The 69,198-nt window shown below is 61.0% G+C and overlaps 3 long non-coding RNA genes across 7 annotated transcripts; 2 read left to right on the forward strand and 1 right to left on the reverse strand.

The window, feature by feature from the left end:
* The first annotated feature begins 3,838 nt into the window (after nucleotides 1-3,838).
* Nucleotides 3,839-13,661, forward strand: LOC124078700 (uncharacterized). Of its 5 annotated transcripts, none has more exons than XR_006847016.2 (4): nucleotides 3,839-5,912; nucleotides 6,680-10,234; nucleotides 10,749-13,245; nucleotides 13,424-13,661. It is a non-coding gene; the product is annotated as an uncharacterized LOC124078700 (long non-coding RNA). The 5 variants fall into 5 exon arrangements; XR_006847015.2 differs by lacking the exon at nucleotides 13,424-13,661 and having other exon boundaries at nucleotides 3,846-5,144; nucleotides 5,783-5,912; nucleotides 10,749-12,157; XR_009224837.1 differs by lacking the exon at nucleotides 13,424-13,661 and having other exon boundaries at nucleotides 3,847-5,912; nucleotides 6,680-9,951; nucleotides 10,127-10,234; nucleotides 10,749-12,157.
* LOC131423370 (uncharacterized) lies at nucleotides 12,326-15,125 on the reverse strand. The gene is made up of 3 exons (XR_009224838.1): nucleotides 14,781-15,125; nucleotides 13,231-13,312; nucleotides 12,326-12,390 (listed from the first exon to the last, which is right to left on the reverse strand). It is a non-coding gene; the product is annotated as an uncharacterized LOC131423370 (long non-coding RNA).
* Nucleotides 15,126-24,206: 9,081 nt separating this feature from the next.
* LOC124078702 (uncharacterized) lies at nucleotides 24,207-34,262 on the forward strand. Its single transcript, XR_006847019.2, has 3 exons — nucleotides 24,207-28,117; nucleotides 28,541-28,716; nucleotides 29,576-34,262. It is a non-coding gene; the product is annotated as an uncharacterized LOC124078702 (long non-coding RNA).
* The last annotated feature ends 34,936 nt before the right edge of the window (nucleotides 34,263-69,198 follow it).

Below are 69,198 nucleotides of genomic sequence, written 5' to 3' on the forward strand. Positions count from 1 at the left end.
GAGACACTGTAAGACACAGAGCACATCTGCTCCTCATCACAAACTCCCCCAGGTCCGGCATCTTTCATGACTCTCCTCTACCCAGCACTATCTGGGCATCCTGCTGAAACTACGGCCTTCCATCTCACCTGTCTCCCATCAATCACCCAGCCACCATATACCCAACTATTATTCATGCATGCATCCACCCCTCCCTCCATTTATCATCTACCCATCTATCAATTCACCTTCCATCCATCATCCATCCCTCCATCCAACCATTTATCCCTCCTTTCCTCCATTTATCATCCATCCATCCCTCCATCCACCCATCCATCCCTCCCTCCCTCCACTTATCATCCATCCCTCCATCATCCATCCATCTATCCCTCCATCCACCCATCCATTCTTCCTTTTCTCCATCCATCATCCATCCATCCCTCCATCCACCCATCCATCCCTCCCTCCCTCTACTTATCATCCATCCCTCCATCATCCATCCATCTATCCCTCCATCCACCCATCCATTCTTCCTTTTCTCCATCCATCATCCATCCATCCCTCCATCCACCCATCCATCCCTCCCTCCCTCTACTTATCATCCATCCCTCCATCATCCATCCATCTATCCCTCCATCCTCCCATTCATCCCTCCCTTCCTCCATATATCATCCATCCCTCCATCATTCATCCACCCATTCATCCACCATCCATTCATCCATCATCCATCCACCCATCTACCCATCCATTAGCCGCTCGCCCTTCCCTCCACATACCATTCATCTATATATCCACTTATCCGTCGTCAGTCCTCACCCATCATCTATCATCCATCTGTCTCATCTATCTGTATATCTATCTGTCCGTGCCTATCATCTACCTATCATCTATCAATCTATCATCCATGATCTATTTCTAGCCTGTACTTTGAATCCCTGTTTTCAGTGATTTATAACTCACCGCTGTGCTTCATTATCTTGGTGCTCAGTTGTTCCATGTTTGGCCAAGGAGCCCCTTCAAGCTGGCTCCTGAGTCTTTGTGACATGCCACTCTTTTTTTTTTTTTTTTGAGCACTTTCTTACTTTCTGGCATAACAAGATGTTCCAGTCTAATTTTGTACTTTTCTTGCCCCAGCCCTAAAATCACTTATTTCTCCCAGGAGCCAGGGCTCCTTTTAGTGGGAGTGTTTGAGAAACTGAGTTCTATGTGCCAAGGTCAAAGACAAGGTTCGAGCCTCTCAGTGGACAGGTCTAGGAGATAGCCCAGACACCTGCATGCACCCAGGCCCACGGAGCACAGCTGTGTGCTCATACACATGCACACGAGTGTGCACACACGCACGCACGTGTCCTTGTTGGAGATCCCCCACCGTCCCCCTGGCCCTCTGCCTTCCATAGCGGTCTCTCTTCTTCCAACTGCGTGGACACGTTGTGCACTTGCACAGACCCCAAATATACCTGCGAAAACTATAGGATGGTTCTGTCCACCCACACGCCCTGCTAGAGGACACGATCCCACTGTCCCTTCCCAGGTGGAAGCCACGCCGTTCTGAGAGGCCAGGACCGTCCTTTGAACTCCCTTGGCTCCTTCCTCACTTGACACACAGCGGCTCTTCTTTCCGTTTCCTTCTCCCTCTTTCTCATGCTCGTTACTTTAATTTAATTTACTTGGTAGAACATTAACATCTTCCAAGGGTCAGGGAGCGCGGCGGTGCTCCCTGGAGAGCGGCTGTCCCCAGCGTGTCCTGCTCTCTGGAGGCTGGGCCCTTCCCGTCCCCTCCTCTCCCACCACAGCTCACCTCCTGCACTCTTGGGCCTTGTTTTCCACCTGCGGAAACATCCTGGAAATCATATGGAAAAACAAACAAACTCAGGACCCAGGATCCCAGGAGGCCTGGAACTGCCCCTGGACACAGGACAGGAACCAACCAGCTCATGGTGGGGAGCGCGCGGGCAGCCACAGCGAGAGCCATTTATCACCAGCTGCGGGGAGGCGGGCCCTTGGCCCGTGGGACTAAAGCCTGCTCTTGTCTCTGTGCTTCTCGGGCTTTAAAAGTGGCCTGGACGTGGGGGGCGCGGGGGACGTGGGGGACGGCAGCCTTGATCTGAGAAGGCGCAGGGCTGCCCCGCCTGCCCCCGCGCCTCCCCTGTGGCTCTTCCTGGCCACTCTGGCGGTTCATGTCTCCACACAGACTTTGGTGTCGACTGCAGCTCTGTCTAAAGGAAGAGCTCCTCGGGGTCTTCACCAGGACCTGGTGGGCGCACCCCAGGTTAGGAGAGCCGCAGTCCAGGTCGGGCGTCCTGACCACTCCACTTCAGTCCTGTGTCCTCAGAGGTGTCCTAGGGCTCCCTGTGTGCAGGCTGTTCCAGATGCCCCTCACGCCAGGCCTGTACCCTGGTGGCTCAGCGAGCAGGGCGGGAGGCACGCGGGCTGACCCCTCTCCCACTCCCAGGCCGTGGCTGCTTCTCTGCCCAGCGGCCCTGCATCTTCTCTCTGGGGTCTCAGCTCGTCCTCTGTGGCCTTCAGGGCTCGAAGCCCACTGTGAGTCCCCCTGACGTGACCACACCACTTCCTAGACCTGCTGGGCGTGCCCCCTGCCACTGCTGGGACACCACTTTTTGGAGAGAGCGTCTTTGTTTGTCTGGGGGACTCTGCCCCTTCGCACCCTCGGCCTCTGTTCGTCAACAGACAGACCCACTCTCTGCTCCCACGCTCGCCCTAAAACTGAGCTGTCACCTAGACAAGGCCCTCCTGAAGGCAGGAGTGGGGCTCAGTGATGGCCGAGTCCTGGGCGGGAGCTTCCAGGACCACTGAGAAGCAGGCACTTTCTTTTCACCAGAGAAGGAAACACCTGGGGCTGTTCCTGCCACCAGGAAGCTCAAGCCTCTGTCACCCAAAGCAGAATCACCAACCAGGGAGGCTGAGTCCTGGGAAACGGTTGAGCCCCTGGATGCAGCCGTGCCTGAGTCCTGCATCCAACTCCAAGTTCTCTCCATTACGTCAGCCAATAAAGTCATGTTTTTGCTTAAGCTGGTTTGGGTTTATTTCTGTCCTTTGCCTCCAGAGTCTCCTGACTTGCACACAAGCTTGTCCCTCCCCCAGCAGGATTTCGTGAGTGGGGTGAGGATGACACTCAGGTGCTGGGAGCCATTAGCCAAGTAGGTATGACAATTTCCTTGCCAGCGTACCCCATGTTGCAGTGACATTGAATGTAAGTGACCTTGCTCAAGGACCTAGGCAGATTAGGGTGTTCCCGGTTTTAAGATAATCTTGTTTAGGGCGTTCCCAGTTTAGGTTCCAGGTTTAAGGTTTAAGATTATTCCTGCTGGGAATAGGGCGTATCCTGCTGCCTGAGTTCCCCTTGAGTTCTCACGGGATTCAGACAGTATATTTTTTGGAGATAGAAGCCCAGTGGAGGTGGATTTGGGCAGAGAACGTGGATTTCCCCAGAACGTGATTGTAGACGGCTGGTGTGAGTTCGGGAATAAAGAGTTGCTGTTTGAATCTACAAGCTGTGTGGTGGCTCGTGATTGTGTGCCCAGCCAGACTGCGGCATTTGTGCCCAGCCAGACTGCGGCACTCAGGGAGCCCAAACACAAGAGCCAAAGGCCTTCAAAGAAGGCCTGGCCTGGCCACGCGGCCCACAGGAGGTGTGCGGTGCCACTCAGCTCTGGGCTCCGAGGCCCCTGGTGGTACTCTGGCATGCACAGGTCATGCTTCTGTGGGCCCAGAACCAGCTGGCCAGGCAGCGACCCGTAGAATCTTCAGAACAAGCTGCGATGACCATTTCGGTGTCTCAGTCCTCGAACAAGCCTGGGAGGCGTGTCCTAGCAGTGCCCCTGTTTGCGGTTGGTAAAACCAAGGCTCAGAGGTCAACTGGTCTGCCTGTGGTCACCCAGGGAAGTCTGGAGTCCCTCGCGGGACTGGCTGGCTGGCTTACTTCATGACAACATCAGGAAAGGTGTTGGCCCGATGTCTTGGCATCACGCCCAGCCAGGTTGACCCTGGAACTGACCACCACCAGTTTGACCAACCGGATTTGGCACAGCCTGGTGAGGAGAAGTGGACTCTCCCCAGGGTCTCCAGATGGGAGCCGAGCCCAGGGGTGGTGGCCTGGCTTGGGCACCTGGGCTCTGGCGGGCTAACTGCAGGTCAGAAGTGCGTCGTGTGTCCCAGAGGCCTGGTGGGGTGTCACAGGCAGAGCCTCCGTGACAGGCTGGCTGCCAGGACAGTGAGGGGCAGATGCTGTGTAGCTGTCTGGACGTCGGCCCAGCCCCGTGCTCACTCCAAGGTGGGCTGGAGCTATCTCCACACCAGCAGGACACAGGTCTCGGGACAGTGCTGCTAGTGAGGCCTGATGGTCGCGTCTGCTGGGGAGACCTGGGGAGCAGCCGGGACCCTCCACCTAGGGCGGGCCCTTTCCTTCTCTTCCTCTTCTTGTGCGGCCCCAGGAAAGGATTTCATTTGACAGAGTTTCTGTTCAAGTTGTCAGTCATGCCGATCGCCTGGGAGAGGCAGCTGGACGCTGGTCCCCACCCGAGCACAGAGGAGAGGGGCTCAGACTGTGTGGTGGCCACACCCAGGTCCCAGGAGCCTGTGGTGCCTCCAGCACCCTGCTCCTGGTCTCCCAGACAGTGCCAAGAGAGGAGATCTTGGTGCCGTGGGAGACTGCTGGCCTGTGGGTACAGGCTCTGAGCAGACCCTGAGAGCCACAGAACACGGAGGAGCCCTGGGGCGTCGCACCAGCCTCGAGAACTCAGAGGCCTCCCTTGACAAGACAGTAAATCAGGGGGTAAAAAAGTAACCTGTGACTCTGGGCTTACGAAGTACCTGCTGCTTGATGTGCACAAGTGTGTCCTTGTGAATGTCACCCTCGACTGTCCCACCGGTGGTGAGTGTCACCTTCGCGCCTGCTATTATGGATTGAGCATCTGCTCAGGCCAGGGCCACTGTTCCCACCCGTCAACTCATTTCCCCTTCCCACCAACCCCCTGAGGGGGGCCTTATGGCCAGCACGATTTCCAGACAAGGAACAGAGTCCAGAGAGATCCAGATGCTCGCCTGGAGATGCACAGCCAGGAAGGGTCAGTACCACAGTCACCCCTCCCAGCCTGTCACCCTCTGGAGAGGACATAGGCTCCTACGGCCTACACTCCTGCCAGCAGGTACGGTCACTCCTGGGCACCCAGCCCATCCTGGCCTTGCACCTGCGCAGGGTGGCCCCCGGGTGGCTCACCGCACTGGGCCAGGCCCTCCTAGGGAGCCTCCCTAGCAGGAAGACAGTCCCACTTGCTGTCCTGACGCCTCTGTGTCTTCAGCAAGCCTCGGGAGAAAGTGTTTCCTCCTTGGGCTTCGAAGACACCGTGGGAAACAGCCCTCAGGCTTGGAGAAGTGAGGCTCGGCTGCCTTGGGAACGGCAGGGCTCTCCTCCACCTGCAGGCGCACCTCAGGGAGGCCCAGGGCGGAGCTCCCGGCCCAGCCCGGGGGTGCTGAGTGAGGCTGAGGGGCACAGGCTCAGAGCCAGGGAGCCCGAGCGCTCTGTCCACGTCCCCCAGAGGCTGGCCGCACAGCGGGCAGGAAGCACAGGCAGGTCCTCACGGCCCAAGGCAGTCTGAGGAAGTTCTGCTTTTTGTTTCATCTGATGGAACAAAAATCCAGTGCCAGCCCTGACCTCAGGGCACGCGGCCCAGGAAGGGCCTGATCCTTCTCCAAGTCCACAGAGAGACTGCCAGGAGATGGCTCCAGGGACAGGATCCCAAGACTCAGGAGACAGGGTCTCTCATCAGACATTCTGAACTCACAGAATCAGAGACTTTGGAACAAGCAGCAGGGGACCCCAGGTCTGCCCGGCGGATCAGGACCCCAGGCGCCCGGAGACTCCATGCCGGAGCCTGGATCGGCACAGGGCCCCGTGATGGGCAGGCGCTTGACTGGTAATGCTCTCCTCAGCCTGGCTGACCTGTGGCACGGCCCTGTGGTGTGGCCTTGGGGGTCGGGACGGAGGCAAGGGACCCATCAAGGGGTCACGGGACGGATGGCCCCCACGTGGCAGAACTGCCCAGGACACCTGACTTGGAACCTCTCGGAGCCTTGGGGTCCACAGTGAAATCAAGCCAGAGCAGGGAGCATGCCCAGACGCCCACAGCGCCCTATGCCCACTTGCAGGTGGTTTCCAAATGCCCTGACAGAGCCACAGGCCTCCGTGGGGAACAAGTGGGCTCCCGGGCTGAGGGGAGGGTGTCCCTGAGGGGCGAGGGGTCCTGGGTGTGGTCCAGCTCCAGCCCTGGAGGAGTGTCAGGAGAGGCCCGCGTGCCCTCGGGTGGGAGAGAAGCCGCCCCCTGGTGCCAAGGCCCCAGGAGTCAGAGCAGAGGGTGGGACCTCGAGCACAGGGCCACACCACCCTCCCCAGGGGTTTCCTGTGGGAGGAAGGTCACAGTCCATCCCACGCTTCAGGAGCCACAGGAGGACAAGGGTGCCTTGAGGTCAGGGGCAGAAGCCCACATTCCAGCAGGTGATGGCAGCTTGAAGGGGTGGAAAGAAACCCCGTCCGGGAGCCGGAGAGCAGCGCAGCTTCAGGGGAGGGGAGGCCCAGCCAACCCACCCAGGGCAGACCCTCTGGGGCCCTTTGCCACCTCCGAGTCCCTGGAAGGCCAGTTGGAGTGTGCTTTAAGGCTTCAGTAAGGAGCTGCTTGCTTTACAGGGTGGGCTACAGCAAGAAGCTTGTCGGCCAAGACACAGAAGACGGTGTGCACAGGACCCCCAGCTCACAGCTTCACCTCCTGCCCGTCCTCCTTGGCACCTGGTCCTGTGTGGCTGGGAGCAGCTGTCAGCCTGGGAGAGACTCAAGAGCTTAGCTGCGCGGATGGAGATCCAGCGTGAACAGCCGTTAGCATCTCCACCCCAGGGATGCCACCGAAATTGGGTGATCAATTTTTCAGTGACTTTAATGGAATAATATTTTCTTCTCCTTTGAAATCAATGTCTTCAAAACCACAGCTTTAGTTAGGTTAAATAGTTACAGAAAGGGAGGCACAGGGTTAGTAAACACAGCGACGCAGGCTTTCTCCGGAATCAAAGGTGTCAAAGAGCTGGGAGCCATGGATGGTTCTGTGCTCTCAGGAGAGAGCAGGGCTCACTCTCCCTTCATTAATCCCAGCCAGGAAGCACCGTGAGGGACTGTGAGCTGGGGAGGTGAGTGAGTGTGCTGTGTGAATGTGGTTGTTCTACTCCACGGAGAGACGACGAAGCTGCTCTGCCTACAGGCATCCACTGAGCACCCATCGAGGCCTGAGCTTCCGCAGCTGGCCCCATGGGTGCTGGGCCACCACGGAGGGCCTCTGGACCAGGACCTATGTTCTGTTCCCTCACTGGCCGGAGGGGAGCGGGCATTGTGAGTGCCACCTTCTGCAGGTGCCAACAGCCCTGCCCTGGAGAGCCTGGGCCCAGCCGGGTGCGCTTTGCACAGGGGCACTCCAGTCCCCGCAGGCCGAGGGAAGGTGGCCCAGTCAGGCTTATCATCATGGTCGCTGTGGTTTGAGGGAGTCGGAAACCTCCTGGGCTCTCTCGAGGCCCTCTCACAGCCGGGGGGCAGGGACCGAGGGAGGCCCTGAGCAGTGCCTGGGCTGGGCTTCCAAAGCCGGTCGGATCAGGGAGGGGGCACCTAAGTCGGGGAGGTGCTGGCCTCTGGCCACCCAGCCGATCTCCTCTGAGCAGCAAGGGGGATGAGCCCCCCATGGATGCCAGAGAGGCCCAGAGGTGACAGAGGACATGACAGGTGTCACCTGGGGGAATCCAGCAGGCCCAGCAGCAGCAGGGTCAGGGAAGGACGCTGGAGGAGCCCCGGAGGGCCAGTGGGGAAGGCTCCGGAGTGGGGGGCAGGGGCCCACCCTGCACGGCTCAGGGTAGGATACCTACCCACAGCCCTGGCCCCACAGAGGGACAGAGAAGCCACCACTCTGAGACAGGCTGGGCGAGGCAGCGACCGCGCCCTCCCGAAGGCTGCAACTGGATGTGCGTGCCGCCTGGACACCTGCACATGGCTGACCCCGAGCAAACCTTCTACCTTGCTTTTTATTTCCAATTAAAAACATATTATTCCCACCAGAGAAATCGGAGGAAACATCAGAAAAGCAAGGAGAGTAAAACCCTCTGCTCTCTCCTGTGCTGAGCAGTTGGGGGATGTGGCAGCATGGGTAGGGTCTTGCACACCCGTGACCTGAATTCCAGGAGACTGGACCCCAGGGGCAGGTGTCAGGGACACCAAACCCTCAACTAATGGTGCCCGCGCCACAGGTGGGCCGGGTCGCCACACGCTCCGTACAAGCTGTTGATGTCAATTACGCAGCAAAAGCGCGAATCCCAAGGTGGACGCTCCCAGAAACCCACGCACAGACGGACAGGAGCACGGCCAGCCTCGCAGCTCCTCCATCTCGCTCAGTGAAGGCGCGCTGGGCCACCAGGCGGGGGGCGGACCCCGGGTGATTCTGCAGGCAGAGGGCACACTGCGGGTGACACCCAGGAGTCTCTGGGAGAGGCCAGGAGAGCTGAGGACTGGGGCCACCGTGACCTTTCTTCTCAGTCGACAGAGAAGGGGGTCAGGCTGAGAGAGGACAGTCCTGCCTGTCCAGCGTGGTCCCAGGCTGGTTGGGACGCCAGGGCAGCCGCTGTGCGCCAGGGAGAGGAGCCGCCGGGCCGCGCGCTGTTGGGGACCGTCAGGAATTTTCTTGCCCGGAGGAGGAGCCGCCAGTCCTGGCAGCCGGCGAGGCAGAGACGGGAGGCGTTCCAATGGGAAACGGCTGAGGAGCCCCTGGTGCCGGTCAGCCCAACATGCCCGGGGCCATCACTGGGCTGGACTCTGTCTCCCAAGAAGGCACAAGGATCTGAGCCTCTGAGACACTGGCCTCAAGCCTGGCCCCTTCCGCCCTCTTCTGTCTTCCTCCGTCTCAGATCAAGCTGCTCCCCCAAGGCATTTCTGCTTCTCAGATCTGCAAGAAGCCACCGGGTGGGCTGTTGCGGTGACCAGAGGGGTCCTGAGCACGCGTCCTACCACAACCTTCCTGGACAGCCAGGGGAGGCTCTGGGGGGAACTCAGCCAGCTTCGCCCACCCTGAGGGAGAGTTCCAGGCCTGCAGATGGGGCCGGGAACAGGGTCGGGGTCCAGCCAACTGACCTCCCACAGAAGCAAGATGGTGAATGTGTGGGACTCTGGCCTGGGCCTTGGCAGCCTGAGCATGGAGCCCTACTCTGCAGCCCTTCCCTGGCCTGGGTCCTTGGTGGGAAGCCGCGCAGCCGCTCCAACCCTCAGGTTCCCCTCTGTCAACAGGGACCAGGACGCTAGCGCTGCAGGATGAGCGTGCGGTGCCGGCTGCACAGTGCAGCACCCACTGTCCCCGCTCTCTGGCGCCTCCCCGCGTGCCTCTGGCCTTTCTCTTTCTTTGTTGAAAGACCGCCACCTTCCAGAGCTCCGGGATGGTGGAAAGCAAGGACTGGGAGGAGAGGGTGCTGAACCCCAGGGGCCAGGCCTGGGGCGTGCCCACAGAGGCAGGTAGCAGTGGGAAGGGCAGCGGCCTGGCACATCTGCCCCAGGCCCCACCTGCCCAGCAGAGGCCCGAGCCAAGCCATGTGTCTTACAGGTGGGTCTGGGTTTGGGGCACCCGTGGGCACCTCTGACTCTGTCCAGCTTGTGGCTGTGGACACTGGAGAGGTCAGCCTGGGCCAGTCCTTCACCACGTCCTCTCACAAGGGCTTCCAGCTCCCCAGAACCTATCTCCTCTCCGCCCAGGGCTGGGAAGTGCCCCTTGCACTCTGACCGCAGGGCCTCCTCAGCCTGGCCCAGGGCGGCTGTCTTTCCTCAAACGCCCTTTGCAGCCAGATGCCGAAGCGAGATGACATCCAGCATGGGCTAAGACGTGATCCTGACACATTTAAAATAACTTCTACTAATTGGGCTCATTGCTCATCTTTTCCTACCACGTTCGTAAATTGCGTTTAATTGTTTTTGGATTGATTCTTTAAAAATAAATTTGTTACCTAGAGTCTTTTGGCGTGTCTGCCCACACCAGCGGCAGGCGGGGCCCCCGGGGGCCTGGGCACGTTTATTTCTGCTGTGTTTTCTCTTGACTTTGGCATTTGGGCTGTGCCTTGGTAGAGCCGGCAGTTTCTCGGGAAGTTGGAAAATCTCCCTGAATCAGACCAGGACCGCGCAGGATGGGGGTCACTCCCAAGCCAATGGCAGTGGCGGGCAGCAGACTACGAGGTGAGAGGTCACACCTGCCTTCTCTAGCTCACCGGCCCTGATAAGGAAGCTCCTCTCCCCACACGATCAATAAGGAAAGGGGGCCTCAGCAGGCGCCTGTCACAAGGAAATCATTTTCCTCCACCCCCGCCCCCCTCACCCCAGCAGAGCCCACAGGGATGTGCCTGGGGATGTCACCTTGGCAACGGGCCTCCGCCCCCTGGGGCAGAGCTGGCTTCACCGCCAGAAGCCCCCTTCAGAGACCCCCATCCTCCTCTCAGAGAGGAGAAGGGGATGGGCCTCAGGCACCAGGCAGGGCCCCCACCCTTGGGGGCCGTGGGAGGAATTTAAAATTCCCCAAGTATTCTTAAAAAGCGCCCAGGCGGTGGTTAGTTAAACCTCCTAAAATAATTGCAGTCAGGCAATTACTTCTTTTAAAGGCATTCGGAGGTGTTAAGATCCAGGCTCCTATTTTTCGAGATAACAGCAAGTCCTTTTGTGCCGCCCATCCTGGGGTGGGACTCCTTCCTAACAGGTGCTCCTGGGACACCCTGTGCCCTGCTCCCCCCTCCTCCAGCCTGCCTCCCACACCAGGGCTGCGGGATCAGAGCGAGAGCAGAGGAAGGGCCAGTCAGCACTTCCAGCTGCCGGCAGAGGAAGAAGCGAGTTGGCAAAGCCGGGCACTCCACGAGGGGCCGCCTCCCCCAGCCAGCCTCGGCGCGCAGCCCGTCCATCTCCTGGCTGCTGTCCTGGCCATGCCGCCTCTGAGCGGGGAGGGGCTGAGCTGAGCCCAGGGCTGGGCCGGCCCAGGGGTCCGGAAAGAGCCCTCCCTCCTCACTGAGCCAAGCCCCTGTCCTCCGGTCCTCTCTGGGGCGCTCCTTCTCCCTCCTCCCTTCCATCTTTAATTATTCATCAACACCGGCTCTGTGCCGACACTCAGGGGCAGCCCCAGCCCCGGGGAGCCTGCAGAGAGCCACAACCTGGGGAGCACACGATGGGGAGGGGCACAGACGGGGTGCCTGCAGAGCTGAAGTGACTGCTTAGCTGGACACCCCCGAGCAGCCATCACAGAACTCAGGAGCAAGCCAGGGCTTCTGGGCACGAGAGTCTGTTACACGGCCTCCCTGTGCCCAGAGTTGACTACTGCGCGACGACACTCTCTCTGGATCTTCAAATCCAGCAAGGCTTGGCCAGCCCATAAGGGGACAGAGGAACTGAGCACGCTGGCCGAGGGGGTGCCTGGCCCTGACCCAGGCTCCCAGCCCCCAGGCCCTGCTCTGGGCACACCTCGGCATGCTGGTCAAGGCTGGGGGGGCCACTCTGTGTAGGCACGATCCAATCCTAGGGCCGTGCGGGTCTGGGTGCCCGGGGACAGGGGAATGCATCCCTGGGTCCCTCTAACGGGGCTACGCAGCAAGACCAGGGGGCGTCCTCGGGTACCCCAGTGGCCACGCCTGCCCCGACTCGTGTCTTACCTAGACCTCTTCTGAGGCCCGTAACCATCCATAAGCCCACAGGAGGTGCCCCTGCCGCACGGCACTGCCTTCTTCCCACCAGCCCCGCCTGTCCTCCCCGCCACCTTGCCTGTGGGTGGTCCCCACTCAGACCTGTGCCCAAGCACCTCCAGCCTTGGGTGGAAATTCATTTGGGGTCCATGGGTCCCTCTGTGACACAGCATCAGCTGTCACTCAGACCCCCAGGCCCACTGAGAACCCCAGATGTCAGGAGTGGCCCAGGGGCTGTGTTCCCAGCCACACCCTGGAAGGCCCGACTGGGCAGCCAAGGGCTGTGTCTGACTTGAGCCCACAAAGTTGGGGGGCCCAGGCCCCAGCCGGCCAGGGAGCCACTGTTCATCCAGTGACACTGGCCTCCTGCACCCTCAGCTCTGTGCCCAGAGGGCATTGCGTCTCTCTGTCTTGGAGTGAATAACATGTACTCACTGTCCCCCGTCTTGGCTCCTTTGCCTGGAGAACCGGCTCCTCTGCGTCCTGAGACCCTGCCCAGCCCCTGGCGGGGGTCACAGGCCACGTGGACCCACAGATCCCTGTCCCCCATAACCCACCCCTGCCCCTGCCCTGGGGAACTAGGCTTACCCCAGGAGGTGACACCGGCTGCCCTGGGACGTGACGAACAGGACACCAAGATGGCGGATGGAGGCAGGGTGTTAGAAAGAAGCTCTGGAGGACAAGACAGGGGCCGGGAGTCCTGTCCCCGTCCACACTGAATCCCATCCATGACAGCTCCCGTCCCTGAGGTCCTCACCATGACAACCTCTGCTACAGTCCAGACTTTAAAATGACCAAGGGGGGGTCAAGTGGTCAGTGTCCTAATTAGGTTCTCTAAAGTAACCAGTGGGGGGAGTTGGAAAATATTCTAATTAGGTATCATAAGATAGCCAATGGGTCAGGTCTCTATCAGGTCCTTGTAGGGAAGGGAACGCCCGCGGCTCAGGATATAAGACTCTGACCGTCAGACCCGGCCCAGGGCCTCTCGCTGGCTGCTCTTGCCTCTACCCATATGTACCTTCCCACCTCTGCGCTCTGCTACCGCTGTGTGTCTTGCTCCATTGTTTGTTCAGGACACCAAGGACATCCCAACAGTCACACTGCCATAGGCCTTTGGGCCCTTCCACTCCTGACAGTCCTGAAGGCCTGGTCCCCGTGGGGTTGAGAGCAGCAGGGTCTTACTCCCCCTATATTCTCCCTCAGGCTGCAAGAGCTTCCGCCAAACACACTCGCCCCTAGGGCCAACTCCAACTAGCCACAGGAAGGCCAGCATCCTCGGGGCCTGGGTCTCCTTGGGTCCTCAGTAAACATCAGTTGCTCTCTGTTTGCCAACCCCACCCCAACCAGGACTCGGGCTGGGCCATGCTGCAGCTAAAGGACCAGCCGGCCCGACTCAGACCAGGCACAGGGCCCACCCTCTACCACCACAGGCCTGGATGCTCCTCTCCTGAGTTGGGGGTTTGCAGCTGTAAAAAGGTTGAAGTTTTCTTCTCCTAACTTTTCAACACTCACCGAGAGAAGGCACAGGTACAGAAACCACCCTTGTCCAAGGTTTCATTTTCCATGGATTCAGTTACCCACTGCTAAACATGGTCTGAAAATATTAAATGGAGAATTCCAGTAATAAGCAATTCATAAATTTTAAGTTTCATGCCATTCTGAGGAGCAGGGTGGCATCTTGCCCTGTCTTGTTCCATCCCTGCAGGTCATCAATCCTCCTGTGTCCAATGTATCCACATTGTATATGTTACCTGTCCGTTAGTCGCTTAGCAGTCGTCCTGCTTATCAGATGGATGTCTTGGTGTCACAGGGTGTGCATTGAAGTGACCCTTATTTTGCTTAAACACTCTTGCTCCAGAAAGCATTTAAGTTGGTTATTAATCTCATACTGTGCCTAATTTGGTAATTAAATGTTATGATACAGGAAAAAACACAACATCCATAGGGTCTGGTACTACCTGCAGTTTAGGCGCCCACTGGGGGTCCTGAAACTCATGCCCCTCAGAGAAGTGGGACAACTGCACTTAACCCTGAAGAGCAAAAATTGGCACTTCAAAGGAAAAGTTGGCACATCCTAATTGTATTTGTTATTCAACAATCCTGTAGCTCTCAGCACTATGAGTGGAAATTTTATGCCTTGGAAGCAAGACTTACTCCCAGGGCTCCAACAGCAAAGGCCTGAATCATTGCAAAACAAATCAGCTCCCAATTAGCGGGCAGATCTCCAACTGGGATGGGAGGAGGGGCGCAGGGGCAGGGAGAGAGGCAGGCTGGGCTGCGCCCACCCAAGTGCACAGGGGGCAGGCATCCCCACGCTGGGCCAGAGCCCCCAGTCTCCACCATCATCCCTGCTTTCAAGACACAGAGCAGTGCCGTGTCCAGATGAACCATTTCAACTCAGCTCTGAGCTGGTTCTGTCCACTGGAGCCTGGTGCAACATCGCAGGACACGCTTATTTTGTCTTTTACACAGGAAACAAAACTCAGGCTCACAGATTGACCTCGCTGCTCCTTAAAGTGTCCCTACCTTAGTTTCCTGTTCTCCCACAGCTGCCCAGCCTGTGTCGGGGACCAGGGGACCACATTGGCCGAGGGGATGTACATTAGCCAGTAACTCACCTGCCACCTGTCTAAACTTAGTGGACTGCTTCCATCCCATTAAAAAGCCAGACCGGGAGCCATGGCTGGAAGTCCTAACAGCAGGAGAGCAAGGGCCTTCAAGAGACCCCAGATCACGTGGTGCCAAGCCTGGAGTGGCCAGCGCCTGGCACAGGCAGAGCCAGAGGCTGAGGGCACAGGGCCACACAGGCTCTGAGCTCGAGCGGCCCCGGCCACTGGGGGTAGCTGAGCGGGCAACAGGGAGGCTGCTGGCAGCTTGTCCAGACACCGGGTCACACTCTCCGGAGCCAGGGAGTGACACAGGGTTCTAGGCAGTGAGGAAGCCGCCCCATGCGCGGTTTTCCATATCAGATGATCGTGGCCTCACAAAGGCAAAGAGAGGGGGTAAAGAATCCAGGAAACAGAGAAGAATATAAAGGAAGAAGGAAGCACTCTGAAGCTCACCACCGGGAACCGTGGTCCCTAGGAGCCGTCTGAGGTGTGTCCCTCTGCACACGGCCCTCAGGGAGCTCACAGCCCCAGGGCTCCAGGGAGCGGCTCAGCTGGGCTCTGGGCTGGCTTCTGGGCTCCCCAGTTAGCCCTGGACGGCTCCCGTGGCCATGCCCCAGCCCCAGCCCTTTAAACTGAGAGGAATTCTTGGCAGGGATGGACCAGAGCACGTGACGGGCCCCTGGAGAAGAGCACCCAAGTTGGTTCATGCTCAGCACTGCACTCGTTCCCGTGCCCCTGCACGGGACCACGGTGGGGCCAGGCTCTGCACGGTGGGCACAGGGCAGGGGTGAGCCCAGGCCCGGGGTGAGCCCAGGCCCGGGTCCTGGCAGACAGACAGCCCCCACGGGAGGTTGCAGGCAGCCTCCAGAACAGAGTGGAAAGAGATTCAAGGGCCAGGATTGGGGCAGTGGGGACAGACGGAGAGGGGCCCAAGGACGGCAGGACCCCCAGGAGAACGAGAGGGCTTGTGCAGGGGAGGCAGTGGGCCTGGAGGGAGCGAGGGTTAAACAAATAACCCGCCTGTCACAGAGTAGGCATCTCCTGGCTCCAGACATCAGCCCAGGGCGGGAGGGACCACCGCAGAGCACCCACTGTGGAAGGCTCCGCAGCACCGAGGAGTTCCCACAGTTCCCACGGGGCAGTGACAAACCCACACGTCACGTGGTCTCACCATGTGGGCAGGTGGGGAGTATCGAGGGACAAGGCCCTGAGAGAAGTCAGCGCACAGCTGCCCTAGACCAAGCCTGGACTCTAGAGGTGGCGCCCGAGATTGAAAGAGCAACCTGTGTCAGAACAAGCAGGCCATTCGGAACATGGAGAAAAACACCCACTAGAACCAAACCGAAACAGGAAGCAGGAAGCCACTGCCTCCAGGGCGGGTGGGAAAGGTGAATGTTTTCACAGTGGGCCTGGGGGAGTGACCTGGCTTCCTTGGTGGGGCTGGGCTCCCACCCAGGGTGCTCCACCCCTGAGCTGCAACCCCCGCCCTTTTATGTCTTAATTTTCCAAGTTGCTGAGGCTGGCCTTGAACTTGGGGTCCTCCTGCCTCAGCCCTCCAGGTAGCTTGGATCCCAGGCCTGTGCCACCGTGTCCAGCTTGACTTGGTTTTTTAAATTGCGTATGAAACATTGTTTCAATGAAACAGAAGTGTGCGAGGGAAGCGGCTCCCTTAGCAGCCCTAGACCCGGACAGGTACCTCCCTTCACAGCTTGGTGTGTGAGGGCAGGTCTTGACCCCATTCCCCACGGCCCCGTGCACCCTGGAGACAGCTGCTCCAGGCCTCATTCCCCCGTGCAGGGCCAGGCTGTGCCCAGCAAGAGCTGAGAAAGGAGATGTGCTGAGCTCTGCTGGTCCAGGCGTCCAGGAGCTCTGGCCGGACCAACCAGATGGAGCCAAGACGGCATCCAGGCCGAGGACAGAGCCCACCAGGGTCCGCAGGCAGAGCCGTGCACATCTGAGCCCACTGGCCCGAAGAAGAGACTCAGGTCACAGGTGTGCGTTAATGGACTCCAGTGTCCAGGCTCTGCAGGCCTCCCGTGTCCTTGTGACCCTGGCAGAGTCTGGGCTGGAGAGCATTGTGCTGATTGCTTCAAAATGGACTTTTCAGAAATGCCCTCTGGGGCCTGCCCCTGTGGAGGGAGAGTGCTGACCCAGAACCCTCAGGGCCTCTCCGGGCAAGGGAAGGAGCCCTTCCTCATTCTCAGCATGGACAGCAGGAACAGCTCGTCCCCAAGCCCTCCACTCATCCATTCCGCAGGCCCCTGGCCGGCCTGCCTGCCCCGCTGTCTGGGTGCCTATTGAGGCCCAGGCCCTATGCAGGGCGAGACCCTCTGCACCTGTGGACCCCACAGCACTCAGAGGCTCACTGAGCTCCCCTGCTGGCCATCAGAGCCAAGGAGCCCTCCCAGCAGAGGGGCTTCTCCCTGGGTGAATGACCTGGTGCCTGGCGTCCATCTGTCTCCCCAGGGTCCCAGCAATCCCCTGCCCACACTCAGAAGCTGCCACAGAGACACGCCACAGATGTTCCCAAGAAGACCCGGCCTAACCCTGGTCCTGCGTGCCCAAGTCTCAGAGGTGCCCATGGAGGGGCAGGACCCTCACAAAGTGGGAGGTGACCTCAGAGGATGGTGCGGCAGGCCTCCCACCAGAGTCTGGAGGTTCCTGATGGCCGAGCCAGGCCTCAGTATAGAGGGAGGGTCTGCAGGCAGCTGCCCTCTCCAGGTGTGGAGTTCCTTGGGCCATTGCCACAGAGCTTCTGTGGCCACCGAGGACAGGGACACTGAGACGACACACACTTACCTCACATCCTGCCCTGAGCACACCCAGAGCCGGTCCTCTCTGGACATACAGGGATCTACTCCACTGACCTGGGGCCCTGTCCCCACGCTCCCCGCACGGCCCTTGCTGCCTGCTCAGGGGTGGGGGAGACTGGCCATGTGTCTGGTCGTCCACTCCAACAAGAGCTGCAGAATACCCAAACCAGACTCTCAGGCCCCCTCTGGGCTGATCAGGGCCCTGGAGTGGGCAGGTTCAGCGTCCATCCTGTCTGTGTTCCACGTCATGACCACCCTGTCACTCAGAGTTCCCCAGAGAAGAAGGACAGCAGGAGAGTAGCCGTGGTGTGGCTGTGGAGAGAGACCCAGGGTGAGGAAGCGGCCCACGCCCCCACGGAGGCCAGTCCCAGTGTCCACCCACACGCTGGACGAGGCCTCCTCCCTGGGAGGACCATCTGTTTTGCCAGGTCCAGGGTTCAAATATTACCTTAGCCAGAAACAGACACACCCAGAAATAATTTTTAACTCAATATCTGGGCATCCTGTGGCCCAGTCAAGCTGACACAAAGAATCACCTGTCACAAGATGCAAGTGGAGTCCTGGGGGCGGGACCCAGCAAGCCCTCTAAGCGGTCACCACGCTGTCCCCATGCCTGGCCTCAGTGTGGAGGGAGGGTCTGCAGTGACCTTCCCTCATGTGTCACGTTCCAGCTCAACCTTCAAGACCAGCATCAGTACCACTCAGGGCGGCCTCTGCTGACACCCTGGGCTGAGCCAGTCCCCCTGCATGTTCCTGGCCTTGGGGGCTCCTCATTCAGAACAGGGTCCCCAAGCTGTCTCCCTGCCAGGGTCCCCAGACTCAGTGAGGCTGGACAGAGGCCGTGGCAGCAGCCCCTTCCTCACCTGAGTCCTCCCAGGTGGGTGAGTCCAACAGCAGCTGCTGCGCTTGGGCCACCTGAGGGCCACTGCCCCCTGGGCCGTGGCTCCGAGACTGGACGTACCTCTGGAATGTGAGCCCCTGTGGCCACTGCCCCCACCCCAGTCCCTGACTGCCATCGGGCACCTGGCTGGAGGACAGTGTGTGGAAGGCCCGTCCATCCCCAGAGGCCCGGGGGCCCCGACACCCACGTCCTCCCAGGACGGACCTACTGGGGAAGAGGAGCCCAGGAGGGACCTGGAGCTTCTCTCTAGGGCCACCTTGCCTGCCACCAGGCCCTCCCAGGAGACAGGAGGGCAGGAAAACACACCTGGCAGAATGAGGGCCTGTCACCTGGTCAGTGGCTGCTGACCCATCTGGGTTGTCCCCAAGCTTGGGAGCCACACGTAATGGGGGGCCCAGTGGGCGGGTCCACAGCAGCAACTGACCCCCACAGTGCTGCAGCCTGCAAGCTCGGGACCACGGGGTGGGCAGGGCACACTCCCTCCAGAGGCTGCCGTGGCCGCCGGGCATCCTGGTGTCCCTGGCTGTGGCCACACCCTCGGTCCTGCCCCCCCTGCCCTGGGCCCTCCCTGCATGTCCATCTTGTCTTCATGCACATTGTCTTGGATGCAGGGCTCACCCTGGGCCAGGGAGACCCACATCTGCAGAGACCCTACTTCAAGGTCAGCTTCTGAAGTTCTGGGTGGACATGAATGGGGGGGACACTACTCATCCTGGACGCAGCGGGAGGCTGTCAGCTGACCACCCTGCTGGAAGCTGGGTAGAAATCCTCTCTTAATGAGGCACTGAGTTGCCCCTCTTGCCCCCCCCACAGGCCCCTGGGCTTCCACCCCTGAGCAGGAGGTCCGAGGGAGTGAGGGCAGCCCTGTTACTGTCTCCGCTCTGGGGTCAGGGTGCCCTCCCAGGCACACCCAGGCCTCCACTCCATCCAGAATCTACCTGCATCTCAAAAGACCACCCCAACCCAGCACCTGCCGCCTGGACACAGCACCCGGTTAGCTCTGTCCTGTCTCCTCGGGAGGTGGCTGAGTGTCCGGCACTGCCACAGGCCAGCTCAGCCTGGGCTGCCGTGACTTCCTGAGCTGCCCCTTCCTGCTCAACACCGTCATGGACAGAGAGCACTGGCCGCAAGAGGCTCTGCAGGCTGGAGGACCAGGAGCGGCCCTCTTTCCTGGGAGTTACAGGGGTGTGGAGGGCGTAGGTCCTCTCCTGGTGCCGTGCATCTGCCTGGCCTTGTCACCATGCCCCTTTCAGAAGCAGAAGCCACAGTTACAGCTCGGAGAGTGAGATGGCCAGGCCTGGCTATGCCTCCTCAGACCAGCTCCCCCTGTGAGTGTGTGTGTGTGTGTGTGTGTGCACATGTCCCCGTGCTGTGGCAGGGAGTGTGTGTGTGTGAGTGTGCACTGTGATGCATGCTGTGTGTGAGTGTGGCATTTTGTGTGTGCATGGTGCACAGCGGCACCGGCCCTCTGGATGCTGGACTCAAGGCTGGTCTTGCCCAGACCAGAGGGGAGGGGTGCAGGCCCCAGGCAGGCCCAGTGCGGTCTAAATGCTGTCTTGGGAAGGTCACCTGAGCTCATCCTCTTATTTGATGGTTATTGGTCACCAGCCAGCATCGAGCCACAGAGCGTGCCACCCAGAACCTTCCAGCCTGCCCAGGGCTCTGCTGGGGTGGGCTACAGCCAGGACAGCGGTGCTGCTGTGTGAGGGGCTGCTTCCAGACAGCAGGGTGCTCTGGGGGGGGCGAGCCCGGCTCTGGAAGAACGAGCTGGACAGCAAGTCCACTGCAGGTCGGCTGTACCAGGGAGGCTGAGCAGGAGTCAGCCTGGACACCCGTCTCCTGGACCTGCTGCTACCATAGAGGGTCCGCTGCTGGCCAGCAGGCTGTGGCCATGTGGCCTGGGGCTAACCTGCCCTCTACCCAGAATCCCCAGGTCCTTCCACCAAGTCCAGACCCTGGCCAAGGGCCTGTCTGTCTCCTGTACAGGATGGGGATTCCAGGCACAGCTTGCCTGCATGCCTCCAGCCCTGGCAGCCCATGGGGACAGTGGCTCCCCAGGAACGCACCCCTTGCCCTGCTCCCTGTCTCCCTGACCCCCTCCCTGCCTCTCTTGTGCTGTCCTGAGACTGTGGCTCCCGGATGAGCCCTCAGCACCCACTGCTTGCTTTATGGAGAGCTCAGCCAAGACTAGGGCAGAGGGCAGGGGCAGGTGCTCCATCCCAGGGAACAGGTGGCCCAGCTCCGTGCAGACAGCAGGACATCCTGCAGGGAAACCCCTGGATGGACAGGGCCTCCCGGATGCAGGAACGGGCCCAGGCATGGGGTCAGCCACCCTAGGTCAAGTCCTGGCTCGGCCATTTCGGAGCTCAGTCTGGCACCTCCAAAATCTCCTGTTGCCCTCAGCATGGGGACGGGGGTCAGTGATCCAGTGACACCACTGCTCAGGGTCACTTGGCAGTGGGAGGTGCCACCTCAGCAGCAAGGCCCATGGGTCCGGCCTCCTGCCTTCTAACTGACTCCTGCCTCCACGGGCCCCGTCCAGGAGCTGCGGGTTCACCAGCCCTGACGGGGGTCCACCTAGAGCAAGGGACCGGCCACACCACCCTTCCCCACAGCTGCGCCCAGCGTTTCTTCTGAAACTCTCCAGAGACTCGAGGCCAGTTGTTCCTGGCTGCCAGGGCCTGAGTCCGGCCAGGCCGCCCCCCGCCAGCTCCTGTGAGATTATCATTTCAGGAAACCACCTTTTTTTTTTTTTAAACAAGGTTAGTGAACTGGAAAGTGTGGAGTTCAAGTCTGGGTCAAAATAACCAAAATAACCAGCTAGGGATTCGAGGTGGGCTCACAGATCCAGGGGAGTTGCTCACCCGTCACCCTCACGTGTGTGCACACGCGCACACACACACGCACAAACACACACACACACACACACAGCTCCAGACTCCCGGCCTCCCCAGGACACAGGAGGGGACAGAGCTGAGGAGCCGGGAGCAGGGGCTGTCGCAGCCAAGCGTGTCTGGTGCTTGCTGTGCCTCTGGGCCTCTCTGCACCCTACAGCGGCGGCTGCGCCCTTTGCCAACGGCCAGGGGAGCCAGGGTCTGTGCCCGAGCACACCAACCCTTCCTGGTGTAGTCAGGGCAACTGGGCTCAGCAGGGCAAGGGCTGGGTCTACAGGAGGGCGAGCCTTACTGTGGCGAAGACTCTCACCTGCATCAGGGGTGGCAACTGTTCCCCAGGACTGGGCTGTGGGTGCCCAGACAGCCGGCGGGTATTTTTCTGGGTGTGTCTCCGCGAGACCGACACGCAAGTTGGTGGAGTGAGTAAAGTGGACGGCCCTCCCCAGAGTGGACAGGCCACATGCTGTCAGCCAAAGTCAAATAGAACCGAAAGCCGAGTGGGATCTTGCCCGAGTGCGGAGCGGGGACTGCAGCTTGTGCCTGCAGCTGTCCTGGGCCTGCTCCCCTGCAGACCCTGGGCCCTGGCGGCCTCTGGGATCACGTGAGCCAGTCCTCATCACTGGTCTTGTCCTGTGTCACGGACACGTCCTTCCTACTGTACTATAACCAGGCGGACACAGCCCTTCCTCAGGGGCTCCCAGCATGCCCCAGCTGCGGCGCCCAGCACTTTGCCTGCGTTGACTCACATCCCAGTGCCACTGGTCTGCAGCTTACATGTAGGCAGGGGGTGACGACTGTCCCCGTGGTCACACTTAGCAAGCGGAGAAGCTGGGGTTGGAGCCTGGCCTGGGCAGGCACTGCAGCCTGCACTCTTGACCCCACCCTCATGCGGCCCTGAGCCACTGTCCTCAAGGCCAGGCCTGGCTGGTCCTACTACCTCCGTGTGGGTGGGCTGGAGTAGCAGGTCCGGGGAGAGGCCCCGCGCCAACACCCAGGCTGGCCTCCTAAGGACCTCTCAAGACCAGAGCCTGGCTGAGCTGACACACAAAACTGACCAGCAGAGTGGGGGGGGGGGACCAGCAGGCTTGGAACTGGGTCCTAACTTCCAGGACCAGCCTCAGTGTTCATACAAGTTGGAGATGACTTCACTCGAGCTGGCCTCAGGCCCCTGTCAGCAGAGGGGGACCCTGTTCCTCAGTAGATCACCCCGAGCGTCTGCCCTGTGCTGGGGAATGAGAGGAAAGACCTCGTGCCTAAGCTGTCTGGAGGGCCCTCTGGGTCTTGCTGGGCACACCAGGACAGAGACTATACACCAGCTGTGGGAGGGACAGGGTAGTGGAGGGGACAGGGCACTGTGCCAAAGAAAGACAGTCTGCCCCAGTCAGCCTCCCGTGGCGTTCCCAGAGGGGGCCCTGACTTTGTCCTCTCTCCCTGCCACCTGTCCCAGTTTGGGGATGGGGAGGGCTTTGTTCTTTTTTTAATATTTATTTTTTAGGTGGATACAACATCTTTATTTTATTTTTATGTGGTGCTGAGGATCGAACCCAGGGCCCCGCACATGCTAGGTGAGCGCTCTACCGCTGAGCCACAGCCCCAGCTCGAGGGCTTTGTTCTTAACCACAAATATGACCACATAATTTCCCAGATGGCCAAGGAAAACTCCAAAGGCCCCAGCACGACTTTCAGGAACACTGATGACAGCATTAGCCTGAGCTTGCCAGGAGCCCACTCCCCAGTTCCCAGGACGGCCACAGTGGGAGGCACACGTTCTTGGACACTGCTTGCTGTTGTGGGTGAGAGTATGTGAGACTCCTACTCACACACACACCCAGCCTCACTTCCCCACCAGCTGATAGCCCCTACTCCAAGCACTGTGAGAGGGAGTGGCCTGAAAGCCCAGGATTCCCATCCACCACCACTCATCCAGCCATTCATCTACCCACCCACCCATCCATCCACTTACTCACCCATCCACCCATCCACCCACCCATCCACCCATCCATTGTTCTATCTACCCATCCATCCATCCACTTGTCAACTCATCTACCCATCCATCTGTCCATCTACCCATCTACCCATCCACCCATCCACCCATCCATCCATCCATCCATGCATCCACCCATCCACTCATCAAATTATCTACACATCCATTCATCCATCTATCCTTGCACCCACCCATCCATCCATCCATCCATCCACCCATCCATCCATCCACCCATCCATCCATCCACCCATCCACCCATCTATCCCTCCATCTACCCATCCACTTATCCACCCATCAACTCATCTATCCATCTACCCACCCACCCATCAGTCCACTGAACACTCATGTCCAGGCCTCCTGCTCTAGGATAGGCCCTCCCAGGCTCTGGGGAAACTGGAAAGAATCAGCTCAGGCCCTGCCTCCATCCTGAGCTGGAAGGCAAGGACCACAAACTGGAAACTCAGTCCACATGCCGGAGGGGTAGCACGTGGCAAGGACAGCCATGCTGGAGCCCAGCGGGGTGTCTATGGTCTCCTCCACCTCTGCTGCAGAGTCTGTTCTGTCCTCTTCCTCACCAGAACAAAGCACGCCCAGGCCCTGGTGGGAGGCCAGCTCTGCAGGGAAACTGCACCCTGTGGCCAGTCACACGTGGGACACCTCGCGGCACTGCAGCCTCCACGGCCAAGGCTTCTCCAACATTCATTTCCTTCCTCTTCCTCACAGTCCCAAGTCACTGTGGAGGGGGCTGCAGAGGAGATTCTGGGGGAGGGCAGCCCCTCCTCCAAGATCCGGATCCCAGGGAGTGGAAGCAGGCCGTGCAGGCCAGGCCCAGGGAAGAACTGGCCCCCGTGGGGCTGCAGTGGGATGGTAAGCCCTGGAGCTGCCAGCAAGTGGCACAGCAGGCTCAGGCCAGCAGGGCGAGCATGTGGCCCTAGACACATCTGGCCTGTGACCCTGGTGGCCATCACCAGCATCCTGGTGGTTCAGCAGGCTGAACCTACTTCAGCCCAATGGCTACCATTGTGGCTGCAGTCTCAGCAGCAGAGAAGGCGGAAACTCTGCTGCCTGCCCTCCCCCCAGCCTCCCCCAGTCTCCCCCAGCCTCGGGAGGAGAGCTGGCCAGATGCCTTTCCAACCTGACCTCCCATCCGCCCTCCCTGCAAGGCAGAAACCCAAGGCCTCCTCCACTCCCCCACGGTGCTGAGCCAGCAAATTCCAGGGAGAGGGGAGGGGTGACCCCGGAAACTTGGAGGCTGCAGAAAGCTGGATGGGCTCAGGTTCCCCGGGACCAGGAGGGAGCCCAGCCAGGAGGTGCAGAGCAGGCCGCTCCAAGGGGCACCAGGTGAAGAGGCCTTGGGAGACCACAGCAGTCTCCAGGGTCTCCCCCATTCTTGGCTCAAGGTGCCCTTCCAGAGCTGGCCCTCAGTGCCAGGGTGCCGGTTCTAGGTGGGGCTCCTAGAAGCAGTAATGACGACCCGAGGTACCCGAGTGCAGGCATAGGGGGGACCTGTTTCCAGATGGCTCTGCACAGACAGCCTGTGTGGAGAGCCACCGTTACCAGCCACAATGCCCACGGGACTTGCTCTTGCTTCTGAGGGAAGGCCATGGTCCTCTGGGCAGCTGCAGCCATGCCCGAGCCCGGCCAACGCTGGGTTCACAGCAGACTTTGCCCCCAGCCGCCGCGTTGGCTGAGAGGTTCCCGGGCACCAAAGTTGGAGGCTGCCCCACACTCACCGTCCCCCTTCCCTTCCCACCGTCACCCCTGCACCAGCATCCGAAGTCCCCCGCCCACCATCTCCCGCCCCTGCATCACGCCAGTGCTGCCCCCAGAGTCTCTGGCACTTGTGACCCTGGCGTGGCAGCTGCCCCCCGGCATAGCCACCCGCCACAGCTCGAGGAGGAAGGGACCGACAAGCAGGACCCGGAGCCCCGTTCTCCTCCACCTTCAGACCGCGGCAGGAGGGAGCCCCGGCCTGGAGGAGCAGGGTGACGCAGGAGTCCTGGTGCGCTGAGAATTCAGGTGGGGCCCTGGGAGGGCGGGGGCGCAGCCTCTGCAGCAGGGAGCAGGGAGGGGGCCCGAGGGAGCTGAACCCGTGAGACCTGCACTGGCCCCTCCTGGGCGGGGCGGAGAGGGCAGCGGGCTCCTCACTGCGGGGCCTCTGCAGGGAGGGGCCACTCGCAGGACCCACCCAGCACTGCTTCACAGGGCACAAAGGAGGGGAGTTGCCCACCACCCTCTGCCCCAAGGTCCCACCATGGGTACTGACCCTGCGCCCTCCAGCCTGCCCCTGGCCCATTTCTCATGATATGAGCAGGGTGTTGGACTGTGCCCAAGTGGAGGGCCGCTGGCACAGTGGGGGCAGCAGAGAGGAAGGAGCAACTCAGGGGCAGGGAGGGCACATGGCACGGGGTCCAGCACACTGCAAACCCAGGAGCCCCAACAGAGGAGAGGCTCGTCATGTGCAGGCTGAGCGTCCCTGGGGGAGCTGCCCTGCCTCTCTGAGCCTCCCCTCCAGAGCCCCACAGAACCCTCTTGCGGAGGTAGATCCATTTCCGGTGGCTGCTGTGACAAATCAAAACCAAACCAGAGGCTTGGAACAGCGCACGCAAGTTTATTCCCTCCCTGCCTGGAGCCCAAAGTCCGGATTCGCCCCCACGGGCTCTGGGCCCCTGGGTCCTTGCCCAAGGCTCCCCTTGATCACATCTGCAAGACCCTCTTTCTACACAGTCTCTGGTTGGTGTGTCCCTGCAGGCACAGGAAGCAGGACGCCCTGGACCTGAGCTGGGACTTGGGAGGGCACTCCACAGGAGGGACGGGGTCGTTTCTCTGGACTAAGGGCTCTTGGGAAGCCTCTTCCTGACAGAGGAGGCTGAGACCCCCTAAAGACGGTGGCGTGTACTGAGGGACAGTGCTATGAGGACAGAAGGACCAGGCCAGCGCTTCGGGATGGACACATGTCCCAGCCCTGCAGCCCCCGCAGTCCCAGTGAGAACCAGCAGGGCTATGTGGCATGGGCAGGAGTGGCCAAGGTCACGAGGCCCCGCCTGACCTGGACACACTGGCACGTGCTGGGTGCTGCTGCAGGTGACCGGTTCGCTGTCCAGGCGGCGTCTGTTCCCGGCCAGCTGCTGGCTCCCCTCCCCCAGGTCTTTGGGGTCTTTTTCTGACTGAGAGGAGGGCCGGGTCCCAGCAGGCTCTGTCCCCCATCCCACCGCCCAGTGGTGTTGGACTTGCTCACACAGGTGCAGGCTGGAGATGCCCTGGAACACGGCCCTCACCTCCTGGCCTGGCTGGACACACTGGGCTCGCCGCCCCTCTCTAGGCCCACGGGCCTTGCTCTCTTGGGCTCTGAGGTCCTCTCCTGCAAAGCGAGGCCCACTGCAGTTCCAGCAGGGGCAGCTCGGCCGAGGACGGAGTGAGGTAATGCGTGTGGAAGTTTCTGGAACGGCATCAGGCACAGGGCAGGTGCCATGGGGGTCTGCCCTCTGGGTTACCCTGAAGGGGACAGGACCGTGCAGAATCTGGGGCGGGTGGCACGTCAGACACAGGGAGGGGCCAGGAGGAGGCCGGGGAGAGAGGCCAGCAGGCCCAGAGGTGAGGCCCTCAGCACTGGACCTGCAGCCCAGGTGGAGGTGCAGCCAAGGATGGGCAAGGGGAGGCCGGAAGTGGTTGGGCAGTGGGGCACTGCGGGGACCTGTGACTGTCCAGACGTGCCCAGGCCGCCCCTCCTGTGCCCACCAGCACCTCTCCTCACCCACACTCCTCCTCCCCGGGCCCGGGCTGCGGCTGCGCGGGCTTCCTGGGTGCTGGGGTCTGCTCCGTAGACAATGATCTTGGCCAGGCTTCTTTGTGCAGGACCTGGGTGCCCTCGCTGTCCTGCCGCAGCCTCCTTCCTCGAGACTCTCCCTTGGATGGTCCTGAGTGTGTAGCTGAGGTTAAGGCTTCCACACAACCTGCAGGGGTTCGAGACCCCTCCCATCCGGCTCTGCCGGGTCTGGGTGGGCTGGACACGCCATTTCCATGAGGAGGGACGGTGAAGAGGAGAGGGGCCCACAGGGAGCCCTCCCCAGAGCCTGGGGTGCAGGGCCGTGAGCACGCTTTCCCTCACGGATCTGCCGCATTCTAGGGGTGAGTGCTGGTATCTTCCCTACTTCAGAGTTGAGGAAAAGGAGGCTCCGAGAGGTCAAGCCACACAACCAAGGTCACACAGCTCAGAAGCACAGAGCAGAGACTGAAGTCCTAGTCCCTCTCTGGGTCTGGTCAGCTCTTTCTCCATCATGTGAGGGAGGAAGGGGCTGGAGACAACACTGAAGCATCCTGGGGGTCCGATGAAGCTCTGTAACTGGGTTAGGAAATAGTTCTCAGTCGATGCCTGGGTGGGGACGTGGCTGAACAGAAATCCAGTCAGGACAGTCCGGGGCTGCCTCTGGTGTCCTCCTGCATAGGAACACGCAGCATCCGTGCAGCCAGGCCGGTGTCTGGGCACGAGTCCCCACCACCACCTGCAGGAGCTGTTCCCCGCTGCGCGCCAGGGTCTGGGTGGGAGAACATGGCGCTGTCGTCTGTTACCTCATCTCAGGTCACGGCTGCCCTCACAGCCCAGCCAGAGCAGCCCCGACCAGAGACCCGGGCTGCTGTGACGCTCAGCTCCTGGTCCCCAAAGTCCATCCAAACCCAGGGAGGCAGCGGAAGGGCTCCTTTCACCCTCCAGTCCCCTCGCCTGCACTGTGGTGGGGTCACTTGGCCAGGCCACATGATTGAGTGGCCCTGACCACACTGCCCTGCCGCACCTGCACCAGCCCAGCACGAGGCCCAGATGGGGCCTCAGCTCCTCCTTGAAGATTCACACGGCAGAAGAAAACTCGAGGACCCCCGGCAACGGCTTGCATGAGTCGGAACTCCCCCTCTGGCCTCCTCTGGACAAACCCTGTTTCCATTCCAGAGTTCAACCATCCCCAGGACCCGCCCCGACCTGGCCCATGGCTGATTGCCCGTGAGCCTCGCAGCCACTCGCACACGTGCAGAGCGCCTCCTCCTGCGGCGTCCGGTGTTGGTTAGGATCCTCGGGGCTCACCACTTAATGCTCATCTCTGAGGCCTTGACCTTGATGTCGTTCCCGCACATGTGAGCTCAGGAGCCCTGGTCACCTGTGAGCCTGTTAGGGAACCTGGGGCCTGAACAGGTGTGGGACGCAACAGGTGGGTGTCCAGGGAATCCTCACGGTGATGGGCGTGTGGGTGGGCAGCGGGGAGGAAGGTAGATGGTAGGCAGCCAGGTGGGTAGTGGGTGCATGATGGGTGGGTGGGTGGGTGGCTCTTTGAATGATCATGGAAGGCTGGGAAGTGGCTGTGGTGACTAACTGTAAAGGAGGGTGCATGCGTGGGTGGAGGACCGTGGGTGAGGGAATGGTGCATGGAAGATGGCATAGGTGGGGCTGGGGGCTGGGGGCTGGGGGCTGGGGTGGATAGGTGGATGGACGAGAGACGGGTGGCGGCCTGGAGACAGAGCGTGCTGGATGGGGTGGGTGATTGGGTCAGGGCAAGTGGATAGAAAGGCACATGGACTGGGGGTGTGGGTCGGGTAGGGCAAGAACTTACGGAAGCCTTTCTAATTTTCAAAAGTAAAGGAAGATGCCGTGGGACCCAAGACAAGGGGAGAACCTAGACCCCGGACCGACGAGAGTGGAGCGGACACTTGGCATCCCAAGCGAGCCTCTGAGGAGGGGCCCATGAGGGGCCACACCTTCAGCCCGGTCAGCTGCCCCAGCTGGCTGGGGGGCAGAGCAGTGGAGCCTCTGGTGAGAGCCGCGGCACGTCCCCTGCCTCTGCTTCTAGGGAGCACAGACAGCCCTGGAGGCCCCAGGTCAGGCTGGATCAATCAATAACAGAGACCCGGGTCAGGCTGGTCAATCCCCAGGCCCCTTGGGAACAGAGAGGGTGCTGGAGTGAGCCTGGGAGGGCCTGGCTCTGTGGGCCCACAGGGGACCCCTGGCCTGGCCCCACTGCGGGAGGTTCACCTGCCTGCTGACAGCAGATGGTGCAGACCGACCGTCCCCATTATAAAATAGAGAAAATGGAGTCCCAGGAGGGGAAGTGTGCCCGGGTCCTGTCTCCCCCAGGGCCAGAGCGGCCAGCCTCTGACCACCCTTGCTCTTCGCAGCAATGGTCCTGGGAGGAAATGGGCTTGAGGCGGGGGCAAGTATCGCTCCCCTGGCCTCCCGTACTTCCCGTGGCCGCCAGGCTATATTTCAGGACAGGGGAGGGGGCCACAGGCTCCCCAAGGGCCACTGCTCACTCCAATCATCTGAAGGTTCCTGCCTCACGGCGCAGCCCAACACAGGACAGCGGGGGGTGGGGTGCATGGGGGGGCTGCGGGGGGCTGTGCGGGTGGGGGGTGGGTGAGTGGAGGGGTGCATGGGGGGGCTGCGTGGGGGGGTGAGGAGGGATGCATGGGTAGGGGGTGCGTGGGTGGGGTGTGTGGGTGGAGGTGCGTGAGTGAGGGGTGCGTGGGTGAGGGGTGCGTGGGTGAGGGGTGGGGGGGTGCGTGGGTGGGGGCGGGGCAGGGACCAGGTGGAGAGAACCTGGACCTGGGGCCAGGCTGGGTGCAAGGTCCCGGCGTCTCCATGCTCTAAATAAAGGGCACAATTTAAAAACCAGGTGCAGAGCCCCTGTGTGCCCATCGTGCCTGGCTCAGGAGTCCCATGTCTGCTGATCCAGCTGGCACTCACCCTCTGGGCACCAAGGACAAGAGCTGAGCGGGTGAGGAGACCACCTCCCCTCCAAGGCCAAGGCTTGGCTCTCACCCAAAACACCCCGGTCGGCTGCGGCCATAGCTCCCTGTGCCGTGCTCCTGCCCGGAGCCCTCCTGCCCCTCCCAGCACCCTCCCCACCCTCAGTATTCCAAGTGCTGGATCCTGGGGCCTCTGCGTGCCCCCGAGAGATGATGAGCAAGGAGTGGACCTGAGCCCCAGTCCAGCAGGCTGGGGGACTGTCCAGGAGGGTCTGAAAGCCTGGGGGGCGAGGCAGGTCCTCAGCACCATCGCAGGAGCAGGGAGCTTGCAGGGAGCAGAGGCCAGGGCCCTGGGCCACCTGCAGGAGGGCAGAGGACAGGAGCCAGAGAAGAGCTTGGGAAGGAGGGGCAGGGGCTGTGGGACAAGGGAGGGTCTCTGCAGATGCCCGGGGAACAGGGGAGCGGAGGTCTCGTACCTGTGGCACGTCATCTGGGTCCTGGTGGGCTGGCGGGTTCCCGAGCCCAGGAGCCCCCTTCAGAAGGCAGCGGGCACAGAGCCGAGCCCTCTGGGAAGGAAGGCCCAGGAAGACGACCAGGACACCCTGAAGTTCTGGCAGAACCATGCCACCAGCCTCTGCCCCTGCCACCTCCTCCCACCCCGTCCCTGGTGACCGCTGGCACCCTGGGTTCTTGGGTCACGTTCCGCTCGGCTCAGGAAGCTCCACTTTCCAGGTTCGGAGTCTGAGACCAGGGCCCGGCAGGGCTGGCCCAATTCAGAGCTGCCCAGAGGCAGCGGGACCAGAGGATGTGTGGGTGCTCGGCAGGGCTGGTGGGCATGAGGGGAGGCTTGGTCTCTCAGAGCCAGTATGACCGGCCCTGAGGAGGGGGTGTGGCCTAGACCCTGGCCTCCCACTGCTGTCCATGCTAGACAGCCAGTGTCCTGCAGGACAGCCACGCTGTGACCCCTGCTCTCCAGGTCAGGCTGAAGTCTGCCTGCAGGTACTTCCTGTCCCCTGGCCCTGGCCTGTCCCTGACACCGGCTGCTTCAGTTTGAACTTCCTGCGGGGTAAGCAGATTTGCTAACCACAGGTTTCTCCAATTTCTTTGAAAAGAAGAAGAAAAAAAGAAACTCATGTTCCGGAGCCTTATCTTCCTTCCCGATCAATTGAGGCAGCCAGGCCTGGCTGAGGCCCAGGTCCTGCTGGACAGCAGATCCCAGCGGCTCTCACCGCCAGACAGGCCCCGGGGAGGCTCGGGTGTCCAGCATGGGGAGCCACTCCTGCTCAGGGTCACCTGCTGGCTTTCCCTGCCAGGACCAGGTGGCCTTGCCAAGCAGCCGGGAGGGAGTCCAGCCCAGTTAGTGGGCTCCAGCCACTGTCTACACCGTGCCTCCCCAGTGTAGACAGTAGTGTTCGTGTGTCCAGGGGGCAGTGAGCAGCTGCATCCAGGAGGCTCGGCAGCCCCGCTGGCCCCACACCCACGCTCCGTCCCTGTGAGTGAAGGTGATGAGGAGGGACCCAGGCTGCCCTCAGCGAGGCCGGCTTCCCCCGACCTGTGCCCTGGGGTTGAAAGCCATTTCCTGCAGCCTTGCTCGAGGTCCGGCAGGGCCATGTGTGCCGGGCCCTGGGGGTGTCTGCCTAGGAACAGGGGGCTGAGGCAAAGGCAAGGACCCCTACCTGAGAGCAGTCGTCTGGCCACCCTCAGGTGGAGGGGAGGGGACAGTGAGCACTCACGGTGACTTGGTTGGCACCAGGCTGTGGCCACGCCCTCCCGGTACCGCCCCACAAGGGTCTTCAGGGCCCGTGAGCACAGCATCCCACAGACAGAACACTGAGGCTCGGCAGGGTGGCTGTCCCACCACGGGCTGCTGGGCCTTATGGGGTCCTTGTCCCCAGGGGGTCTCTGGGACACTTAACGAGGCTTTCCCGTGCAGCCCGGGATGGGCTCACTTGGCCTCCTTCCAGATCACTTGGCCCTGGGACCTGGTGGAGCCTTGTCAGTTGGGCCCCTCCTGTCCCACTGCCCCCAGGATGTCCACCCAGGCCCACCCTGCCCTGTCCTACCCCACCCCTCCTCCAGCTCCTGTCCACCCCACACAGGGAGGGAACCTGCCCGAGCTGCTGCCGTCACCCACCAGGGTGCTGCCGTAGCCAGTCTAGAGCAGTGTCCCAGGCCCCTGGCCATCACAGTCAGCCCCTTCTCAGCAGGTGGGCTCTGCCCCTGGGCCTCCCCTGCTGACCTCTGAGGGGCCCACATGCCCTGCTGGCTCCTCCCACATCAGGGTGCAGGTTCCCAGGGGACCCGGGCCTCACCTTGCCTCTGCAGCCCCACAGAACACGGGGACACAGGCAGCAAAGGACACACTGCCACCCACGTCCCTGGCTCTCCACTGCCCGCTCAGGCTGCCCCAGAGACCTCACCCCCAGGGACAGATGGGCAGAGGCCTCCTCCCTGCATCCAGGAAAACCCCAACTGGAGGTGCCGAGCGAAGGGGGCAGAAGGCCTCAGGCACCCCCACCCTGCCCTGCCCCGCGGCCTCCATCACCTGGTTTCTGAAGGCTGCTTTGGCCTCCGGGGATGGCTGGGCCTCGCCAAGGCAGGCTGGAGTCGGGTCCCCTTGGGTTGGCCCTGTGGCCCAGTCTCTCTGTGGGCGACCGATCACAGCACCCCTCAGGCTGGCTGGGCTGATGGAGGCAGCCCTGCCCTGCAGTGTAGCTCCACGCCTCCCAGGGCCACTGGCTGTCATTGTCACCAGGATCCCCACTATCCCAGGGACACAGATGCCCAGTAAACACACAGCCACCTCCGTCCACTCCCCCCACCTGTGGGAAGGTGGTTCTGCCACGTTGTTTCCCCAGAATTCTCCCGATACCCTCAGAGTTCACACAGGTCTTGCAGGCCGCGCTGGGGCCTCACCTGGCAGGTCCAGACCCGAGGGCCGGTGAGGGCAGCATGGGCTGGGGCCTCCTGCAGAGGCCCCAGCGAGGGCCAGAGCAGCCCCAAGCTCCTCTCTGCGGAGCCCTGCACGCCAGCCCTTCCAGGAAAGGTGTGAGAGGAGGTGCACAAGAGAGCAGTGTGTGGAGCAGCCTCCTGTCCAGCACACGCCCTCCGCCCCCACCCGCCAGCCTCAGCTAGCGATGGGTGCAGAGCAGAGCTCTCAGGGGGAAGGGCGGCCTACGGGCAGAGCACATGAGGACAGGAGGACACTCACGGCTCTCCACCGGGGAGCAGCTTGGAGTGTGCCACCGGGAACGTGGCAGAATCAGGCCACCAGCTCCGGCCCTGCCACCTCCTCCCACCCCGTCCCTGGTGACCGCTGGCACCCTGGGTTCTTGGATCACTTCAGCTCTGCCAGGGGTGCCCAAAGCCCCTGAGAGAGTGCTCCTGGGACACACATCCGGGATGCTTCCCGGCGGGGGCCAGCAGATGCGGGGAGGGCACGTTCTGACCGGGGGCACAGCAGGGCAGGAGAGCCATGGCAGATCAGGCCAGGGTTACTTCCAGACCTGTCCCCAGCCCTGACCTCCAGGGCCGCTGTGCTGGGAGGGACCCAAGCTGTGACCTCAGGCGTCAAGTGGGCAGAGACTCCCTCACCAGGGACACACCCCGAGGCGCGTGGAGGCACTGGCCCCAAAGGGCACGATCCGCCCGCCAGGAGGAGGCTGGAGCCCAAGGCTGCTCCAGAAATCCCTCAGAGAGGCCATGGCTGCCAGGGCAGCTGCAGAGCCCTGAGAACCCGCGGAGGACAGGGTCCTGGACACACGCAGGACAGAGCCACATGCTCTGCTAAGGGAGAGAGGCGGGTGTGCAGGACGGAAGCGCCAGGGTGAGCGCCAGGGTGAGCACGGGGTCCCGGGGGAAGGAAGGGCCTGGGGAGGCCGAGTGTGAGGACGCCCCTGGGCCAGCTCCTTGGGACGGAGACAGGCAGTGACGGGAGGTCCTGGGGCAGGCCAGGTGGGTGGGCTGTGCGGAGGGAGGAGGCCTGAGCAATGGGGTCTGGAGTCGGGAGCCTTCCAGGGTTGGGCCGAGTGGCCAAGGAAGCAGAGGGGACAGAGGCCGGGGGAACAGGGCTGGGCGCGTCCCAGTTCTTGGTTTTCGTCTTTGTTTTTACTGAGGTGAAACCTACATGATGTGAGCCATTTTAATTTTTTAAATTTATTTCTTGCGGTTCTGCCACCAAGCTGCACCTCATCCTCACGGTCCCCCACATTACAGTGCAGTGCCCAGCGGCATTGCATGCCTTCTTGGGGCTGTAGAGCCACACCCCTGTCCCCTCCACAGCCCTCACCTCCCTGAAGGGACACCCCTTCCCCTCTGGGCAGTCCCTCTACCACCTGGCCTGTGACCACGGCTCTGGGTCCTGTCTGCAGACTCACTGTTCTAGACATTTCATAAAGGTGAACTCACACAGCAGCTGGCCTCTGTGACTGGCTTAGTCCCCTCAGCAAAGTGTCCTCAAGCTGCATCCACGTTGTCACAGAAGTCAGAATTCCACTCCTTTTTAGGGCTGAATACTTTTCCATTGTATAAATGGGCCACGCTTTTCCGTCGCCTGTCCATGGGCACCCAGTTGTTCCGTAGCGGTAATTGGGAATAAAGTTCCATGAGCCTGGATGATCACCTGGCTGTTTAGATTCCTGAGAACAGAACGCTGAGCGGAAGAGGGTTTCACAGATGGCAGGAAGACCGTTTGTCGGGGGGTGAGAAGGTTGAGGAGGGAGGATCCCAGTGCGGCAGAGAGGACTTGGATCAAGAGCCCCATGAGTGTGGGGCCAGGCTGGGGACCAGGGCCGGTGGTCAGGGTCCAGGGGCTAAGGTAGTGAGGATGGGCAGGAGGTTGAGCACCTGTCCCAGCCTCCCCTGGGCTACCATCTGGGCCGGGGAGGCTCCCACCCCAGGGCTGCTGGCAGGATCTGGCCAAAGAGAGGCACTGGCAGGCAGGCGGGTGGGCCGGGTTCCTTCTGCCTCCCAGCACCTGCCTCAGGCTTCAGCTGCCGCTCTGAGCCCCCTCTCCGGGCCTCCCCTCCGCTGCCCAGGCCAAGCCCCGGTCCCCGGTACCCTGCCCAGGGCTCTGTGGCTAGCCTTCCCCTCCTCCCCACATGGCACCTTCCCCTGCCAGCCCCTGGCTGGTGGGAGGGGTGGGGAGAGCGAGGCGGGGGTTTCCAGCAAAGCCAGGGTGAGTGGACCAGGGCCGGGCAGGGTGCCTGCCACGCTCAGGACCTCTGGGGTCTGAGGCCCGCCTGGAGGGGACAGCTGGCCAGACTCAACCTCCGAAGACCGGTGCCCAGCAAGGGCTGGACTCAGGCAGGTTTGGGGTTCAGCAAAGTGAAGGGGCGAAAGGGCTGGAGTGAGCAGGGGTTAGATCCTGTCAGGACGTGAGTGGAGGGGAGCAGGACGGGCCCTGGGGAGGTGGGAGGCGGGTGGGCCTTGCAGGTGGGGACTGGGGACATGTGCCGGAGAGTGGGAGCTGGAGAGAGGTCGCCCTGGAATGCAGGCCTGGGCGCCCGACGGTCACCATGAGTGGGCGAGCTGTCGATTAAGGGTGAGGGATGGCCAAGGACTGCCGAGGGCTGCCCACATGGACACACAGTCACCACTGCCACCACCGCAGGGCGGGAAGCCCAGAGAACTTGGAAGTGGGAGGCCCAGGAATTGGTCAGGCAACATGGAGGGGCTGTGTGTGGTTAGCCTGGGGGCCGATGGCCGATGGCCACACCCACACTGGGGCTTCAGGGGGCAGTAGGGACTGCTGGGGCAGTAAGGGGCAGTGAGGCCCGGGTCATCCTCTTCCCTGGAAGGCAGGGACAATCCAGGAACAGACTAGGACACATTGTGGGAGGAGGCCCCGAGGGTGACCATGGTGGGACGGCTTGGGCAGCCTGGAGGGCAGGCTCTTGGTGAGTGTCCTCGCCGGCTCAGGCCCTCTCCGCCCCTCCCCTACCTGGTCTGCTGGGTGGGGTCTCGGGCCTCTGGACAGAGGGTCCTCGCAGACATCCGATGTCCTTGCCTCCTGCCACATCCCAGGGCCAGGCACTTGGACACTTGACAGATAGCTTGGAATAAAGGGCAAAGAGAGCCAGGTGTCCTCAGCCTGGGGACAGCGAGGTGGGGACTCCTGAGCAGGTGCTGAAAAGCAGCCTGGCCCCCACTGTGAGATGCCAGAAGCACTTTGTCACTAAAAAGTGAAATGTCCCCATGGGGGTGAGGACAGCCCAGCTGAGAAGGTGTGGACCAGACGCAGGGCAGGAGAGCCAGGCATCCCCCCGATGGACCGCAGCCAGGTGTGACCTGCTGCCCCAGCGGCTCACCAGGCAGGCAGCGTGGCTCACCTTCCCTGTTGGCACCTCACCTGGGAGGCAGCAGGCCCCCCGGGAACTCAGCACAGCAACCAAGATTCTCCCAGGGCTGGGGTGCAGGGTGGGGTGCAGTCAGTGTGCAGGGCGGGGTACAGGTCGGGGTGCAGGGCGGGGTGCAGTCGGGGTGCAGGTCAGGGTGCAGGTGAGGGCGCAGGTTGGGGTGCAGGGCAGGGTGCAGTCGGGGTGCAGGTGAGGGCGCAGGTTGGGGTGCAGGGTGGGGTGCAGGTCAGGGTGCAGGGCTGGGGTGAGTCAGGGTGCAGTCGGGGTGCAGGTCGGGGTACAGGTCGGGGTGCAGGGCAGGGTGCAGTCGGGGTGCAGGTCAGGGCACAGGTCGGGGTGCAGGGTGGGGTGCAGGGCAGGGTGCAGCCCTTCCCCAGCAGGCACAGAGCCCAGGTCCCACCAAAGCCCTGCATCAAGGGGGAATCCATACAAGGGAGAGCAGAGTTTCTTGCTCAGGATCTAAATAACACATAAACAGCTTAACGGCTACACCGCAAAATAAATACATTCTGTTTCCAATCCACTTGGGTCTGTTTCTCTAATCTCACTATTAGGAGACATTTCTAAAAGCTTCTAATGTGGGATTGTGCTGGGTTTTTGATTTGCTAGAAATGACGATCAAGATGATGATACATAATCACCACCCACACGCCAGGCGCCGAGCAGAGGAGGCCCGGCTTCACAGTCTGTGGGTGGGGTGCAAATCCAGCCAGGGGTATCATGGGGGCCCCTCCCCAGCCTCGCCTGCGTTTCTCTGACCTCCTCTGTAAAAGGCACTTCCAGGAACATCTTCCAAAGTGGTTATGGGAATTAAGTGACACTGAGCCTCACTGCTCACCAGCCAGTAACAAGGCCGAGGGCAAACACCTTGCAGCATCCCAGTTCTTGCGAAACCCCACAAGAGGGTTTGTCAAGATTCCCATTTTGCAGGTGCGTGTCCAGGCAGCTGGGCGTCAGGGACCTAGGGTCATCAGTGGGATGTTTGGCAACGGCATGGAACTGGTATCGGGGTCCCAGTGGGTTTCCCCAGCTCCAACTGGCAGTCAGGGAGGTGGGGACCAGTGTCCTGTGCAGCCAGTGTGCCTGGGGTCCAGGGGCAGGCTGACCTCGGGGCCTGCGGTCCCTGCAGCCATGCCCGGAGGCCCAGAAGTGCTCAGGGCTCTGCGCCGGGTGGCCTCCTGCTGCTATCTGCCTGGCACTGGGGGTCTCTGGAGACCCAGGACTTCCTCTGTTCCAACCAGGACAGCGCTGGGCCAACTGTGACAGACAACTGGCCACCACAGAGCTGGGTGGGGCGAGAGGCTGGGCGCACCTCCCTCCCGGCCTCCCACTGCTCCCGAGGCTCTCCTCCTGGAGGTGGCCTCCTGGCGGAGGCTTCTTCTCACCCAGGATGGGATGGTCACAGGGGAGAGGGGAGACTCAAGTCAAGGGATCACAGCCGAGAGTGGCACAGCCCACTTCCTGCAGGTTCCTGGTGCGTTTCCCCGAGCCTGAAATCCTGGGTGCTTGGACTGTGCCACACGGCCACCCGGAGACTGCTCGGGGCAGGTGACGCCCGTCCTGGGCCCCATCCCCGGAGGCAGGAGACCTCCAGGAGGAAGTGTCCTCTGAGTCCTGCCTGGTGGCCACAGGGCTGGCTCGTGACCCCCCGGCAGCCCAAGCCTAACCCGTCCCACCACCGGGTCTGGCGTGGGGCTCCCCTGCAGGTCTCCGCTGGGTGTAACCTGAGGAGCCTCCTGGCACGGAGAACCCAGGGGCACCCGGCTCCTGGGGGAGGGGAGTTCTTCCAGGAGCCCCCACCCGGGGCCACAGCCTTCCTTAGCAGCAGGAGGCCCCCGGCAGGGAGCAGAGCCCTCGCCCCCCACGTCTTCCTCTTGCAGCTGGGGGCTGGGGGGCCTCTGGAGGCCAGAATGTTCTGGGAGGCTGCTGCCCCCACCTGGTGCCGTTGTGGCTGCTTCGCCAGGAACGACCTGGTGCTGCTCTCAGGTGGCCTGTGAGGAACCTGGAGGGCCCTGGGGCCGGGAGGGGCTCGGGGTCGGCCCCTCTCCCGTTCCCCTGTTCTAATCAGTCAGTCAGTATTGCCCGCCTGGCTCAGAGGCCGGGCATGGGCCCAGCACGCGGGAGGCTCTGGGTTCGACCCCAGCACCACGTAAAAATGAACAAGTAACATGGGGGTATTGTGTCCGTCCACAACAAAAAATACTTAAAAAATGATTCTAGTATTTAGAGGAGTCTGGGGTCTACAGAAAAATTGGGCCGGCAGTGGAGCCCTCCACCCTCCCCCACATCGGTGCGACGCCCACTGTCTTGAGGGCCCGGTGGCCGCTGGGGGCTTGCAAGGGCCTGCTGTTGCCTGGGGGTTCCTGCTCTGTCCTGTGTCTGTGGCCTTGACCGATGTCCTGTCTCCACCACTGGAATGTCAGGCCAGCAGGCTTTCCCCTAACACCCCCTGCTCCTCCTGGTCACCCCTCTTTTGGGTGAAGGGGGCTGGGGCCAGGACTTGAAGGGATAGGCCTGAGCGGCCTGTGGCTCGGGCAGGACCTGGCTGGACACACAGCTAGGCCAGGCCACAGTGAAAGACCCCGAGGCCTGCAGCAGGCTCTGGGTCCTCCCACCCCAGGTCCACACCTGAGGGGCTGAAGACACCCTGGCCACACCCGTCCTGGCGCAGTGAAGGCCCTTCCTGTCCTGGGTCCTCCTTGAGCTCCCCACTGCGTTCAGCCCCTGGCCCCAGCCCCCCCCTTCTGCCCTGTCCAGCTCTGCCTGGGGGATGCTGATGGCCATCTCCCACGCACCTCCCTGAGGCCTTGCCCTGTGCCATTAGGGCAAAAGGTGCTCTCCCCGTGGGTGGGCAGCTGGTGCTCTTGGCCATGGCAGGACCCAGGGCATCTCCCCTAACCTGAGCTGGGCCCTGTGTCGCTTCCCAGGGCTGCTCTGTGCTGAGGCCCTGGAGCACAGGCCAGGACGCCTGGCCTTGAGTGGAGCCCCCTCCCCACCCCTGGGGTCAGTGCTGCGCTTCTGCTGGATGCTGGCCCTGGATGCTGCTGGCCTTAGCATCGGGAGCCAGGGACCCAGCCTTACCCCGGGAGACCAACAGAGCTGTGTCCAAGCGCTGGTGTCACTGGACTGAAGGGAGCAAATCAGGTGCTGACCTGGGGGTCCTTTGGGCATGCCTGGAGGGACCTGGGCACTGTCATGGGAGCCTTCTCCCAGTTTGTGGCTGGGAAAATGAGGTCCAGACTGGGGTCACACAGCCAGCCAGGGCCATGGGCAGGTGCCACGGGACAGAAGTTGGACCACTGGCACCAGAGACATCTCCAGCCGAACACCAAGCATCCCAGAGCCCGGAGCCCTGCACCATGGCCACGGTCAGCCAGGCAGAGTCAGCCCTGGACCAGACGCTGCCCTGCTCGAGGCCTTGTCTGCTGGCTCTCCCTCTCTGTGTGTGGCCTCTTCGTAGCTCCAGGTGCTCACCCAAGTGCCTGGTGCTGGAGGTGCCCACCTGCATTGCCTGATCCCTCAAGGGGGCCACCACAAGGGAGGACAGGCAGCCGAGCTAGGAGATGTCGGTTTCTATGGCAACGTGGATCTGCAACTGAACTTGTGAGGGGCCCCTGAAGGAGGGGCTAGGATCCAGACGTCCCCCATGGATGGCTGACCCCTGGTCTCCTGTGCCCCAGGCGCTGAGGAGGCAGGTCTGTGGCCAGAGCAGCTGCCCTCAGGAGATGGTACCTCCTCTGCCATGGGAGGGGGTCGGGCAAGCCCAGAGCACCCAGGCGCTGACTTAGCCAGCACTCACTCGGCTTGCTGGGTACTGAGTGCTCAGTCTGCCCTTGTTCCTGGAAGCTTCCCGGGAGGTGGGCACCATGTTCCAGGAGGGGCCACCCTTTCAGGGGCTCAGTGAAGGAGCCCAGGCCCTGGGCGACAGCAACAGCTCGCAGACCAGGCCAGTGCTGAGCCCCTGAGGCCTCTCCCCAAAGAGAAGGGGCCCAGCCCACGCTGGCAGGCAAGTGGCACATGGGCAGCAGGCACCTCCCCCACACTACACACGCCTCGCACACTCGCCAGACACACACCACTGCACACACGGCAGGCCCGGGGCACAGCTGAGCCCAGCGTGCTTGGCAGACGAGGCAAGGGCAGAGACCAGCACGCTGCAGACACCGCCAGCTGCCCACTGGCCCCAGGCCGCCTGGTCGGGGCAGACTCCGGCTCTGGTGCCCCGGCCAGCTGCTTGCTCGTTGCTGCTTCATCGCCTCCCACCCCATTTGTCATTGTCACCTTCTTCTGAAGCAAAGCATTGCTCTCCTCCCTTGTCCTCTTCCTCACCACCACGGTCACCGGTGCCCGGTCAACTTGACTGGATTAAGAGATGCCCAGGGTTTAGGCAATTACGGGTTGTCAATGAGGGCGCCTAGGAATGACTGGCATGTGGGACAGTTAACAGAAATGGAGACCCTCCCTAAGTGTGGGCAGCACCTACCAATAGGATGGCGGCTTAGACGGAATGAAAGTTGGAAGAACAAGGGAGCCACAGCAGACGCGATTGCTGCTGAGATCTGCTGAGGATATCGGACTCTCGCTCCTTCACTTTTCCAAAGTGGATTCTCCAGAAGCTTTGGACTTGAACTAGGATGGCACAGTGGATCCCTCTTGTTCTGGGGCTTCAGCCTCTTGGACTGCGCAGCTACTGGTTCTCCCCACTCTCCAGCCTGCAGACAGCCATGGTGGACCATCCAGCTTCTGGTGGCATGAGCCAACCTAATCGTCCCCTTTTCAGAATCATACTTCCCGTGGATTCTGTTCCTTAGGGGACCTGCCTCATACAGGCATTGTGGGAATGTGGCCCTCCTGTCCAGCACCCGTCCCTCTTCACAGAGGGGAACCCACGTGCTGGAGGAGTCTTGGGCTGCCCAGAGATCCATGCCGCGGCTGTGGCACTGGGGCAGCTCCTAGCTCTGAGCACCCACCTGTCCCTGGGCACTTTGGCCATGAGCACCTTCGGCCACAACAGAGAGGTGTCCTGCAGGAGAGCCACTACCCAGCCCTCTCACCTCCCTCCGTGTGCCCGCGACAGTCCTTCACCCACTCTGCCTCGTGCCGGGTGGCTCCTGGCCCCTCTGCCTCCCCTGGGAGAAGAGCTGGCCAGATGGGATTCGTGTTGGGCCTTGACCTCCCTGCCTGACCCATGCACCCGTTCCCCTGGCCTCCTCTCTACCCGCGGCCCCCTGGTTTGTTTTTTTTTTTATTCACGTGATTTAAATGGTTTAATTTAAATTGGGTAAACAGCTGTTGAGGATTGTTTTAATATGTGAACAAAAAAGGAGGTTAACAGATCTGTTTACTTTCACCTTTCCTTTTCATTATATTTAATAATTCTGTTCAAGATAATGTAAATTGTTAAGAAAATTGTTTTCTTTTAGTGCCTTCTGGAATGTTACATAATTTTTTTCTTTAGCCATTATTGCCAGAATTCCTATCTTCATCCCAGCGCCAGTGAAGACAAAGATAAAACCAATCTACAGCTTCTGCAATACCCATCACTGAACTGCTTGCAGAACTTGCCTGGACACATTGTGAGCTCACCTGTATGCATTGTGAACTATCTGTTGGTGCAGCGACTTGTGGTAGTGTTGGGGTATTTTTGCTGATGGTGTCATCGGTGGTACAATTTTTCCAAAAGGAGCCGTCAATTGGCTTGGTGTATCTTCCTCCCTTCTGCTTGTCATGGTCGTTCAGCTAAAATTTGGGGGCCAACAGAGGTGATGCAAAGAACCCCCCCCGCTGGTACAAAGACCTATCCACAGGTGTGGCTGTATGCTGGACCAGTAGTCAATGACGGGTAAGATCCAATTGCAATGGTACCAACCTAAGACAGGAGGCTGACGCCTTGAGGTCAGCTCATCCAACGACGGGTAAGGACCATATGTACTATTGGACAACCTAAGGCAGGCACGGTCCCTAAGCCACATGCTTGTTGTTTAAACAGAGAGGGGGAGATGTTGAGAGCCACAGCCGAAGGGGCCCCAGCAAACTTCCAGCTGCCAGCTGATGATTGGCTCACAGCGGCCCCAGCAAACTTCTAGCTGCCAACTGATTGGCTCCTCTGCGGTGATGCTCATTGGGCTGTTTCCCCGCCCTTTCAGACCACGGAGCTGCTCATTGGGGGACTTTTTGTGGCTCCGCCCAGGCGACCCAGCCAATCAGCCTCAAGAGCAGGAGGAGTGGGGGAGGTGGAGAGGCTTGTGGGAAGCCGGTGGTGGCAGTTGGGCTCTGAGGGTTTTTCCTGAGGAGCTGTGTGGTTTGGTGTGTGTGTTCTAAAAATAAAGTTCATTTCTTTTGACAAGTGGCTCCTGAATTGTGCCCAGCCAGACTGCGGCACCCTGGCTCTCCAGCACGACGATGGACTTTGGCTTGATTTTTATCAAAATCATTAATAATTCCAAGCATTCCAAACAGGGCGGTTCCCCCAGATGGTGTTGGAACCCGAGTGACGCACTCAGACGTGGCAGGCCTGGGGCTGCCTGCGGTCAGTGTCCCCCGCCAGGACCTTGGGCCTCGAGGGCACAGCTCCACCTGCGGCGCTGGCCTCCTGGCAGGCACAGGCCCTGCAGGGCAGGTGCCAGGGTTGGGAGGGCACTGCTGTTGAATGGATGCCCAAGCACATACGGGACCATGATTGGATTTATTTTTTAAAATTACTTAAGGTCATACAAACATCTACATCCAGTGTGAGAATTTTATAAAATACAAAGAAGTGAAAAGTAAACAGCAAAAACACAAACCCCAACGCCCCAGAGCACACTGCCGCAGGCTGCGGGCCGTCCTGGCTGGAGCCTGGGTGGGTGCAGGTTTCTACATCACCCCTCACACTCATCCTCTCCCAGTTTATTAAGTGTTCACTGAAAGCATGACTTTTACAGTTTTAGGTGGACACAATACCTTTATCTGTTTTTATGTGGTGCTGAGGTTCGAGCCCAGGGCCTCACGAATGGTAGGCGAGTGCTCTGCCTCTGAGCCACCACCCGGGCCCCGGAAAGCATGACTTTTGACAGAACATTTTTTATGGTGGAAATATTCAAACATGCCGAGAGAGTGGTGTCGTGAACCTGGACCCACCCCCGGCCCCCACCCCAGGCCCCCACCCCAGGCCCCCACCCCAGGCCCCCACCCGGCCTGGAAAGCTCTCGACAGCTGTCCACACGTTCCACCCCACATGGTCTGCAGTCACCCATCTTAGCTTTGGCAGAGCACTCGTGGGTTGAGCTGTGCGCCCCACAGACCTCTAGTCCTAGCGCCCAGGACCTCAGGACACCCTACTTCAGCCGGGTCGTCCTGAATGCAGTGGGAGGTCGGTGGAGCCGTCCTGCAGGAGGTGGCCCTAAGCCCACGCCCCGGGGTCCTTGTCAGAGGAGGCTGGCCGTGAGCAGGAGACACGGGGCAGGAGGAGGACTCCAGGGGGTGGGCCAAGGTGCGAGGGCTGCCAGCCAGCACCAGCACACAGGGCACGAGGTCCCGCCTCAGAGGGCGTGGCCTGCCCGACTCACTTCCGACCTCCAGAGGCCCAGTTTTTGTCATTGTAACTATATGTATACATAAAAGAGCCTGACACAAAAGCAAAGCTCAAATGTCACAAGGGTTCAATGTTTCATGAGATGGTTGGCCCCGCCGAGGACGTGACGGACACTTCACTACAAATGACACGCAGGACATTCGCGGAGCCGCGTGCTACTGTGAAAGTCGACGTGAAGGGAAGGCGGAGGGGACACATCCAGAGTCCCAGTCACACCCCGGGGGCATTCAGGTATTTGGAGCCCTTCCCCTGGGCCAGGTGTCCATAGGTTAATGAGGCCACCAGCCCTGTGGGGGTGTCACGCCCCGACCAGCACCATGACCTGCCCTAGGTGACCTTGCTGGTGAGAGGCCACATCAGGCTCCAAACCTCACAGACCAGTGCTTCCAACAGCCCCCTGCGTCTGGTGGAGAGGACAGAGCTGAACCCAGGGTCCACTGTGGCCTCCTCTCCTCCGCCCTCCTGGACGTACCCTCAGCTGGCCTGGCCGTGCCCTCCTCTTTGCCTGAAAGTGGCCATGTCAGTTTCTGCAGCTGCTGTGACAAAGCACCACAAACCACGAGGCTAGAACCACAGATGGTGACCTTGGGGCTCCGCAGGGCAGAGTGACGCCAAGGGGTCAGAGTCCCCTGCCTCTCGCCTGCTGCTGGCCGCTGGTTCCAGGGCTTGGCTCCCAGCTGTGCGGCTCGGCTCTGCTGTCTGCAGACTCAGGTCCGTCCAGGCCACAGAGGCCAGTGCCTGCCCCAGCAGCGTCCCTGTCTCCTCTCCTTTGCGCGTGTGTTGGCCTCTGCTCCACCCACGCTGCCCTGCTGGCATCCAGCTCTCCACCCAACCTGAGCACACTTATCAGGAGAGAGAAGGCTCAAGTCACCCCTGTCGTGAGCGGAGGCCACTCTGACCCCAGGTGGGATTCTAGAAGGAAAAGGACGTGGGCAAAAGCCGAGGAGACTGAAGAGGGGCACTTGGGATAGAGGGGTGCGTCCACACTGGCGCATCGCGACAGAGGTCCACGTCACCTCCTAATGGAAGAGGCTAGACGTGGGACACAGAGTGGGCATTTGGAGACTTGGTGCTGCCCTTGCAAATTCCCTGTGATCCAGAACCATGACGAAATGAAAAGCTGATTTAGGGCCATATTAATTAAGGAAGCTGAATTAATTAAGAAGATCTTTCCACAAAGGTTCAGGGGGAGGGCTTCGCTGAGAGCACTGAGGACACGTCAGAGGGTTGGGACAGTCCCACAGAACACCTTCAGAAAACAGGAGGAGGGGCCTCCCGACCCCTCTAGGACAGCCCGCCCAGACCAGGCCCCGATCGCAGGAAGCTCAGGCCAGCACCTCTCGGCCCCATGGGGACAGGAACTCCTGACAGACACGGCCAAACGGAGCCAGTGTCAACGCGAACTCTGCCACGGAGCCGGTGACGGCCACGCTGTCCCCAAGAGCCCGTTCAGCTCCTCACCAAAACCATCTGCAGAATTCACCACGTCAAGGGAATAAAAAGGGACACGAGGGACAGTCTCAGATGCAGAAAACAAATGCATGTGACAGAATGTGACCCCAACTTACACTCACTCACCAGGTGAGGGACCAGTGGGAGCCACTCAGCCTGGTCAGGGGCATCTGTGAAAAGCCCAGGTGGGGTCAGCAGGCCGGCGGGGCCTCCTGGAGGGAGAAGGACGCTTGTCCTGCAGTTGGACAGTGCGGCCGTGCTGCCCGGGTCTGCGAGGGGCGGGGAACACACAGGCCCCTGAGCTGGTGTGTCACTCCATGCCCGGACCCAGGGAAGAAGGACCAGGAAGGGACGCAGGAGCTCTGGGGAGACGGAAACCACACACATCCTGACTCACCCACTGCAGAGGTAGAGGGGTGCATTCTACTGTAAGTCACACCTTGGTAACCCCCCCCCCAAAACCCTTAAGCCAGACATGGTTGTGCACGCCCCTGATTCCAGCCATTGAGGAGGCTAAGGCCGGAGGATCACAAGTTGGAGGCCAGACTCAGAAACTTAAGAACCTGTCTCAAAACAAAAAATCAAAAGGGCTGAAAGTATAGCTCAGTGGTGGAGCACCCCAAGCTCCAATCCGCAGCACACACACAAAGAAGTAGAGCAACAGCAAGACCCTGGTGCCCCCCTCCACGCCCTCCCCTCCTTCTCGGCTTCTTTCTGGGGAGCTTAGTGACATGAGCGTCCTACACGATCCACTTCTTTCTCGTGCTCTTGAGTCGGCGTTCCTCAACAAGGACGGGGAGTTCTGTTTTTCTTTATGTTCCCTGATGGAGGCCCCAGCGCCCAGGACCAGGCCAGGCGTGAGGGGCTCAGTGAACACTCTTACAGTCATCAATTATGACCAGAGGACCAGGTTTCCTGCCAGAGTGCCAGCCTCTCGAGAGCCACGGTCTTCTGGGAGTGGGCAGGGACAGCAGCGTGACCAACAGAAGAGAGCACAGCACCCAGGAAGGGCTCCCACCACCATGGAGGTGAGCACAGAGGGGCTCCCTCCCTGCACCCCGGCTGCGGGCAGAGGAGGGCCGCTCCCTGCCTCACAGACCCAAAGCCCAGCCCTCAGCAGTGAGAATCTCCACGTGTGGGGGGGAGACACTTGGAAACTTCAGGAGACTAAAGGACAGTCATTGTCTGGCCTCGCAGTGGGAGAGGAGTCCCCGGAGCCACAACCCCACTAACCCCAGCAAAGCGGCTAATCAATTTAGCTCCATTAAGGCAAGACCTCCTGCTCATTAGGACCATTATATACTCTCCTCCTTCTAAAAACACACACTGAAATATTTACAAGCCAAAGCAGAGGAATCGACGTTCTGCCATAAAAGGGGTTAGAGCGCCTGGGGTGACCACAAAGGGAGACCAGAAGGAAGGAGCAAGGACAAGCCAGGCTCGGGGCTCCAGCCACCCCACCGGGTTCACCTCCTTCCTCATGCAAATTAGAAAATGCAAATTAATGCCTGGGGAGCCCTGCCGGGCAGCAAAGGTGAGGCCTGGGAGGACTGGGTGGGCTGTGTGGCCGCAGACCTGCAGGGACTATTGGATGCTGAGGAGGGGTGTGAATTACACAGCAGTATGGGGGGGTGGACCTTCCCCCCCCACAGGCACCCCATCCCACACCCACCCTCGAGCAGCAGCTCTGACCTTTCCTTCGTGTTTGCTGAGCAGCTACTACGCTGGCTGCTCGGAGCACAGCTTCCCTCTTAACTACTGAGGCCATTCATAGATGAGGAGAATCATTTTAGGAACAGGCCATGCAGAGCCGAGTGGCCAGCCCCAGGCCACCCAACTAGAAAAGGTGCTCAGGGAGGAGCTGAAACCTGGCCAGGACCACCCTTGGTCCCCTGATCCTGTTGTGGGTGTGGCCGCAGGCACCTAAGAATGGCCTTGCCGGAGAGCCCCGTGGATGTTGGCGTGAGCAGGGCTCCAGGGCTGGACATGAAGCAAGCAGGTCACCGCACCAGCGTGGAAATGCTCACAGAGCACCACACACGTCCTCCCTCAGGTGCAGGGGACACTGTCCTCGCTCCCTCTCACACAGTCAGGTACGGGCAGCTCTTGCGCGGCGCTGAAGGGGACCTGGGCCCAACTGGCCCAGCTGGGTTAGCCCCTCGCCTGCAGGGCCACGCTTCCCACAGTGAGCGCCCTCCTCGCTACTGACAGCGCAGGCTGAAGAAGGCTTCCCCTGACACAGCCCTGGGCCCCCACAGGGGAGGACTGGCCACGGTGCAGAGCTGGCCCTGGGCAGCTGGGGCCTGGACAGGGCGTGGGCAGAGCTTGATCATCTGCCCAGAGCCTGTCCTTGTCCAGCTAGGCATTTCCTGGGGACACAGGGGCTCATCCAGGTGGGCCTGTCACCAGCTCTGTGCTCGTCCAGCTGCTAGTGTGCTGTGGTTGTGCACCAGCTCTCGTGAGCCAGACCCCTGACGTTTCCCATCTGAATTTCCAAAGGCCACTTCCCCCAGACCAGACCCTGCCCTCCCACCCACTTCTGCATGGACAGAAAGCACACTGTCTTCAAAGGCCACCACAAGCCCACGGGGGGACTCCAGCTGTGACCCTCTGTGGACATCTGGACCTGGTGAGGACCTGCTGAGTTTGGGGGCTAAACCCCTTTCCTTGGAGTGACCGTTTCAGTACGGGGTGCTGCCGGAGGGTCCCTCGGCGGTACAGGTCCCCGGAGGCTTGATTTCATATTGCTCCCTGGGACCCAGGCCGCAGGTGGAGCTGCATTTGTGAGCGACCCTTTGTCACACCGCTGGAAGGCAGTGTGGGGACAGGAGCCTCCAGGTGGCCATGCTCACCAGCACCAGCTTCATCTGCTGCCCGCTCCTCGCAGCCCCTGCCAGGCCCCGCCCAGGCAGCTCCTCCCGCCACCTCCTAGCCACCTGATGACTGGAGGGAGCCGGACCCCACCTCCTCCCAGGAGCCGGGTCTGAGCTCAGAAGACCCGCAGAAGCACTGCCACCAGTGCTCCCCTGGGACCCCGTGAGCGGGTCAGACCTGTCCCACCACAGCCGCCGAGGACACCTGAGAGAGTCAAGCGCCAGGCTCTGCAGCCTTGTCCCCAGGGCCAGTCTCAGGGCTGCCCTGACTGCTGGGGGAGGGCTGTGCCTGCAGCTTCCTGGACACAACAGGAAGGACTCACGGAATGGGCTGAGCCCACCATAACTCCACCGCCACCCGCATGGCTCCGCGGCACGGGAACATCACAACAGTTCCATGGTTTGAGATACTCAGTGGCACTTGGTCTGCTCGAATGATAGCGGCCGGCCACCCGTGACCTGGCAGAGAGCAGAACTTAGTCCACTCTGGCCACGCTCTTCTTCTTGACCTGCATAGAGCGCCTGCCTGTTTGTTTTAGATTTGACTTAGTCATCGACATTTAAACACCAGGACATCTTTCCAAGCACCTGAATTTCTGGCTTCCCTGAAGAGTCCAAGCCAGCCCCTGGGCCCAGCTCACTCAGTGCAGCTCTGGCTCACCCCTGGGCCCGCCTGCAGGACAGCTGCTGCTCCTGTCCCTGCAGCCCCTCCTTGGCACAGGGTCCAGCAAGTCTGGTCTCGCAGGGTGGGAAGATCAGGTGTCTCAAGGGGTCCCGTGTCCTGGCCTCTCAGGAAAGGTCCAGCTCCTTCCCAAGGTCCCTGTGCAGTGTGGCAGGAAGCTGTTGGGTGCCGTCCTGCACCCCTCTGGACAGGGGGCTTCTTCTCCCTTGTTCTCTCCAGCTGACTGCTGAGGGGACACAGGACTCTGCCCAGCCTCTCTGGAGATCGGTCCCACCATTTGCCAAGTTCTCGGCTCTTCTGGAACCGTCCCTGCTGTTGACCTGTGCTGGCGTTCTGGGGGCACAGCCTCATCAAGCACAGGTAACGGACACGAGTTCCTCTGCCAGGGCCCAAAGCTTGCATTTGGACTTCAGGTCACGTCGCCTTGGCCAGCAGCCCAGGAACAGTGCCCAACACCCTGTGATGCCGGCTCTGCCTGTTAGCCGTTCCAGGGGGAATGTCGGCGATGCTCCAAGGTCACGACCAGTGGTTGCTGTCTGAGACCCAGCTTCCTTATCATCTTTAAGAAATACCTTTTCTTGATAGCTTGCTAAGACTTTTTCAAATGAGAGAAACTGAATGGAACTATTGAGTGCATGTACCCCCAGGTGTACCTTCCTCAGCATCTAGAATATCTGGCATTTAATAAGCCTCAGTGGGTGCTTAGGAAGAATGCGGGAATGTGGCTGGTCTGATCTGCGGAGCTCTTCCTGTCCTGAGCGCTGCTGTCTTTCTGCCTGCACAGCCTTGAATCCCAGAGCTCCCCTGGTGAGGCCAGCTCCTCCTTCCCAGGCAGGGGCACTGGGTCTCAGCAGCTGCTGTCCTGATGGGACCCACGTCTACACTGGTGGACCTGGATCTGGGGCCTGTGTGCACTTGCTTGCTGTGTGGACAGATTTTCATTTGAAACAAGCTTCATAAAAATTAATCAGATCATTTTCCATCTCGGTTTTGCTCTGGAAGGATGTACAGAGCCCTGTGTTATCAGATCCTGAAAGTGCAGGGAACTCACTGGAAATCCACAGGCCCCAACACCGAGGGAGGAGGTGACACGGCAAGGCTTCTGCGTCTGACGGAGCCTGACTTTCCTCTAGTCTTGACATGACCACGATGATCATGTTTTCCCAGAAAACTCCCAGTTACCAGAATCTTCAGATGTTGATCCAGGACCTTTTGTGTCTGATCTTGATTCCCTTTCTGTTTAGTCTTTTTTTCTTGGTTAAGTTGGCTGGAAGTTTGCCGTGTGTGTGTGTGTGTGTGTGTGTGTGTGTGTGGTATGTTATAAGATAAAGCTCATCGAGCTGTGTGTCAGTTCTGCTGTTAATTAAGCTGATTTCCACTGATTTCTGTTCTGACCTCCACTGTCCACTGGCCTCGGCCCCCAAGGCCTTTTCCAGGCATCTGTGACTGAGGACAAGTCTGTCCCTGCAGGACACAAATGCACCACCTCAGCTTCACCACAGCCTTCCGGGTCCTTCCATCTAAGGTCAAGGCTCCTGTCCTCCTCTCAGGAAGGCAGGATGCCTGGGGTCCCCTCGTGGGCACAGCCAGGCTGCTCCAGAACAGGGAAGAGCAATGTGGAGGCTGGGGTGGAGAACAGGTGCCCGGCCACCCTGGGAGCAGGCAGAGTGGAGGTCTTTGTGTCTCCTGGCTCACTGGTGGCTCTGTGGTCAGCCACACAGGGCGCTTCTTCATGTGGAAATCAGTCCTGCTCCCAGCCACCGGGTACAGACTCAGTGCTCAGGCAAGAGTGAGGGAGGTGACACATGGGCCCCTCACCCAGGCCATCGGGTCACCGTCACCACTGAATGCCCGACCTGTCACCACCAAGGCCAACACCAACCACCCTGTATGGAACCATCCCAGGCCGCCATATTGGGAGGCTGATTCCACGGGACTCATCCACAGAGGAGGGGTCCGGGAGAGAGTGTAGTGACCCTGGAAACTCTGCACCAGGCACAAAGGGATCTGAGGTCTTGTCCTCGACCACGATGCCCTTGTGGGAACAGACACGTGTTCGGGGTGTGGCTTGCCTTCCCTGGGCTCAAGCGTCGACCGAGGCGCTCTCTCTCGACTCTGAAAGCAGTGTCGCGCCTGGGCTTGCGTCCGTGAGTTCCCTGGCCCACCTTGTGCCCCAGACATAGTGACCTGATGGGACACCAGGAGGGACCACCACAGACCCCTCGTGGAGCATTAGGGTATTGCCTGCGGCTGCAGCGTGTTTTAACCCGTGGCCCAGGTTCAGGGCCATCTCCCATTCCCAGGCGGCCCCCTCGCTGCTTCTCCACGTGACCTACTGAGGAGTGTTTGCCGCTGACTCCCAGGGCTTGGGCTTCCTGGGACTGAGGTCTCTTTCTTCCATGGAGAGGACCCTTTCTGCAGGAAGCAGCCCCGCCTCCTTCCGGGGAAGCCTTGACCGCGTTCCCACTCTAAGCCAGCACACAGGGAAGGACTCGCTGGGGTGCATGGTGACCACCAAGGACGCCGGGGCCTCTTACATGCCCCTGTGACCAGGCAAAGGATAGGAGCTGATCACAGCCACCCAGAGTGCCAAGGCTCGGGTCAGTGGAGGAAACCGGCTCCCCAGCCGGCCACAGCAGTGGCCCAGGGTAAGGGGACGATTAGCTGACCTGGGCTGAGTTCCAGAGACTGGGCCCCGAACCGCAGACGTTTCTCCTCTTCCAGGGCCACGCCCTCGGCAGGTGGAGCTCTCCCAGCCCCCGTGGCTCACGCCGAGGGGCCCCGGCCTCTTCCCAGCCCTTCCCCTCCCTGTCCACCTCAGACCCATCTCATATTTTCTCTTATGTAAAAACGTCTTCCTCACTTGTCATTGGGTGATTTGCGACCATCTCTTAGTCTCAAGGTCCTTAATTATAGATGCAAAGACCCTCCCATCCTCAAATCCCGTGTCTAGGACATGGCTACCCTGGACGGCCACCATTCAACCTACAGAGGGCCCCGACGCCGTGGCGAGGGCTGGGCAGCAGCTCTCTTCTCCAGGGCATGGTGTGGGGAGAGGACAAAGAGTGACCCCATGCCTGACGGCACACGGTGTCCTGGGGTCAGGTCAGTGTCAACGGCGGTGAGTCACACGACACACAGGGCTTCCCCTCGGCGTCTCCCCAGAACCCCAGCTCCAGGGAGCAACATCCACTGAGCTCTGGGACAGGAGGGCCGTGGGCTCTGTCTCAGGATGTGGAGGCTGAGACCCCGGCCCAGGGTGCCAGCCAGGTGACAGCATTTGTTAGCGGAGCAGAAGGAAAGCGGAGCTCCTGCGGGGGAGGGGTCCAGGGAGGGTCCTGCTGTCGGGGGTTTGCATGTTGAGGTGGGGGTGGGTGGGTGGCCTGAAGAGCACAGGCTAGAGGCTTTAAGGAAGTGGGCCTTTGGGTCCCGCCACACCAGGGCACCTGGTGTCCCGGTGTCCCTGTCAATCAGGGTGTGGATCACCTGCCTCTTCCCCGGGGACTGGTTAGGAGTTTGGCACATGCCCTCAGGCTCCTATGGGGTCGCTGGTCATGGCTGTCCCCCCTTCTGGACGCCCCTGGGGGCCCTTGCCCTGCCTGCCTCCTGCTCTCATTTCCCCTTCTCGAGAGGCCAATCCCTGACTGGGGATCCGGGGGGACGACCCAGAGCTCCCTGAGGCTGGCGGGGGCAGCAGCTGAGGTGCTCAGGGAAACTCTCCAGAGGCCTCTCGTGGGCCCTGTAGAAGCCGGTGGTACTTCCTCAGCAGGCTGCACCCTGCGGCCATCTGGAGCCTAATGGACTCTGCGTCTTGTGCACCCGGGCAGTCTAGTGGCCCATGGCGGTGGTCGGCAGGTGACCAGACAAGGTGTACCTAGGGCAGGGGTCATGCTAGGACAGTAACAAATACAGCAGCTCGGCACCGTGTGCGGACTTGTGATGGAGGCCATTTTAAGGCTTAGAGACTCAGCAGCGTGTCCGACCTGTCCCAGCCTCCACACGTCCCAGCCTCCACACGTCCCAGCCTCCACACAGCCCCACACGGCCCCATGTCTCCTGAACTGTGGCCACGACCCCGATGCGCTCCCGTCTGTAGACGGCTTTCTCATGGGCATTCCTTGGCACTCGAGGACACTTCCTCGGCCTGTGTCACCAGGGCCCTTGGTGAGGTCGCTTCGGCCTCCTTGGGCCTCATTACGTCTTTTAGCCAGTCCGAGGGGTGGGGACCAGGCAAGCCAGGCACAGCCCGGAGAGCCACGGCCTCTTGCTCAAACTGTCCCCAACCCTGTGACTGGCGTGTCTTTCGTGGTGGCCGGGGTCCTGTATAAGCTCACTTCCTTTGTAGCCGCCCAGTCCGACTGGCCCTGGAGGACTGACACCCGTGGACATCTCCAGTGCTCCGGGGACCCCTCCCCTGCGGAGGCCCTTTCTTTCCGCTTCCCTCCCTCCCTCGCGCCTGCGGGTCCTTCTCCTGGAATTCACGGGACAAGGACCTCCAGGCTCAGGACGGCCGCCACGGGACCTGCGACTGGCACCGGAGGGATATGGGGTGAGGGCCAGTGCTTTGGCAGGCAGAGGACAGCACTTGGCACACGGGACGGGAACCGGCAACCCTCAGAAGTCCTGAAACCCCGGCGACCCCACAAAGGACAAGGGCTGCCTTTTGCCCGTGCTGGTGAGAAGCCAGAGGACGACAGAAACAGCGTCCAGGGGCCGAAGGAAGCAGGACCCCTCGCCTTCTGTGCACAGGGGAAGGCGAAGGGGACATCCCTGGCCAGCCTGGGGCAAGGAGACCCCGCCCCTCGGCAGTGACCCACTGCCCCAGGCCGCTGGTCCTGCAGAGCCCCTCCATGCCCCAGTGTCCCCCTCCCTGGGAAGGCCAGGCCAGGCGTGGTGCAGGGGGTAGGCATCTTCAGCCTGCCCCAGAGGAGGGCCCCAGGGACGAGGGGCTCCGTGCCCCGGGGAGGGGTTGTGCTGCAGGGCAGGGGCAGGGTCCCCAAAGCCACAGCCAATGGGACTCGCACGCTACGAGCCACAGAAGATCCCGCGGACAAGGAAAAGCCAGGCTGGCTTCACTTTCCCAGGCCTGAGGCTGGGTGGTGCCAGGGCGGCCATCTTCCGCCCATCATCAAGCATCTCTCTGAGTCCCAGGGCCGTGGCAGCGCCCGCGCCCCCAGACCTGCCCGCCTGGTCTTCACAGAGGGGGCTCGGGCAGCCGCTGCCGGACACTGATCTGGATTTCAACTCTCATCACCCGCTGCTGAAGGCGACAGCGCCCCGCCAGGCGTGAGCAGGCGGCCACCTCTCCAGGACACCCAGGCCAGGAGGCCACTGAGGCCCTCCGAGGCCACTCTGAGCGAGTAGGACTGGGACCTCGGCCTCGTCTCCACTGGCTAGGCCCCAGGGGAGCTCAGGGTGGCCTGAGGTGGCCTCTACCATCCAGTGCAGCTGGGGGGGTGCCCCGGGCTCCTCCCCTCCTCCCCTCCCCTCTCACCTCTCGCCTAACCTCCCCACCTCACCTCACCTCCTTATCTCACCTCCTCTCCTCACCTCCTCAACTCACTCACCTCTTCACTTCTCACCTCCTCTCCCCACCTCCCCGTCTTGAGCCAGTGGTCTTGTGCAGAGCCTGGGCTTCTCTGCAGACGTGTCTCGCGCCTCCTCACAGGGGTGGTGAGGATTGAACATGGGGCACTATTGCCATGTCCCAGGACTGTGGTCACTGAGAGAACAGAGCCTCAGGGCCTCGTGTCCCCCACTGCACTGGGACCAGGAGACTCTACCGCTCTGCAGTGAGCCGCCTGCCCCAGGTGGGGGCGAGGCCTGGAGCTGCAGAGGCGAGTGCCCAGAGCACGCTCCTTGTTCCTCGCTGCTTCTCGGAGGAGTCTGCGTCTCCCTTGCCTCCTGGGCGTGGAGGTCTGCCCCAGCCTCCCCCTTGCCGCCACCCCAGAGGACGAAGGCGCTTCCCCCAGGAAGCCCTCAGTGGACACACCTCTTGCAGGGCAGGTGACATGCTGGCAACCTGGGTCTTCAGGAAGTCACCCTGGAGCAAGCCAGCCTGGTGCCACCAAGCCACATGTGCATGGGCAGCCTGAGTGCCCAGGTGGTGGTGGCCATCCGTGTGGCTGGCCCGGTTCCTGTCACCCTGAGCTCGGCCTGTGATGTGCCCCCTTCTGGCAGTTGGGTCACCACGAAGCCTGGGTCAGAGGGACCCATCACCTGCTCAGGCTTTGGCAGTGGCCCTGACCCTGCCGGGACGATGGCACTGTCACAGCTGCAGGCCCTTGACACTGCGGTGCTCAGGACAGCACAGAGCACTGCCAAGGGCCCCAGGTGCTGCTCCCTCCTGGACAGTCCTGGGCCCCATGGGAATGAGCCTCAGAGGCCAGCAAAGACAGAGATGTGGCTGAGGTGGCCATCACCCCGCCCTGCTCCCTGAGCAGCGCCCAGCTGGCCCTGGGGACTGTGCCTGGAGGCTGGGTCCTGCAGCCACTCACTGCTGCTGGGCACCCAGAAGTTCCCATGAGCCCCTTGCCTGGATGCAGCACCAAGGAGACAGGCTGGTCCACCCCTCCCAGCTGTGTCTGAGCCTCAGTCTCCTCACCTGTAAAATAGGGATGACACACATTCATGGGGACAGTCCAGGTACACCCCGGCCCCAGCATGCTCCCAGTAAACATGAGCATAAGGGAGAACCAAAACTGAAATAAGGTACAGCCCAGGGCACACGTCAGCTGGCTCCACCAACACCCTGCCCAGCAGCCTGGCACCTGCGGAGAATGACAGCCTGGTCCCTCAGCACCCCTGCCTGGATGCTCCCAGAAGGCAGCAGGTGCACCGTGGTCATTTCCTCACATGGCCCCAAGGCCCAGAGGCTGCAGTTGTCCCACCATACAGAGAAGATGGAGGGTCAGCCTGGGGAGGTGCAGCCTGATGCCCCCCAGGCCCACCTGACTTCAAAACCTGCTCCGTGCACCCCCAGGGCCACAACCTGGGGAGGTTCTGGCTTTAGGAGGCTTCAGGCTGATGGCCTGTGAGGATGGCCTTAGGTGTGAGCCTAAGCAACTCCATTTTAAAACTCTGGTTGGAAACCTGCAGTCTCACAGGCACGCCTAACAGAGCCCTCCAGTATGGCCGTCAGGCATAAAGAAGTCACTTCTCCCCACCCTGACAAACTCAGAGTGAAGCCTCTGGCAGGCTGTCCTCCCCCAATAAGGGGAAAAGGCAAAAAGATCAGTGTGGGGACCACCAGACCAGATGTTTTAATCCCAGGGTAAATGATGTCACTGGGAAATCTGGTGGCAACTGATAAGGATTGAAAGGGGGTCAAAATCCCCCAAATTTGGTATAAATAATGGAGCAAGAGAACAGACATTCAGCCAGCCGACACTGATGCCCTCACGCCGAGAGCCTGATGAGGACCTGGACTGACATCCCAACACTTTTCATCGTTGCTGATCCTCTGCATCTTCCTCACCACTCTCAAACTCTACAGCCACATCTTGGCCCTGGGGAGAGCCTCCTCAGCCAGCGGTCAGCTCCACCCCAGGAGAAGCCTGCCTGGGTTCCTGGCCTGATCACTGCGGTCTGAGTGAGTGTGCATCTGGTCTGAGTGAGTGTGCATCTGGTCTGAGTGAGTGTGCATCTGGTCTGAGTGAGTGTGCATCTGCTGGACTTAGAGCCTAAGGCTTGAGACTTTTGATCTGACACTTGAACTTGGCACGCAGAGGGCATGTCTGTCATGAGCCTGTCACGATTAAGTGTGTTTGCGGTGCTTGGAATTAATCTAGAATGGTTTGCTGTGAACTGATTACGGCTACTGCAGCGACTAGCATTAAGGATTGACGTCTTTCTGATTAAGAACCTATAGAGTGAAATTGTATGGAGTGATCTGAGGGAAGAAAGCACTGACCAGGGCAGAAGTGTGTGGACATTCTTTGTTTCTCCCCTGGACTGCGGGAGTCGCACCTTTTGCCATCGCGACTTGGCCGCACAAGACCCAGCTGGGACTCTCCCAGAACCAAAGGGTCAAGCATCGGCAGAGGGAGGAGCAGGTGCCCGACCACAGGGAGCAGGAGAGTTCAGAGACGCTGCTCCTTTGTTCACAGCGGGTGCCCGCGCCAGCTGTCCTGTTCTAAGCACCAAGTCCTCGACTCTGGTGGCCTGCAGGGAACTTCAAGGACCTCAGCCCCACCCCTCCCGATGCTTCCCCAGTGGTGGCACCCCTGCAGTCCCCATCTGGCCCCTCCACATGCCTGCGGAGGTACGACATCCGCGGGGCTCACTACCTCGTCAAGCTGGGACTGTCCTCGGGGTGGTCGGACCCGTGGCTCCCCACCCTGGCCCAGCTCAGCAGGTACTGGACACGGGGCCAGGTTCCCTTGTTTCCCCTCTCCTGAGGGCTCTAGAGCCTGGTGGTGACAATAAAGTCTGAACAATGAGCCCTCCCTCTGCCCTGCCCTTGGCACACAGGCCCATCTGACCCGCGCAGCAGCCCCCCAGCGGCACTGTCACCCCACTGTACAGATGAGGAGCCCCAAGGCTCAGAGGGATGAGTCAGTCACCTCTGCATGTCCACTGCACAAGTTAGAGGCCCTGAGTCCCTGGATGGCCAGATGTCGAGGCTCCCAGCCCTGCCCCTCTCAGATAGCCATCTGCAGCACACCTGTGCACACTCACATGCACACACACATGCACACACCCACACGTGTGCACACACATGCAAGTGCTCAGGCAGCTGTGCTCTGTGAATGGACATGAGGGGCACGTGCTGCCCACCTCCACCAGGGAGGCTGCCCGGAGCTCTCTGCTCATCCTTCCCCCCTGCTGGCAGGACCCCCTCCCAGCCCCAGGCTGCTGGGATGCCCCGGCTTCAGGTGTGCCAAGCTCTGCAGCCTCCCGCTCCCGTGCTGATGAGAGGCCCTGCCTGCTCAGGAGCAGGACTCCGGGAGGGGATGCCGGTTCCTTGGCATGGTGTCCTTGGGGCTCCGCTCAGTCCAGTGGGCCGGCTGTGGGCCTGGAGGAGGCGCTCCGAAGCCGCTGGCTGATTAGTGAAGTAATGGAGGAGCACCAGGGAGGGGGGCGGAACCTCCTGTCCCAGCAGCCCGGCCCCGCGCAGGGTCCCTGAAGACCTGGGTCTCGCTGTTGGGCTCTGGGCACAGCAGCACCCACTAAGGTCACCAAGGCCTCAAGAGGCATGGGCCATGTCCTGCTCCATGACCACCCTATTCAGGGATGGGCTTCCTGGGCCTTCGTGAGGCTGCTGGGGTCAGGGCCAAGGAGACCGGACCTACTTCCCTTAGCGGAGCCTGCTCAGCACATCTCTGGGTCCGTCGTCCCCACTCCCTTGGTATAGAAGGTTAGGAGAGGGCTGGTGGTGGCCACTCCTCCTGGACACACTGTGGGGCCAGTGCCAAATGAAGGCTCAGGGCCCTTGGGAGAAAATCAGGAAGACAGTACAGACGAGGCCATGACAAACCCCACAGGCCTCTGAGGCCCGCCCTGCAGACACAGGGCAGCCGGTCCCCTCCACCAACAAGCCTGGGGCACAGCTTTGGCCACTCAGTCCTGCCCATCCCTGGTCCCGAGGAAGTTAATGGGAGAGTGAGTGCAAATTATCAATATTGTAAAAAGGCTCTTCCCAGCCCCGTCCCTAGAGAGCGGCAGGGCACCTCTTCCTGCCACTGCCCAAAATGTGGAGACCCGTCTGTGATCTGAAAGATAAGGGACTCCTTGGAGGGTGGCTCCGGGATCCAGAGGAAACATCCAGAAAGACCTGGGACATCTTATTCTTCCAGAAAGCGGGATGCGTTCATGACGTGAGGCTGAGTGGGACCAGAGGACCCAGCCTGGAGCAGTCGTGGTCATCTGAGCCTGGTAACTACAGCGATGGTCGATGGACTGGGGGGAGTTGGGGACGGGCCCTGCTACCAGAGAGACTCAGAGGAGGAAACAACCTTCCCCTGTGTGGGCACAGACGTCTTCCCGGGCATGGCACAGCCCCACCAGACCCATTCCCAGGCCGGGGAGGGGCCTGGCCAGCGAGGGTTTGGACAGTATCCCAGCATGCCGCTCCAGGGTGGGCCTGAGGATGTCGGTTGTGAGAGAGAAGGGGCTGCGGTGCCCCCAAACTGATGGCCCAGCAGGAGCCGAGGGACCCTGGCCACCTTCTCCCCAGAAGGAAGCAAGCCGACTCGGAACCTGGAAGGGCCAGTGGCCCAGAGGAGCAGAGGACATCTCCAGAGAGGGGAAGGAAGGGGGAGCACTCTGAGCTCCGGCTCGGCTCACAGCAGCCTGTGGCTCAGCCCCTGACGGGGAGAGAAGGAGGAGGGGGCTGAGGGCTGGAGGTGCGCCCGCCTCTGAGGGGCAAAGCGCCACCCCAGATGCCCTCGAGGGGCAGCAGACCAGGGCAGCACTGGGCACTTCAGGGTCTGTCGCACCGTGAGCCCCTCCCTCAGCCCGGCCCTGGAGGTGCAGGGTGGGAGGGGACTTGGGCCTGCCACCAGGGCGTACGCGGTCTCCTGTGGGAGGACAGAGTGACGTAACCCAGGTTGGTGGGGACAGCAGGGAAGACACGGGGTGGGAAGTGGCCTGCAGGATGATAAGGGGGTCCCTCCCTGCCGAGGAGCACCCGGCCTCCCAGGCGCCTCGAGGACTGCGTGAGCACAGCTACAAGGGGCTCGGGGGACCAGCCCCGGGCACAGCTCACGGGCACAGCTCATGGGCACAGCTCACCAGGCACAGCTCACGGGCACAGCTCACCGGGCACAGCTCACGGGCACAGCTCACGGGCACAGCTCACGGGCACGGCTCACGGGCACAGCTCACCAGGCACAGCTAATGGGCACAGCTCACCAGGCACAGCTCACGGGCACAGCTCACCAGGCACAGCTCACCAGGCACAGCTCACGGGCACAGCTCATGGGCACAGCTCACCAGGCACAGCTCACGGGCACAGCTCATGGGTACAGCTCACCAGGCACAGCTCACCAGGCACAGCTCACGGGTACAGCTCACCAGGCACAGCTCACGGGCACAGCTCACCAGGCACAGCTCATGGGCACAGCTCACGGGCACAGCTCACCAGGCACAGCTCACGGGCACAGCTCACGGGCACAGCTCATGGGCACAGCTCACGGGCACAGCTCACCAGGCACAGCTCACGGGCACAGCTCACGGGCACAGCTCACGGGCACAGCTCACCGGGCACAGCTCACGGGCACAGCTCACGGGCACTGCTCACAGGCACAGCTCACCAGGCACAGCTCATGGGCACAGCTCACCAGGCACAGCTCACGGGCACAGCTCATGGGCACAGCTCACGGGCACAGCTCACCAGGCACAGCTCACCAGGCACAGCTCACGGGCACAGCTCACGGGCACAGCTCACCAGGCACAGCTCACGGGCACAGCTCACCAGGCACAGCTCACGGGCACAGCTCACCAGGCACAGCTCACCAGGCACAGCTCACGGGCACAGCTCACGGGCACAGCTCACCAGGCACAGCTCACGGGCACAGCTCACCAGGCACAGCTCACGGGCACAGCTCACGGGCACAGCTCACCAGGCACAGCTCACGGGCACAGCTCACCAGGCACAGCTCACGGGCACAGCTCACGGGCACAGCTCACGGGCACAGCTCACCAGGCACAGCTCACGGGCACAGCTCACGGGCACAGCTCACGGGCACAGCTCACGGGCACAGCTCATGGGCACAGCTCACGGGGCTTTTCCGCTCCTGCCAGCCCATGGGGACGTGGCGGGGCCTGGTGAGCCCTGACCCCCAGCTGTTTTCCTCACTGAAATCTGGCTTCGCGGAGGCCCCTGTGCCATCTGAAAGTCGACTCCTGCTCCTGCTACCGTGCTCTATTTTGTCGGAGAGGCAGGCTTTTCGTTTTTATTGGGGGGAAGCTTCAATCCTCAGCTTTCAGAAGCGTTCAGGAAAGCAGAGGATGTCTTTTTTACAGAGAATATTGTACCTTGAATCAAAACGAGTGTCGATTATCCTAATGGCTGTTATGTAAAGTGCTCACTGAGTCACTTTCTTCCTCTTAGACTATTGGTCTGGAATGGGAGACTTCTCTAGCTCAGGCACAAGACCGAAATGAACCCCAAAGTGTCTTCACTCCCAGAAAATCAGCAGCAGGAGGCCCACAGCCAGAGGTCCTACCCCCTCAACCCAGGGACACGTAGCCCCACTCCGAGCCTAAGCTGGGACTGTCTGAAGCAGGCAGGCGGACGTGCGGACCATGGGAACACCCAGCTCCCAGCCCCGTCAGAGAACCCTCTGGAACCAGAGCCCCCGCTGGCCGGGGCAGCCTCCGCTGGCCGTGCCTGTGCTGGCTTGTAGGTGGAGATTCCATGACAGGTCCGGGCCGTGCACGTGTTGCTTTTGGATTCAGCCCACGGAGGCAGACTTGGGGGTGTGCAGTGAGGAACCTGCATCCAGATGGGGCTGTTGTGAGCAACGCCCTGACCACGGGCAGCGTGGCTCCACGCGCCATGGCCGGCCAAATGAAGAGCCAATTTGGTCCCTCTTCAGCTGCAGCAGCTGCCAGGAAGTTGGACAAAAAGTGCCCCCCATTTAAGATGGACAGAGCTGCCACTGGAGGGTGGCTACGTCGGCAGCTGCAGAGCCAACGTTGGCCTCCCAGGGCAATCGGAAGTTGAAGTGCACGAGGATTATCTGCAAGCATCTGCAATCTTCTGAAGCCTCGAGAGTGACCTCTGACCACCTGCCCCTCGCTCAGCCCACAGACATCCAACCAACACCCCTGCATGCCTGCCGCTTGCTGAGTCCCCTGCCAGCACTGGCCAGGCCAGCAGCTGCTCCCTCTGTCCCCACCTCTTACGCCCAGCCTCCTGGCCACTCAGTCTCTATGGACATCAGCTGGCTGGGGTGCCTGCTGCAGGAGGCTGTTAGGAGGCAGAGCCAGGGACCCACAAAAGGCTGTGCTGGGTGTCAGCAAGTGGCATCCACCGTCCACACACTGCCCTGCCTGGCCCAGCCTGGCAGGGAGGTCAGGAGAGGAGGAAGACTAGAGCCTGTGTGTAAACAAGGCGAGACACAGAGGCTCCCTGGGCGTCAGGGAACGGGCAACTCCCAAGGTGAGGTTGCAGAGCTGCCTCTTCGTCAGGTGGCGTAAGTCAGCTTCTCATCGCTGGGACCCAACTGCCTGACAAGGACAGCAGAGAGGAGAAACCTGGGCCCACGGTTCAGAGGTTCAGGGCCTCGTCGTCGGACACCGTTGCTCCGGCCCAAGGTGAAGCCGAGCGTCATGGCAGAGGGGCATGGAGGGGGCAGCAGGACGCAGAGGGTGAGAGGACGCTGCCAGGGTTCAGATATAGCCCAAAGCCACACCCCCAGTGACCTACGTCCTCCAAACCCCCACGGCCTACAGTTAGCGCCTGGTGGTGCACTCGCTGTCAGAGGGCGACCCACAGAGGAGGCAGAGGCTGATGGTGGCTGAAGCCCACCTCTGCCCCTTGACCACCAGGACCCTGCCCTCACCCCTTGAGCTTTTCACGGTCACTCTAGCTCCCAACCAGAACAGGCACTGGTGTTCCAGGTCAAGGGCTCAGAGTTTAGAATCCACTGAGCTCTGTTTGGGGCCTGCAGGAGAGGGTGACCTGGCAAGACTAGCAAGAACTAACCTGGGGCGGTGTCTGCAAGGAACAGAACCCCCCTCCGAGGAGACCACGCCTCCCTCCCCCCTTGTTCCTTCTCTCTTTCCTTCCTTTCTTCACTGTTGGTGGCCTGAAAATTTCAAGCACTGCCTTTAACGCTTCCTCTCTCTGTCAGTCAGCTATTGCTGTGTAACAAACCAACCCATGACTTAAAACAGCCACCGCTGACAGAGCACATGGTCCTGCGGTTAGGCCATCCAGGCGGGGTCCCCGGGAGGTTCTCTGGGCCAGGCCCCTCAGGTATCTGTCATCCCACACAAGCTGAGAGGGTTTTCTCCAGCTCACTTGCATCTTCTCCCATCTTGGGGGATTCAGAGAGCTGACTAGGTAGCCCACTTGCTCCCATTGCCCCACCCTCCACAAGCCAGCACAGCTGACATGGCAGAGGCAGGGGCCCAAGAAAGGCAAGCAGCACACAAGGCCTCCTGGGGACAGAGCTTGGAGGGGCCCAAGGCAAGACCTCATGCAGCCCAGCGCAAGGTGTGTGCACAGGTTCCTCCCGCCTGATCACTTGGCAAAGTCACACAGGAACCGTGAGAGGCAAGGAGGGTTGAAGTCCTGGGGACATGCAGCATGACCTCTACTGCCCTACTGATCAGCAGACTGCCTCATGGGCTGGGGCCCACACACCCCTCTCCTCCAGACCCTCGCCCCGGGAGCTTTTCTGCAGCACCCAAGCACCCATGAGTGCTCTTCAGCAAGGGGTTTCTTCCTCTCCTGGGCATGGACACTGGAGGGAAGGGGCATGTGGGTAGGTGGGGCCCTGAGTGCAGGCAAGGATGTGGGGGGCTCCCATAGGGAAGCAAGGTTCCTCCACCAGGAGACCCCAGTGTCAGCAGGTCAGTTCAGACCCAGGGATAGGACTCAGAGAGGATGGGAGGGCAGGGGTTAGAGGGGAAGGCAGAGGGGGAGAGAGGGAGGGAGGGGGGAGAAAGGGAGGGAGACAGAGAGGGAGGGAGAGGGAGGGAGGGAGAGAGAGAGGAGAGGGGGAGGGAGAGGAAGGGAGAGAGAGAGGGAGGGAGGGAGGAAGGGAGAGAGGGAGGAAGAGGGAGGGAGGGAGAGAGGGAGGGAGGGAGAGAGGGAGGAAGAGGGAGGGAGGGAGGGAGAGGAGAGGGGGAGGGAGAGGGACAGAGGGAGAGAGGGAGGGGGAGAGAGGGAGGGAGAGGGAGTAGGGGGAGAGAGGGAGGGAGGGGGAGAGGAGAGGGGGAGAGAGGGAGGGAGGGGGAGAGGAGAGGGGGAGAGAGAGAGGGAGGGAGAGAGAGGAGAGGGGGAGGTAGAGGGGGAGAAAGAGAGGGAGGGAGAGAGAGGGAGGGAGGGAAAGAGGGAGGGAGAGAGAGGAGAGGGAGGGAGAGGGAGGGAGGGAAAGAGGGAGGGAGAGAGAGGAGAGGGGAGGGAGAGGGAGGGAGAGAGAGGAGAGGGGAGGGAGAGGGAGGGAGAGAGGAGAGGGGAGGGAGAGGGAGGGAGAGAGGAGAGGGGGAGAGAGAGAGGGAGGGAGAGAGGTGCAGGCACAGAGGAGGGCAGAGCTGGCTCACTTCCTTGCTGCTGCTGTCCCAAAGCCAGGACCCTGGCAGGTGGCAGCTTGGGGGCCCTCCCGACCCCCAGCCGTGGCCAGGGTCTTCCTCCCCCTGTGCCTGTGCCCTGGCCTGCACTCAGCCCTGCCGCCTTGGGAGCGCCCCAAGCTGCAGGCCGCTGTCTGCTCCCGCGGGCCCAGAGAGGGTCCTGCACTGACTGGCCGTGCCCCTCACCCAGTGGCCTCCTGGGCCAGGCACAGGAGCCTGCAGCCTGCAGTGGCCTCCGCCCCAGGCCTGGGCCTCCCCAGGGAAGGCGCTCACCAGCCCCCTGAGCCTCTGCCTCTTCAGTAGGGCTTTCCCTGTCCGCAGCGCTCACACCACCACTCGCCCTTGGTTCTAGCCTGGATTCCAGCAGAACCCCGCCTGGGCACCACCTTCCTGGGAGGCTGTCGCTGCCCCTCCTGCTGGCCTGGCTGCCCCCTGCACTGGGATCCAGGCCACCCGCACTGTCCTTTTCTCCCACAGGCAGCAGCTCCCAGGGCCAGAACTGCGCCCCGAGCGCAGGCTGCCCACTCGGCGGGCACATGGGAACCCGTGGATGGACGGGGCAGAGGGTGGAAAGTAGAGAAGGCAAGGAGGGCGCCTGGGTGTGGCCCATACAGCTCCAGGTCCCTGCTGGTCCCCAGCGGGTGGCGTTGAGGTGTGGGCTCTCCAAGAGGTGGGCCTGGTGGAGAGGAGGAGCAAGCCCAGGGGCAGGGGGGCAGCCAGGGACGAGCAAGCCCATCAGGGACACCCGCAGGGACAAGTGTGCCCAGAAATGAGCATGCCCAGGAATGAGCGTGCCCAGGGAGGAGGGTACCCAGACATGGTTTGTACCCAGGGATGTGTGCCCAGGGATGAGTGTGCCCAAGCATGGTCATGCCCAGGGATTAGTGTACCCAGAGACAAGTGTGCCCAGGCAGGGTTGTGCCCAGGCATGATTGTGCCCAGGGAGGGTTATGCCTGGGGACGCTCCCATGGATTCGGTGTTACGCAATCTCCCATCACTGTGATCACCGTGTGTCTCACGCGGCAGCCCCCAGCCAGGGAGCGGGAGGTGCACCTCCTGGCTCCGCTGATGAGGAGGTGCTGCCCAGGAGCTGGGAGCCCTGCGTCCCTGTTTGCCATCTGTGTCCTGGCTCTGGCTCTCTTGACTGGACTTTCTTTCTTAGTATTTATTTTTCAGTTGTAGTTGGACACAACACCTTCATTTCACTTATTTATTTTTTTATGTGGTGCTGAGGATCGAACCCAGGGTCTCACGTGTGCCAGGGGAGCGCTCTACCGCTGAGCCCCAGCCCAGCCCTGGACTGGACTGTCAAGCACCATTATCAGTTTGTAAATCCTGCACTTTTCACATGGCATTGACATCTGTGTCACCTGCACCACTTCTCGCTGAGCCTCCGTACTGTGCAGCTGGTCTGGGCACCTGGTCGCCGGATCACCTCTTGGGTTCTTAATGGTCCTTATTTCTGCTTTGCTGAAAAGCCAATGGGGAGGAGAAAGGGCCAAGGAGGACCAGGGAGTGGGCTCCCCCCTGACTCCAAGAACACTGGCCCCAGCTCAGAGAGGATGGAGCTTGCCACCCACCTCCACCCTACCCAGCCCACCTGCCAATGTCAAATGAGTGCTCGGCCCTCCCCGCACCCGGCCTTTTCCTGGGGCTGGGGCCACTTCAGCTCTGGGTGTTCTCATGGGAACTGCAGTGAACAGCCAGCCACCAACACACCCCCTCCACCTCCCGCTCTGAGCTGAGAGCAGAGGCCTCCGCCCAAAGGCAGAGAAAAGAAAGAGGCGGCTAGCTCAGCATCATCAGACGGCTTGGTCCAGTGTGGCTCGGACCATGCTGTCCCCGACGTCAGAGCCTTGTGCCTCCCAAAACAACCCCATGGCAATCCCAGGGAAAAGACAACGCTGCAGAGGGTCAGGCAGATGACACCGGCCTTGGCCACTGATGCCAGGACATGGAGCCTCCAGGTTTTGGCCAAGTCAGTTGGCCCCAAGTCCAGCCCTGCTGAGGGCCCAAGGCATCCAGACATCTGCTAGCAGCCTCCTTGGCCCAGGACACCTGCAAGATGCCAGCTCAAGGGAGGCCCCTTGACATTGGGGCTGCAGCCTCTCAGCAGGTCAAGCGTGTGCTTGGTGGGTGTGTCCTCAGCAAGACCAGAAAACCCCAGAACACGTTGATTTTCTCTTCCACTTAACAAGCTGACGTTCATGACACAGTTATGAGCCACTTCTTAAAACGGACAGAGAGAGGCCCAAGAGTTGGCCCAGCATTAAATTGTAGGACACACTGCAAGATCACCACAGAGGCCTCCGCCATTCCCAGGTCTGCCTTGCGCACGGTCAGGAGCTCCGTGTGGCTGCAGCATCTTATAATGTCTCTGCCGATCTTTGAAAAATCGCCACTTTTTCCTGCAAGGTTTGCAAATTCCCTTTGGAGTCGTATAGAATCTTCCTGAAGAGCAGGCTGCTGGTGGTGTGTGAGGATGTGGGTGGTGTGTGAGGGTGTGGCTCCTGGATGGCAGAGCGGGACTACAGAAGTGGCCACGCCCAGTGAGTATCCCAGTTTTGCAAGCTGCCCAGCTCTGGGGATCAGGAGCACCTGGCAGAAGTGTCCATGCACACTGCCCTCCCTCCAGGGTGGGGCTGTATGAGCTTTTTAAAGCCCTCTGCTGGGCACTGGATGACCCACGCCAGCCCCTCTCTGCTGTTCCCTTGCTTCCTGAGACCTCTAGGTCATACAAATGGTCATCTGATGGCTCCAGAGCCTTCCATGACCAGCCTGGCTCCTCTTCACGGTGCCTTCCCCTCCCAACACATAGCCGAATTCTCTGTTGCTCTGTGTGGCCGGCAGGGGCAGAGCTGCCACCAGCCCCACCCTGGAGAAGCCTGGTGAGCAAAGCCACCAGCCAGGTGTCACCTTGAGTCACACTGTTGGTGCTCACCATGCACATCTCTGGGTCACTGGGGAGGCTCAGGCTCCCCGGGCTGCCCCAGGACCCTTGCCTCCTGGTCCCAGGCGGGAAGGAGCAGGGGGGCAGGAAGCAAGGCTTGGGGCTGGACTAGGGGAGTCACCTAGCAGAGGGCAGCCCAGCCTCAGGGGCTCAGTTTGGCTCATGCTGGTTTTCTGTCTGTGGAGGGTCGTCCTTGGGGACCCTAGGTCTGGCTGTGCCACAGGAGGATCTTAAGTGAGTCTGCCCCCTCCACTGTTGGCCCAAGGCAGGACCAGTCCCTCGTTCGATGAACATGTGTGCAGTGGTCATACTGCCCACACACCGCAAGACTGAACTCCAGACTAAACTCTGACCTCCTCACCAGCAAACACCCAAAGAGCCATTTGACTGACTGGTCTCCAGGCTTCTGGCCCCGAAGTAGGAGAGGCCACCCTGTGTCCTGGCTCAAGGGCAGAGGGGATCTGCTGAGGAACGAGGGACTTGAGTCTTGAGGACCAAGAAGGCCATTTGTGGGAGCCCCGAGAACTGAAAGGCCTGACCCAAGATGGGGTGCAAGGATGCAGGTCCCCCAAGGGCCTCCCCACAGGAGTGGGGTAGGAGTTCATGGGCGGGAGGAATTAGGAGGAAGTAGGGTTATGGTGTCAGCAAGGAGTCAGCATAAGTCCCCAGGCGCCTGGGGCCAGGGGAGAGAGGCCTGGGCGTGGCGTCAGAGGAGGGGGCAGGGGCCTGCAGGTGGGCATGCTCTGAAGGGGATGGAGAAGGCACCCTGGCCCTAGGGCAGGCTGGGCAGTGCCCCTGGAAAGGGAGGTGGTCAGAGAAGGAGCCACATGCAGGGGAGTGGGGACCCAGAGAACAGGGCACTTGAGGGCCCCTGGGCCAGAGAGAGGCTGGGCCAGGAGAAGTGGCGTCTCAACGTGGGAACACAGAGCCTGGATCTCAGCGCTCCTGGTCTCCAGGTGTGAGGACCAGAGTTGATGGTGCACACGTGTGTGCCTGCGAGTGTGTGCACAGTGGCTATGTGGGTAAGTGCTCTACAGTGTCCTGGGGTCATTCTCTGGGCAGAGGGTGGGCAGCCCTGTGTGGCGGTGACTCAGGCCTATTCTGAGCCCAGCACCTCATCACCATTTGGGAATTCATGACGCACTGCCCTCCCAGACTGCCAGGGTGTGCGTACTTGAGAGCTGAAGTGCAGTAAGAGTGGGTTATTTTAAAGAATTTCAGAAAAACTCTTGAAGAAGCCCAGGATCAACCCCCAAGTCAGTGTCAGCTGTCCCAGGTTTAGACGAAGGCCTGTCCCTCCCTGGGCCTCAGGTTCCCCATCAGCAAGACGGCTTAGACTCAACGATTATTTTTGAGGCGTCTCCTCTTAGGAAAAGTGAGCTTGTGTCAGGGCTTTGTGGTCAACTTAAGGGTTTCCCGCCTGACAGAAAAGAAAGGAGGAGAGTCTGTGGGAGCAACAGAGTGGGCCTGAGGCCAGGAGAGCCCCAGCTCCCCACTGTGGGCGTCCAGGGAGGGAGGCCAGAAGCTGAGCTGGCCCGAGAGCCCAGCCCTGTGTTCTTTTCCCTTTGGGCCCATTTTGCCATCAGTAAATGGGCCACACTAGTACCATCCTTGTGGGGTGGAGAGGGGACCAGTTAAGACTATGCACCAGATGTCTCCATTGTGCCTGCGTGTGGAGGGAGGGAGAGGAGGAAGGGAGGGAGGGAGAGGAGGGAGGGAGAAGGGAGGGAGAGGAGGGAGAGGAGGGAGGGAGGGAGGGAGGGAGAAAGGATGGAGAGAAGGGAGGGAGGGAGAGGAGGGAGGGAGAGGAGGGAGGGAGAGGAGAGGAGGAAGGGAGAGGAGGGAGGGAGAGGAGGGAGGGAGGGAGGGAGGGGAGGAAGGGAGGGAGGGAGAGGAGGGAGGGAGAGGAGGGAGAGGAGGGAGCGAGGGAGGGAGAGGAGGGAGAGGAGGGAGGGAGAGGAGGGGAGGGGGGGAGAGGAGGGAGGGAGAGGAGGGAGAGGAGGGAGGGAGGAAGGGAGGGAGGGAGGGAGAAAGGATGGAGAGAAGGGAGGGAGGGAGAGGAGGGAGGGAGGGAGAGGAGGGAGGGAGAGGAGGGAGGGAGGGAGAGGAGGGAGGGAGAGGAGGGAGGGAGAGGAGGGAGGGAGAGGAGGGAGCACTCCCACACTCACTTGACATCCTTATTTGCATGAAAGAGAAGTGCTTGGCTCAGGGTGGTAGAAATCGTGTTTCTTCAAGTATGCACAGCCAACTTATTTTTATAATACAATAAAAGCCCAAGACAATTTCCAAACTTTGGCCATGCTGGGCATGCTGCCTCTCCTGGGCTGGCTTCTCCTCCCCTTCCCTTCGGCAGGGGGATGGGATTGATGAATGGCTCTGAGGCTGCGGAGCTTCTCCCTTTTCTTGCAATGAACAAA

Source organism: Marmota monax, unplaced genomic scaffold (assembly GCF_021218885.2).
Source record: "Marmota monax isolate L192 unplaced genomic scaffold, Marmota_monax_Labrador192_F-V1.1 WCK01_AAM20220418_F8-fsc00009, whole genome shotgun sequence".
Classification (NCBI taxonomy): domain Eukaryota; kingdom Metazoa; phylum Chordata; class Mammalia; order Rodentia; family Sciuridae; genus Marmota; species Marmota monax.